Below are 72089 nucleotides of genomic sequence, written 5' to 3'. Positions count from 1 at the left end.
ACGTGTTCGACGCAATGCCAGGGCGTGCTAGAGGATTAGGATGAGGCTGGGGATTAGCAGGCCTGGGTTAGGGGTGGCTAGGAGACTAGTGGACATGCTGGTTTGTCCAGAGGGGCAAGATCACAGTGCAAACATAAAACTATGCCAAAGCTGTCCATGAACACAAGGTGCTCGACAGAATGTTACGGTCATCTAGGTATCTCTTGTGGTGGCCATAAACTCCAGATCATAGTCTCTCTAGGTGTAGGTGATGGTGGCAAGGTTAGTTTGGCAAGTCCAGAAACCTGTTAGTGCAAGTTTTTGAGAAAACCAATTTTGGGCAGAAACTAAAGGCTATAATTGCATGAACCAAAAATACTCCAATGGGTCCACTCTCCTGGACTTAATGGTTTTGTAGGGAGGACTACAAGCAGGAAAAAGCTCATGGGCACTAGAGCAATTTAAACTAGGGTTGCAGTAGAAAAAGCCAAACTGGACCAGAGAGCAAAAGAGGGTGATTTGCTCAAATTTTTCAAAGAACACTCATGGGTTTTTGCATGAAGTTGAATTATATGCATCTACTAACATCTCCAAACACTTGGAAGAATTTTTAAAGAAATATTTAAATAGGTTGTAGTGCAAAAATACCTACTGGACCAGATTCGAAAATTTGGTGCAGAGCTCAAAATCTCCAATGACCAAAAGATATTTTTGCATAAAAGTGATGTGGAAACATTAGATGACATCCCCAAATTTTGGTGAAAATTTTAAATGCATTTATCAAATGGTTGCAGTGCACAAGAGGCTCCAAATTTATGAAAAATCATTTTAAAAGAAATAAGCTCAGGAAAAGCTATTATGCAAATAAATCCACTGATAAAGAATTATTTTATTGAGAGAGTATACAAGTCCAATAATATTTTTTTTGGAAGGTTTCCACTTGAGGTAAAAACCCACAATATTGAAGAGAAGAGGGGTTCTGAAATCAAAAGATAAATCCAAAAAAAAATTTAATTTCCTGGCAAAATTTTAATTTATAAGACAAGGTCAAAATTTTGGGGTGTTACAACACTACCCCCCTTAAGAAAAATCTCGTCCTCGAGATTTGTTAAAAGCTGTTTTGAACAAATATCGCTCTTACCAAAAAAAATCATCCTACTTATGCAATAAAATGTATCTACAGTGAGAGGGCAATAAGTGGTGTAAAACTACAGTGTGGTATACTGGCGTTGCATGGAAAAATCCATGGTTGGGGAAAAACGAGATATTTCCACTTTGGTTACAGTAAATTTAGAATAGAAATTCTAAATTACTAAAATACGTTGGTCGTACCCGAGAGCATAGTGCTTTCTGTGGCTGACAGGTGGACCCGGGGCCCACTGTCAGTCTCTTCTTCTACCTCTGGCCCTCTCTTCTTTCTCTCTCTCTTGCGTGCTCTCCCACGCTTTCTCCACTGGCGACGTCTAGCGCGTAGGGCATCTAGGCCATACTGCGGTAGTGCGCGGCGTGCTAGCTGCCGGTGCAGCATGCACTCACCTCGCGGGCTAGTGCACTGTCGGCACTGCTCGCGGATTCGCCTCCGAACACCGGCGATCGAGTGACGAGCGGTGCTGGTTGACTTCGCCCACCGTACACCGATCTCGAGCTATAAAATGATCGCGGTGCTCCTTCTTCTTCCTCACACCTGGCCTCGCTTCTCCCTCTCCTTCATTCTCCTCCATTCTGTTTGCAGGAGCTCGAGACGGGGCTCTAATGGCGGAGGTGATGCCGGACTGGTACGTGGTCCTGATGTGCGGAGGTTTGGCGACGTTGCTGGGGTTCTCCGTGCTCCTGTGCGCGATGATCCTTGATGATCGTCGTGATGCTGCCGCTCGAGTGGTGGCTCTCCGCGGTTGCGGTGATCACGAGGATTAGGTGCGGCATCGAGTGCTAACTGCTGTCGGTGTGCTGGAGGCCACTTGCACCCGAATAATTACTCACAACTCTCTCCTACTGAGATTGTGGTGTGCTCGGGTGTGAACAGTTAGGTGCAAAATGTGTACGAGGATTTGTAATTAGCGCACGAGGTCGAGTGGTTGTGGCTGTGAGTCTGCTGTTATGGTGTTGCGTGAATAAAATCTATGTCGTGAGGAGGTATATGCTGCAGCAACTCAGGGAAAGAAATCTCACTTCAAAATTTATCGTGAGTGAAAATTGGTTAAATCAAAATTAACAGCAGTAAAACTACTCACATAACTGAAACCAAATATTTGATCCATTGCACAAATTTTGGATGCCACGTACAAGTTACAACACATGAATAAATACTGGGATAATAAACATAGCGGTGTCGTCTACAATAAAAACGGCAAATGGACAGGGTCCTGAGAAAACGTCTCTGGTACTGGGGCACACTCCTCTTCTATCGGGGGAAGCGGATTGACCAGCCGATGAATGCGTCTCTCCTGGTCAGGCCTCAGTGGTCTGCCAATAGCGATCTGAGGATTTAAATCAGCGAGGCTCTGGAGATAACCCATTACCCGCTGAGTCAAACGCTCTTGAGCGATAACATACTGGGCAAGGTTGGCCAGTACTGGGTCTCTTTCGATTCGTCCACCGGGAAAAGATGCTACTTCTCCGGGTGCTGCACGACTCGGAAAGTAATAATATCCTCGTTCGCTGGCATAGGGTACCGCGAATTGAAGACGAGCAAGCGGTTCGTACGCAGCAGCTTCTATGGCCATTTGCGGAGTCGGCATGGATTTCCCCACGAAGGAGACTTCCGTTGGGTCTTGGTTTGGGTTTACGGGAGGGATGTGCACCACTGCCCAATATTTCGAGGTGGAAGGGGTGATCCTCGATTTGAGTAACACGTACTGGGGTGGATGGATAGCACTCATGGTACTGCAGGTAAAGTCCCACAATATTTTGACAAAACTACCCGGGGTTGCGTCTGGAGTTCTCAGATAAATACTGGGGGTCGGCATGGCAAAGAAATGGCTGTGAGAGTTGTGCACCGGATGGGGATACTTGGCAGGGTCACGAGGTGGCCTTTTATATAGCATTGGGGCTGGGTTATTTACCGTGGTGAAGGGTAACTAGTTTGTCGATTCTGCTCTATGGGGTCGGGGTCAAAGCCACAGATACACATATCTCATAAATGTGACACATTGCTGTGGGTGTCGTCGGTGGTGGTTTTTGGTAGCTGCGCCCGGAATTTAAAAATGCAACTGTACACTAACGTACTTATGCATGGCTACTATTCAAAAATAGGGGCGCACAAGCAGACAACATTTAATAATGGTGATACAAGATCACACAATTACAAGGCGTAGAAATACTAAGGCTCGGTACTACTCGAGCGACTTAGTCTACTTCGTTAATATCTAAGTGGGCTTGCCTTGTGGATGTCGAGGCTTCTCCACGGGTTTCACCGTCGGGATTTGCTGGATGAGGTTGAGGGGCTGCAGGGTCGGGGTAGCGATGATGACCATCGCGGGGGTTGTTGGCCACAATCCCGTTGGAGCGTGTTCCCAAAAGGCGACGAAGTACTTCTGGGGACACCAAAGCATTTTGGTCGATGGCTGGGGCAAACCTCAAGGGCTCGATCGGCTGTCCGAACAGCACGACTGGGTTGTCGGCTTCGGGCTCATCTTCCCCTCTTGCCGGGGTTCGGCGAACCAGTTCTCCACGAGCTGCGATTAGATCAAGGGTGATCTGATCGAACAGTTCCTCTAGTGCACTTACATAGCGCACCAGATGCAACAATGCAGGATCCGTCTCGTGATCTCCGTTGGCAACCTGGGGCGGCCTACCATACCCGTCACGGCTAGGCTAGTAGTAGAACGAGCGACAGTTAACTCTGGGCGACAAGTGTCGGAGTTGAACTATAGCCTCTCGGGCAGCTAGTTGGATGGCTTGTGGCTCAAAGGAAGTTGTCCTTCTGGTGAACCTGTAGGGGCGTTCTGGAGATAGACCCCTACCATAGATGTGTACAGTGGCCCAGAATTGACGGCTCTCACCGCTCATGGGTCCTTGGTACACAACATATTCTGGGGGCTCTTCTAATGCATAGGCATGGCGAGTGAGGTTTGCGAGCACGGTCACAAAACCTCCAAGGTTGGTGGCTGTGGTCTCATTGTGCACAATAGGACCAGGCATTATGCCTCGAGCTGGGGGAAGAGGCTGTGTTGTGCTGTGTTGAGGCTAGCATGCCCTTTTTATAGGAAAGGGGACGGAGCCTTCCTTCGCACGCTTGCGAATGAGACAAAATTAGGTGTCGGTCACTGGCGCGTGATCGACAGGCTAGGCTGATAGGTTGGGCACCGACTGCCCAAAAGTGTCGGGGTCACTGTGTGGCTATCTTACACGAGAAGCTTGGCCGGGGTTGGGTTATGGTCTGGTGGATAGGTTAACCTAAGTTTATTGACCTGGCCAAGATAGGATTAGCCAATGGTCAGCCTGGCTCTGATACCAAGTTTGTCACGACCGGTTTTTGGGATATTAATTTCCCAGAAAATGGCCCTTGTGCTCACCAGCCCCAGGATTACTGTTAGCTGATGAGGCACCAACTCGATACAGAAATTCCAAGCAAAGTACAAAATATGTAGTACAAGACCATTGTGGCCTATGAGTACAACAATTGGTTTCTAGTGGTTGATGGCGGAAGCGGTTTGTGGTTCATCTGCGTCTATGGGACTCCATTTCCCACAGGAACAGCTGACCAGGATAACTCCTATCTTCGCGAGGCTGCTATCATCCTTGCGTAGGTTCTGGGGCTGTCATCGCAACGCTCCTCTCCATGCGAGAAATCTGGCCAAGACAATAGCCAGGGACAAGCCAGTGAGTACTTTTGAATGTACTCGCAAACATTATGAACACGGGTATAATATAACAAGGGATAATCATGCTCCGAAATATTCTATGATCATAACGTCAGTCACGAAATAAACAAAATCCAGGATGCACGCATGCAGGTTGTTCATAAAAAATATGAATATGCAATACGGGAGTAGAAATAGAATGCACCGATCGAGTGTCTGAAGCGACGCCTCAAAAGGATAATAAGATAAATCATGCCTCAGTCGGGCGTCTGAGCGATACCACATAAAGGGCTTATAAATAAAGGAAATAACAAGCATGCCACAGTCGGGCGTCTATGCGACACCACATAAAGGGCTTATAAATAATAGAAATAACAAGCATGCCACAGTCGGGCGTCTAAGCGACACCACAAAAAGGGCTACAACCTCGCGTAGCATGGGATCAAATTTATATCGCGCGCTCTAAGGGGTGCCCCCTCTCGGTCCCAATCGGAAACACCCATGCCCCCGGACCAGGTGGCATGCCTACCGGATGCAGCCGGTATCTTCCACCATGGCCTCTCTGTACGGTGCGTGCTTGGAAGGGGTTGACAACTTACTGAACCGTACCCTACCTGCGGCAGGGACAAGTGGTAGTACGAAACAAGTATGGGGGTTACTGGAACAAGACTCGATCTACTGCCGACTCAGGAGGTCCAAGAATTCCCTGTATGATTAGCATAACAAATATATCTCAATTAACAGACAGAATCACCACTTATCATACCTCATCATTCCATACCGGACACACTCGTCTCGACGAGGAACTAGGGACAAGCTCGTGTCTACCCAAGACAGAGACTTTCCCAGCTTCCTTCCGGTATGCATGAAAAGCATACGAAGATGATTACTATCACAAGCCTATCCATTTCTAACAGCAAAGAATCTTCATTATGCACTCATGCGTATGATTGTATCGTCACATAAAATAACGAATGCTCCATGTCATGGTGGTGTTGTAACCGTATCAAACAACACACAAAAAAAATATTATGCCAGGGTTCAGAATGCTTGCCTTCAAGAGTATGCAAGGGGGGTGCACTTTTTGAAAGTTGCTTTCCTTCTTCAAAATCCTATTTTGATGGAATTTATATTAACACATAATTTTAAAATAGTACAAAAAAAGGTGTCTGGAAAATTTTCAAATAAATATGAAAATAAACTAGACAAAATTTGAGAAACAACAGAAAAAGAATCAAGTCCTTTGGACTTATATTTAAAAAGTTATAGCCAGTCAAAGTTTAGTCAAAGTTCTGTTTTTTTAAACAGACAAAGAAAACGGTTCAAATAGGAATACGCTTTCGAGACGGAGGAGACGTACTTCTGGGTTTACGCTTTCACTTAAACCAGCGCGGGCCGTCGTTGTGTCACTGACAGTGGGTCCCTTGGGCCCACTAGTCAGGTTTGACCAGTCGCCTCTCCCTCCTCTTCCTCTGCCCGAGCGGAGGCGGGACTCCGGCGATCGCCGTCGACGAACGGCGGTTCCCCACGGGGTTCTGAGTGCGGGGATGGACCCGCTGGTCCAGGGCGGTCCTCCTAGTGGTTGACAGGCTGGCGGGGGTGGAGGGGGTCACCGGCGGCGAGCTCCGCGGCGGACGGTGGTTCGGGGGCAGTTGGGGCTTTGAGCTACGGTGGTTCTCGATCAAGATTGAGAGGTGGGGTGGCTCCGCAAGGTCTAGGAGAGTCGAATGGTGGCGCTGGATGGACCGGGGAGGTCCTGGTTGCGACAAGCGGGACTGGAACGTGGCGGCGGCCGAGCTGACCGGAGCGGGGGAAGACGGCCTTCCTTGGTCGATTGCAGGCTATGGTAGCGCTAGGTGGGTGCCTTGAGATTTCCTGAGTGACTGGACGAGCTCGGGGCTCCTCTTATAGGCGGCCAAGGTCGGTCCCCGTGGCGACCGTGGATAAGAACGCCGGCGACCGCCATTCTGTAGCTGCAGGGCGACGTGGCGACGACGAGCGCTTGCGGACGAGCTTGCGGATGAGCTCGAGCTGTTCCAGGGGGCAGCTGGCGCGCGCGGGTGGCTTGGGCAGCACCATCCGTGGCAGAGGCCCGCTGCCGACGCCGGCGTGCCGCCAAGGGGCTCTATCGGCAGCGCTGTAGAGCGCCAGGGGAGGGCTTGGAGCGCTGTGGCGTGCGGACGAGGACGGCCGTGGCTCTGCAGGCGAGCAAGGGCCAGGGGCGGGACGCGGCGACCCGTGCGCACGCACGTGCAAAACGCGCGCTCTGGCCGCGCCCAGAGCACGCACGCTACGTGTTCGACGGAATGCCAGGGCGTGCTAGAGGATTAGGATGAGGCTGGGGATTAGCAGGCATGGGTTAGGGGTGGCTAGGAGACTAGTGGACATGTTGGTTTGTCCAGAGGGGCAAGATCACAGTGCAAACATAAAACTATGCCAAAGCTGTCCATGAACACAAGGTGCTCGACAGAATGTTATGGTCATCTAGGTATCTCTTGGGGTGGCCATAAACTCCAGATCATAGTCTCTCTAGGTGTAGGTGATGGTGGCAAGGTTAGTTTGGCAAGTCCAGAAACCTGTTAGTGCAAGTTTTTGAGAAAACCAATTTTGGGCAGAAACTAAAGGCTATAATTGCATGAACCAAAAAAAATACTCCAATGGGTCCACTCTCCTGGACTTAATGGTTTTGTAGGGAGGACTACAAGCAGGAAAAAGCTCATGGGCACTAGAGCAATTTAAACTAGGGTTGCAGTAGAAAAAGCCAAACTGGACCAGAGAGCAAAAGAGGGTGATTTGCTCAAATTTTTCAAAGAACACTCATGGCTTTTTGCATGAAGTTGAATTATATGCATCTACTGACATCTCCAAACACTTGGAAGAATTTTTAAAGAAATATTTAAATAGGTTGTAGTGCAAAAATACCTACTGGACCAGATTTGAAAATTTGGTGCAGAGCTCAAAATCTCCAATGACCAAAAGATATTTTTGCATAAAAGTGATGTGAACATCACATGACATCCCCAAATCTTGGTGAAAATTTTAAATGCATTTATCAAATGGTTGCAGTGCACAAGAGGCTCCAAATTTATGAAAAATCATTTTAAAAGAAATAAGCTCAGGAAAAGCTATTATGCAAATAAATCCACTGATAAAGAATTGTTTTATTGAGAGAGTATACAAGTCCAATAATATTTTTTTGGAAGGTTTCCACTTGAGGTAAAAACCCATAATATTAAAGAGAAGAGGGGTTCTGAAATCAAAAGATAAATCCAAAAAAAATAAAATTTAATTTCCTGGCAAAATTTTAATTTATAAAACAAGGTCAAAATTTTGGGGTGTTACAGGTCGGCATCCCCGACCCCGGCGCCTTCGGAGTCCCCGGCACCCATGGCGTCTCCGCCGCCCTCGACGCCCCCGGCGTCCTCGGCGCCCCTAGCGCCCTCGGCGTCTACGCCGTCCTCGGCGCCCCCACTACAAAAAATACACTTGCGTGATGATACCTGTTTGTCACAGTAGGTCACGTTTTCTGTCATGCATGTACATCCAAGACGATATTATGACAGAATCAAGATAGTCATACCTGTACTGTCGTAGAAGTGTTCCATGACATTACCGAAATTATCTCACAGAAGTGTCCACTTCCATGACGATAAATCGCGCGTCATAGAAGTGCTTTTCTCAAGGGTAACCGACACGTGGCATCCACCGTAACGGGGCGCTGTTAAGCTATCGGGTTCCCGTTTGGATCCGATAACCCGTTAACAGCCCGGACCAATGGGGATTTTCCATGTGTGAAATTCTGAATGGCCAGAGGAACCATGTTTCGGCTCACCGTTGGGACATATGTCATCTACTCATTGGACAGAAGGCGCCTATGATACGCTGACACGTGGCATGACCCAATAGAGGCCCATTCCGGTGAAAAGGCCGGCCTGTTTGACTTGGTAAAAAGGTAGCGGGTCGGCCCACGGAAAGCCTGTTAACGGCCTGTTCGCATATAGCCCATTTACTGCCCGCTAAGTCACGGCCCGTTACGGCCTATCCGGATTAGGCCCAGTAGCATCATCTGGGCCGTCCAATATGATTCCAGCCCGTTGTAACTTCCGGCCCATGTATGGCCCATGACGTCTTTCGGCCCATATGAGGCCCTTTGTAACTCCTGGCCCATTAATGGCCCGTGGTGAAACTGGCCCGTAATGAACAGTGTATCGCTTTATACCCATTAACGGCCCATTAGTCTGTCGGCCGTTTCCAGCCCGTGCTAACTTTTGGCCTTCTAAGGGCCCATTTATTCTTGGGCTCATTTCCAGAATTCGATTACTTACGGTCCGTTACTGGCCTGTTCTGCTTGTGGGCCAAATTCAGCCCATGGTTACAGTCGCCCTGTTTGTGGCCCGTTAACCCATTGGGCTGTTTTCATAGTGTCATCAAATACGGCCTATTAATGGCCCGTTATGGTCGGGCCATAAAACAGACGATTTCCACTCTAGCCCGTTTATGGCCCATTTTGCGGACCGTTATTGGTCCACGAATAGTACGAGCCATGTTTGGCGAAACGATTATACGGCATGTAGAAGGCCCATAGATGAGACGGCTCGTAGAAGGCCCATGGATCCTACGGACCGTAGAAGGTGTCGGATTCAGGGTACCGCAGACCCTTGAGAGGTTCGAACTTTGGGGTGCGTGCGAAGAACTCGTCCTCCCCAGCCTGCGTACTCGCTAATCTCACGACCTAGCTCGATGAACTGAATGTAGAGGGGACACATCAGTTTATCCTGGTTCGGGCCACCCTGTGGTGTAATACCCTACTCCAGCTTTGTGGTGGATTTGCCTCGAGGGGCTGTGGATGAACTAGTACAATGGTCAAACAGCCTCAGGAGGTGAGGTGTTCTTGTGCTCGATGAGCTGGTGAGCTGGTCAGGGTGGAATGGATCCGATCCCCTCCATGGTGGTGGCTAGGTCCTATTTATAGTGGCGTTGGTCCTCTTCCCAAATGTAGGCGGGAAGGGATCCCACAACGGCCAAATTCGAAGGGAGACAACTAGTACAAGTTATCCTGACAAAAGTAGTCTTCGCCTGCAAAAGCATCTGGTGGTGACGCCGCGGTGGGCTCCGCGATGACCTCCGTCCTGCTGTCCTGGCGGTCTTGGTCTTGTTGCAGTGAAATGGAAACCTTTGCTTGATTCCTCGGGACTCCGCGCCTGCGCTTGCCTCCCTAGCACCAAAGAGAAAACTGGTACACTGCACCCGCTGGCGCCCGCCTGGCCTTCGTCGTCATGGCTTACGTCATATGAACCTCGCGAGGTGCAGCTTGCATAGATAACTCCGCTCCTCGGGAGCCAGCCTGGGGAGGTCGCCCCCAGGGAGGTCTTGGTGTCGTCCGCCTCGCGAGGCTTGGCCCCTCGCAAGGGTCTTGGGTTGTTGTTGCTGAAGCTGGACCGTACTGGGCCGTTGACGGAGCCATGCCATGGGCCGCAGGTAGGCAAGTCTGGGTACCCCCATTCCCAGGACGCCGATAGAAGGCCCATGGATCCTACGGCCCGTAGAAGGCCCATGGATCCACGGCCTGTAGAAGGCCCATGGATCGTACATCCCGTGGAGGGCCATGGTCACTACCGCAGGTAGTAGGACCATGGTTACAACAATCCTTGTGTTGCCATGGTTATTGTGGCCTAGTTATAAAAATAGGTTATTGTGGCCACTAGAAAAACGCGGAAAAGAAACTGCAGTGACTACAAGCAAACAACTAAACAAGACAATAAGGAAATAAATAAGCAAGCAACTAATGCTAGGCTATTATGGCTATTACACATATTACATCCACTGGGCATCAAAGTTCGCCACCAGTTCAAATATAGGGAACAAAGCAGTATATTACATACACTGGCTGTCTAAATTGGCCACCAGTGCAAATAAACATGGCAGCAAAACAAGTCCACAACTGAAACAACTTCAGAAGAGCTCAAGAAACGTTATCCTGGGTATCCACCATGCTGGCAATAAGCTTAGCAAGCTTATTATCTTTGTCTTGTTTCACGCTAAAATCCTCCAACGCCTGCTGTTGCACCCGAAAGTATGCATCTGAATGCTCCATGGACTTCTGCAGTCCTTCCGCTTCTTGTCGCGGCACATCTGATCGATGTCTTTCAGCTTGTAGTTGAGACTCAAGAAACCAAACTGATTCAGACAATGAGTTTGAATAGCTTGTGCTTGTGGTAGTGGCCAGTAACTCGAACACTAAACCAAGACAGGACTTTGGGGTTGTCTCACTGTCTTCAAGATAGTTTTCTTTAGCTATTTTATCAGCTTTGTTGGAGACCAACATGGAAGTCTCACTATCCTGAGCCTTATCTGCATTACTTCCTTTACCATTCTTAATAAGGCACTCTTCCCCAATATTCTGTCAGCATTCTAAAAGAAGAAAAAAAGCAGACACATAACAGGTTTAGCATGTACTAGTATATGAAACTAATTTCGGTGAACTAGTTCATTGGTAAGGTGGACAAGATTAAATTACCAAGACTTCTATTGCCAAGTAGTACATTATAAAAGCATCAAACAAACATATATCTATGTCCTATGGTCATTGCATTGTCTTGCAAAATCAAAATAGAGACACGGTTAAAATCATATCAGTTCAAGACAAAGCAGCACTGAAAGAATACAAAGCGTGGGAAACTACACGGCACAACAAGATTTTAGATGGGTACCACGGGTCTACATATACAACAACACTATTGGCTCTGTTGTGATGCTAGTAATGTGCATGATATGAGAAGTCAACTGTATACACAATTGAAATTGAAATCAACAGAGCTATTTATAAGAGCAAACCTATTAAAGAAACATGCGTAAACATACATGTTGTGCCATTGGAGTTTCGATTGGATCCTTCAATTTAAAATAAGTTTGTATGAGTAAATACAGTGATACAAGAGCAAAGCAGTATGCACGATAGCAATGGAATCTTAAATGAGAACAGTTGTTCTTCAGGTTTAAGCACTTGTTCTACATGAACAGAGTACAGTAAGACGCACACGTATTTAGTAAACAGGTTCGCATGACAACATTCACATACATGTTATCTAAGTAATCAGGATCGCATGATTTAATTCACATATGTGATTAATATGCTAAGCAGAGGGCATTCGCATATATGATGTCTGAACTAAGAGCATGGTGTTGAATATTATGTATATGATGTCTAAACTATGCAATGCAAGACACCATATGCATGATATGAGCAGTATAACCATGCCATGTTAGAGCATACACCTCGGTGGGGGAATAGGACTGGTCATATGTCTCTGAATCCATCTCCGAGGAGCTATCGGGACCCAACAAGAGATCTGTTGCGATAGGTAGCACTATCTGCTCTGAAGACCTTGTTTTCACTCCAGATTTTTCCATTACCCACTCAAATGGCTGATCCACATGAAGAGTAGTTTAATGTACAAACATTGTCGACAAATGGAAATGTAATGAATAAAAGGATGGGCAAGATATCATTCAAATAAATGATGCCTGGTTAAACAGGATTACATTGCATATTTCACATATGTTATGGCTGGCTAAAAGAGATGAGGCTCCATAATTCCCATATATGATATAGAAACTAAACAGGTGGCATTACAGAACCTGTCTAAACTAAGCAGATGACATATATGATGTCGAAAGTAGGCACTGCAAGGCAACATATGCATGATATGACCAACATCATCATGCCAAGTTAGAGCAAACACCTTGGGGGGTAAATACCAGTGGTCAGTTGCGTCTGAATCCGCCTCAGAACAGATATCTTCCTCTAGATTACAATCTGGAGAGGGGGGGAGGGTTTTCCATTGAACCCACCATGGAGCGATGTCTGCATGACATTGTATAGCCGCGCAAAACTCTTCTCTTTTTCTCTACATGTTCAGCATGACTGTGTACAATATCTGACATGCATATGAAAAAATATAGTGAGATTATGTAAGGAGAGCATGCAGAAATCTAGAGTGATGGTAACAACCAGTGGATGGATCCAAAAATAATGATAGCAGGCTGATGATAGCTTTAATTTTATAAAAAGACAGATGATGATTTCTTTACTATTTGTTTCCCACCCAACATGAACAACTCAAAGGATCAAGAAGAGGTGTCTAGAGGGGGGGGGGTGATTGGACCCTCAACAAAGAAAAGTAGCAGTTTTAAAATTCTTTAAGTTAAGGTGGAGTTTTAGCACAAGTTTAAACATTCACAATACATTTCAAGCAAGCATGACAAGATTATATGAGCAGAGGAAAGTAAAGCATGCAAGTTGCAAGAAAGTAAAGGGATGGGATTGGAGTGTGCAAACGCAATTGGAGACACCAAGATTTTTGGCATGGTTCCGATTGGTGGTGCTATCATACATCCACGTTGATGGAGACTTCAACCCACGAAGGGTAACGGTTGCGTGAGTCCACGGAGAGCTCCACCCATGAAGGGTCCACGAAGAATCAACCTTGTCTATCCCACCAAGGCCATCGCCCACGAAGGACTTGCCTCACTTGGGTAGATCTTCATGAAGTAGGTGATCTCCTTGCACTTACAAACTCCTTGGTTCAACTCCACAATCTTGACGGAGGCTCCCAAGTGACACCTAACCAATGAGACACCACTCTCCAAAAGGTAATAGATGGTGTGTTGATGATGAACTCCTTGCTCTTGTGCTTCAAATGATAGTCTCCCCAACACTCAACTCTCTCTCATAGATTTGGATATGGTGGAAAGATGATTTGAGTGGAAAGCAACTTGGGGAAGGCTAGAGATCAAGATTCTTGTGGTTGGATTGGAATGTCTTGGTCTCAACACATAAGTAGGTGGTTCTCTCTCAGAAAATGAGTAGTGGAAGTGTAGGCATGTTCTGATGGCTCTCTCATAGATAAAGAAGGGGGTGGAGGGGTATTTATAGCCTCCACACAAAATCTAACCGTTACACACAATTTACGAAATGCGGTGGGACCGAATAGTGAAACTCGATAGACTGACGTGGTTCAAAATGTGAATGTTAGGCTTTTCGGTGGGACCGATATGACCAACTCGGTGGGACCGATGTGCTAGGGTTAGGGTAAAACCTAAACTCGGTTTGACCGATTACACAAACTCGGTGAGACCGATTTTGGTAATAAGCAAACAGAGAGTTGGTCAAGCAAACTCGGTGGGACCGACTGCATATCTTGGTGGGACCAAAATAATTGCAACAGGTAACAGAGAGTTTGCAAGCCCATCTCAGTGAGACCGAACTAATTAGGGTTTCTGGCAGTGGCTATGTCAAGTGAACTCAGTGGCACCGGATAGATCAAATTGGTGGGGCCGAGTTTTACTTTAGGTTTAGGACATATGTGGAAATGAGAAAGTGGTTGAGGGCTTTGGAGCATATCACTAAGAACTTTGAGCAAGTAGACCATTAAGCAACACCTCATCCCCTTTTAATAGTATTGGCTTTCCTATGGACTCAATGTGATCTTGGATCACTAAAATAGAAATGAAGAGTCTTGAGCTTTTGCCAATCTTTGTCCTTTGCTTCTTGAAGGGGTTCCACATCCTCTTGTCCATGCCACGCCATTATTGAACTTTCTGAAATATAGTAGATGAAAATATTAGTCCAACAAGAGATATGTTGACATTAATTACCAAAATCGCCCAGGGAGCACTTGTGCTTTCAACAACATAGGCTACCATAGGTGAACCAGATAATAGACAGAGATACTATTATGCCTCGATATGTGCCTCACAAGTAATTTTAAAACTCAAGTTTGAACATTAATTTGAACCTGAATTGGAGTCTAAGAGGTGAACAGCACGATAAAGTAGCAGGTAATATTATGCAATGCATAACATAAGCAGAAACAAAAGACTGCGACCTCTCTTGTGGACCCGTGTACTCCTCAGGTTCATCTGCGAGTCGATGATGGTGATGCAGTTGCGGTGGGTGCCAGCGGCAGGGAAGGAGATCTGAGGCGGCGAAAGACGGCCAGGAGTCGTGATGTCTGGTTTGGTGGATGCTTTTGCCGATGGAGCAGCTCAGGTGAGGTGGACGACGTGGCGGCAGGAGTAGGACAAACCACACAAAGTTTTGTTCGACACCTTCTGTAACTGAAGTAATTCTGTAAGGGCTCCTTTGGCTTGCAGGATTCTAAAAACGCAGGGATAGGAAAAACACCGGAATAGGATACGAATGCACGTGGGAAACAGAGCATTTGTAAACACAGGATTCTTGTCAACTTGGGTGTTTGGTTCACAGGAATTGGAAGAGCAGAGGAAAGGAAAGAAACATGGCCAAATTAAAGTGAAACCATATGAAAGCGTGTACAGTTAGAATGTTATTCTGCCACTAATGCACTTTGTCTTGTTTTCATGCATAGGATTTTGAAAAGTAGGTCCAGGTGGATGTTTTGCTACATTCCTTTTAACAAAATGCATGAATAATTGAATAGTAGAGTGCCATAGGAAAATTTCCTATTGCTATGTTTTTCCTTAAGTTTTTCCTTTGAACCAAAATAGCCCTAATGGATCAACATGAATGTAGAGTAATAAGTGATGCGACAAGTGTACAACCTCTTCGCCGTAGACGTGTCGACCTCAGCATCATTGGGTTGGTCGCTGAAGAAGTTGAGGCAGTGTGGCTGTTGGAGGTGTGGAGGAAGATCTGAGGAATCTGTAGATGGCGTCCAGGGAACTGCTCTGTTGTGATGGATGGTTCCATCGTTGGAGCAGCTCCGGCGAGCCATAAGACGTCGAGGCTGAAGCAGTACAAGACAGACATCGTTAATCTCAAGTGGGATTCTAATAGCATCTCAAATAGATAATGTAAAATACATTAACAAAAAGTGATAGATGTAAAATTTACATCACCAAAAAACGCCTGACTACAACAGATGAGGTAAAAACTGTTGACTCAGAACTTAACTGTCGAAACTGAAATTTATTGTGGAATCTGAATGTTACTGTCGAAACTGAACGCACTGGTAGCAGAGAGGCACTTCATATGTAGTTTAGGCCGCTCGAGCACTAGTAGTAGAGAAACAGTGATCTAAATCAGCAGGCGATCGACGGGGAACATAGTAGCAGATAGCAGCCGGAGTAGCAGCGCCTGGAGGAGCAGCAACTAGTGCCAGAGCAGCAACTTGTGTAGCTGCAGCAGCCCGTGTACCAGCATGAGCAGAGCAGCAGCACGAGCGAGGGGGAGAGCAGAGCAGCAGCAGCAGCGCGAGCGGGAGCAGCAGGGCGAGTGAGCGAGCGAGAGCTGGAGCAGCAGCAGCAGATCCGGCTGATATGGACGTCGCCGCCGAAGGGTCCTCACACTAGGGGAGATCCGCCATGGAGATGTCGCCCGCGGCGCCGGCTTCGAGGTAGCCGCGCCATTGGGGTGTGGATGGAGCACCATCGGCGCCGGGAGGTCGAGTTAAGGAGAAGGTTCGATGAGATGAGTGTACAACCTCTTTGGTGGCGCCGAGTAGGCCTCGGCTTCGTCCGAGGAGTCGGTGAGGATGTTGCGGTTCCGGTGGAGCAGGTTAAGGCGGCGTTGTGGGGATGGAACAGCCATGATAGACGAGGTGATCGTCGGAGCAGCTCCTTGGAGGTGGAGGACGGGGCGGCTGAACCGGTGCGACGACGAGCTGGATGACAGATCCTCATACAGGGAGGTAGATGAGGGACGTCGAGCTGTTGAGGTGGACGATGTTGTCAAGGAAGAGGCTCTGGCTAGGCAGCAGTGAGGTGGCGGACGCAGGAGGGTGGGGTTTCACGGTTGGAGCACAGAGGTTATGGCGGCCTGGGATTTCGAATGGCGAAAAGGAGGCGATGGGAGGGGGGAACCATGACTTAGGGACGTGCTTGTCCAAAATGTAGGGTGTGTTACAAAGGTACCCCCACCGATTTGAACTAGCGGCCCTCTCGGCTCAGGGTTAGAAGGGGGATTTCGCGTGTCGGGATTTGGCAGCTGGAGGGAGTTTTAGCGCGCGTTGTAATTTCGGGATATCAAGGCGCGGGTTGTGAGGGCGTGAGTTTTGGGAGCACGATATCTGAATGTTCAGGATATAACAAGGCGTGGGTTGAATTTTAGGGACAAGCCAAACGTGGAATATTGTACTTGTAGGTACCAAATCAATTCGCACTTCCCTCAACGAAAAAAAACTATTCACACCACACAAAGAGAGAGACTTGTCCCTTTTTACTATACAAATGCTATTCAAAGCTATGAATCCATGTTATGTCCAATTAAATTTTTTCGCTGGCTGTATAATGCATGTAACCTACCCATACCAACATTTAGTGCATTCCAAATGTCTATACTACCACTGCAATTCGAACTAAATTTGAATTCGTTTCTCTATTTGAATAAGAATCTACAATCATGATTGTTGCCAACTTAAACCATCATTCGTGTATTACCTTAACAACACACCACATGATTACTATAGAGATAGATATGAACTATGTGTACTATATGAACTCAAATTCAAATTTTTGAATACACTTGATGTTGATTCCAAATAATAGTACATTTGATGTACTAACAAGATATTCATAATCTAAACCATGTTCCATACGTACACCGTGTTTATCACACAAAGTATAGTGCCACGCCCCCTACATTATGACAAGTATTTAGCCCTGAGCTGCAAAAGCCACACATTATCCCAAATTATAATCAATGTTCTACATTGTGATACCTTCTTCAAATATCCGAATCCACTTTTTTATAAGGAATTATGATCTCTGTTCATCTTTTACACCTTCACGATCCTCTTCTCTTTGTAGCTAGCTAGTGCTAACTTTCTATCGTGCATGCACACGCCCGCCCCCTCTCACCCTCCCGCAGCGTCCCCTCCATCGTGCACATTCGTTTTTTCTCTCTAGGTCGTTCACCCACGGTGTGTGTAGGGCCCCGGCTCCTTCTTTTCAGCACACACCGGTCGACGTACCTCTCTAGCCAAGTGTGCCTACCACAAACACACACTTCCCCTCACCGTCCATGCCCCCCTATGTCCAATACGGTTCCACGCAGGTGCACACTCCCGCCCCTCTTTTCATCAATCTCATACTCGCACAGTCCTCCCCCCTCGACATAGTAGGCCTCTCGCGCCACCTCCTAGTCGCACCCCTCTCCCCCTATCCGTCTCTCCGGACCTTATTTGCTTCTAACACATGCATGCATGTATACATACCGATCTCCCTACATATAGCTAGGTCGACTATAATTCTTTTTCCCCATGCACCGATCGACTTACCTCACTAGTTATGTCTCTCCCTTTCTCGGACACACGACGATTGATCTTCCTATGTAGTTACATCTGCTAACCACAACCATATCGCCCCCTCATCATCCTTGCATACCTCCTGACCCGTCTCTCAGATGCAAGTGCATAGACAGGCAGGCATCCCCTCTCTTATTGATATTGCACTAGTACCCTCCGTTTGTCTAGCAGGCCTATCCCACCATTTGTGAGAAGCAACTCCACCACCAACCCTCCGACACTCTACCTTTGTCTTTCTCACGACCTTATTCCTCTGCTACACATATGCATGGATGCCGATCGATCTCCCTCAATACATAGCTAGGTCTCTCTCCTTCTCCACACATATACTAGTCGATCTACCTCTCTATAGTCAGGTCTCTGCCCCCCACACACCGATAGTCGAACGTTGTAGGTAGGTATCCATGCCACAGAGAAAAACTGCACCTCTGCCCTCTCACATTCCAGTTGGCCAGCCGCCCTGTATCTTTGACGTGGGCAAACACAAATTCGATGGCACTCTTTATCGATCACGTACCCACACACTTCATCCCTTTTCGATTCTATCGATATCTCACGCCGATGATCCCTCCACTCATTTCTCGTGGAATGCTCCCTCTATATATGATATATCCACGACTCTGTTTCACACACATTGCATATGTTACGTTTTTTTGTTTGAGATATCATCGACACATTGCCTCTGTTTCGCACAAACCATCTCTCTCACACCCACCCACGTACGTACCTGCACCTAAAGAAGAGGTGCACGCACGACGCACATACTCACGTCTCGTTCCTGGCCACACCCGCGCGGGTACATGGTGGAGTTCATTTATGTACGAAAAGGCAGCCCACGTGATAATTTGACACATGTAGCGGTTGTTTACTCGAAGGAGGGTCGTGTACCACACGTAGACGGAACAAAGTTCGACTTGACGCGTTAGTATTTAATAAAGTTATATTCCTCAATGGCACGTATAGAATATAAAACGATTGTCATCGGGAAAAAATTAAAAATACGCTCCACTATATACAATGGAGCCTGCCTGCCGGGGTTTGTCTCTCGTCACACTATCTCACACAAGGCGGTGGTGGCCTCTCTCTCTCTCTCTCTCACCGTTGGTCACTGATCCAGCCGCATCCCGTCCGCTGGCAGAAAGGGAGGATGTGCATCGTTTCTCCGTTCGACGGCGTTGAGGCAGCATGTCCCGATCTACCATACCCGCCTTCCTCTCTGACCAAGCTCTGACGCGGTAGGGCCTTCGCCACTTGCTCGCTGCCGCAGTATGGGCAGATCTCGGTTCCCGGCGCCCTCCTAGTTACATCCCGACGACCCTCAGGTACAACTTTCTCCGGCCTTGCTCCACTGCCCATCTTCCCACGTTGCTGGATGTGGAAAATCCTGCATGTGGATCTTCTTTAGTTGTTTGCTTAAAACGTATCTCGGCCGGCGTACTTTCCATCTTGCAATCTCGTCCTCAAACCATTTTTGATAAACCACCATGCTGCTATCTTTCCCTTATTACATGGAATATGCTTCTTTTTTGTCGGCATATGTGTCTTCAATTCGTGTTATTGGGCAGTAATTGTTTCCTTTCTACCTCCTTTTGCAAACAGGGCTATCCATTTCACCTCGTTGCTATTGCGACCTTTTGGTGAACTGCACAAATCACTTTTTTCTTAAGAGTGTTTTGTGGAGTTCCGCCAAAATGTCACACGGGCAACGTTTTTACATTTCTATGGGACTGCAGAAAGGGAGATTGGTTTTGCTATCCTCCTCATCCAACTCCGTGCCTAATTTTCTCCAACAAGTAGTTAGTCCTAAAGAGAGATCGCAGAGGTGATCGGCTTCTATTTGTGTGTGTTATGTTTCATCATCTAGTTCCACTATTATTGTAATCACACTGACTGAATATCTTTGCAAACAGGGATGATTAGCTCGATTTTAGTGGAGCTGCACAAAATGATCGGATTGTGATGTCCTCCATACACCTCTTTTTTGGCTACAGAGCTGGGTGAAACTAGCTGCCGACCAATGAACACTGGGCCCAGGAAATGGAGCCATGCCCACGAACAACATCGATCAATTATATATTTTCCTGTATTTGTACACCTTCTCACAACTTTGTGTTCAGTTGTGATGTGAATATTGGTGCTGATCTACGAACCATTGAGATGCATTAGCAGCCATGGTAGTTTCATTTGTATTTGATGGAATGTTGTAACGAGACAATCTTGTGGCAAGAGGACACATGAATCCTAAGTTGAAACCTTTTTTTCCTGTGGGAACCAAAGTTAAAACCTTCATAGGATCGCAGTACAATTTCATTATGCTGAAAACTTATGCGTACATATTAACAAATCCTGAAGGATTGATAGCAATGCCTGAAACAATTCAACTTCATTTCGCCGACATGTGGGACATCCTTCATCCGGCTTCACCTGCCATGTAGCAATATTGAGTGCACAACTGCAGGGAAAGATTCACCTCGGTCATTGCACCGCAGTAATAATGACTAGTGAGCAATCAAATCACAGAGCCCCACCTTCGCCACAGTAAGTTGCTTAGACGAAGCAACCATCATTTCTCTCTTTGTTGAATCCGCTGGTACTCCAATATTGCCAGAGTAATAAGTTGGTCGGGCGAAGCAACCATCACTTCACCTTTCCCACAGTAAGTACTACCTCCTTTTTTTATTCTAGCAACAACCACACGCGAATATTGGACGATAGCAGCATAGCAACTGAATCAAAAATTGAAACCAACCAATGAACTACTACTAATGGTGAGCGTTTGCTATTATCATGTACTCCGTCTATCCATGTATATAGGGCTTAATGCATTTTCCGAGACTAACTTTCGCCCTGTCTGGATCCATGGGTTAGAGTTAGTTTGAGCTAGTTGGGACTCAAATAGCCCTAAAGTATCCAAACATGAGGGTTAAATTGGAGCAAGTTGCACCAAACCCACCAAAAAAATTTATCCCACCCAAGAGGTGCTAATTGGAGATAGTTCTCATTGGGCCCACTGAAAAATCACTTTTCTCTCTCTCTATCCCGCCAGCCAAGTGGTGCTAATTGGAGCTAGTTCTCATGGGACCCACTAAAAATTCACCTTTCTCTCTCCATCAAGTGCATTTATTGTCAATCTAACCCTTTCATCCAAACACCTCTTTGGCTAGAGTTAGTTTAGGGTTAGTCATGAGTTAGTCTAACCTCTAGCTAAGTTAGAGTATCCAAACAGGAGAAGTATAGGACATGCAAGTTGCTGAAAGCATATCGTCACATTCGTACGTGAAAGGATCTTTTTTTACGTGAGCTTTGTTCATCCTTTTGCCAACACGCGGGACATATAGCATCAAGGTGCACGTGTCATGCAAGAAAACGGAGATAAGCAGTGCGTAAGTGAGTCGTGCACTTCGATGGCACCTAGTACTATGCAATATTTTTTCTCCTCGATGGCACTTGAATAGTGCACATACTCAATGCCGGAGCACGGGATGGTAGCCATGGACATGGTCGGCCCTTTTTGCAGAGAGTACTAAATAACTTTGATGTGTCTCGTCAACTTGCAGAACGAGGAGAAGCTTGCTTACTACGCCTTCTCCATCGCCAACGCGTGCGTGGTGGCTCGTAGCACGAGGAGAAACTATTGCTTAGAAGCGGTGGACGTGCAGCAGTTCATTTGGTGTCAGATTCCCAGAAGTAGTACTACTGTAGTACCATCGTTATTGTTCGACTTTCAGAAGAGGCGAAGAGCCAAGCGCAAGGTCACCTGCTAACCTAGTACAGTATACTATAGCCAAAGCTGGTCCACCTTTTCAGAGCATGGTTAATTAATATAGGCAGCTTTTGCAGCGACACATCATTTAGAGCAAGTACTCTCTTCGTAGAAACTTAAAACACAGGAATAGGAAAATTATGAGGGGGGTGTCTCCAACCGTGTTCCTTGGCTCGCACCTAGCATCACGGTGGTCGAACTTGGAGTCATTCCTCTGATACACGTGGCATCTCAAATCTGGACACAAGGTGACGTACACTGTCAAGGTCCACGGTCAAGGGTGTTAGGGCGGACGCGACCTCTCACCGCGTACACCATTTGAAGCGGCGCTCCGGCCCAGATTGCCGCCCGCTGCACTCCCAGCTGTACCCGCCTCCTCGCCGCATTCAAAAACCCACATTTACTAGTCCATGGCATGCGCCATGCACGTGTGGATTTAGGGATTATTAGTGGAGACAATGTAAAAACCTGGATCATATTTATAAAATGAATTTATAAGAGAAGGTAATAAGCTATTTAATTACTACACATATTAAGCTTTCACTTTATTTGTGTTTGTAATCTGATAACCAGGCGGACCAATCAATTGAAAAAAGAAGCTAGTGAATAGTATTATTAAGCTTCTGATTATTTGTACTAAATAAAATCCCTTCAGTTAACATTTTGCCCTTGCCATGCCTGCACTGCTACATGCACTTCTCCCTCTCTCTCCCATCACGTGTAGCAGTACTTCTTTTGCATGACGGAATGGCTTGCTAGTAGTAGTACTGTAGGGTAGCACTCTCATGAGAGCCTACCAGAGATTTCTAGGACGCTCTGTCCGGCGAAAGAATCACGAACCTGCACATACTCCATTGCAGTTGCAGTCTGCCAGCGAAGATGTGCACGCGAATCCCTCCACTGTGGGCTGTCCGATTACTCCATCTAACAGTCTATATGTGGCCACATAGTCCTCTATCTAAGCCAATTGAGTGTGATCCATCGGATTACAAAGATCCAACGGTCTATATCCCTTCATATTGATACACTATATAGGAGTATAGAAACCCGCGCGGAATGTGAGAAACCCACTCCGGCCACACACGTCCGTTCAGGAGCAGGACGCCGATGAAGCTCCTCCTTCCACCATTTTGTCCACACTTTCGGCGGCATCAGACGAGCAGGAAGAGCAGTTCTCCTGCATAAAAGCCGTCTGGGTGGCCCGCCGAGCCTGGCAGTTATGAGCAAGGCTGGTCGCTGCTCCACCTACCTCGCCTAGCCTGTCGGAGGCAGTTGCCGCACTAAGCCAGCGCGTGGTTCCGCAGCTGGCCGCTCCAATACAGCTCCAGGAAGAGTGCCGACTTGCTCCACGCCGGCTTGTCGGGGAGCACGGCGGCATGGGCATCGTCACTGCCCTCGACGCCGCCGCATCGTACAACGCCTCCCGTGTTGCGACTGCGCCATTCGCCATCGTCACGCGCATAGCCCCACCATGCAGGCAGAGAAAGAAGCAACCGTGGATGTCGACGAGGTGACGCGGCTACGCGGATGTCGATGAGGTGACGGCCAGCACGTCGCCGCCCACCGCCATCATCGAGGAGATGTAGAACATGGGAGGCTGCCGCCGATTGTATCCCATGAAGGCCACCACTGAGGCGACGCCGGTGAATACAGCCGGTGTCTTGCATGATTCATCTTCAGCCGGACTGGAGGAGGACAAAGAGATCAGGCGGCGACCATTTAGATTAGGTATATTAATTCTACCAGGCTGGTTGTAATGGGAGTATCATAAGTAGTATCATGCATGCCAACTAGTAGGCAAATTTGATGAGGTGGCATAGAATTAAATGGTGAAAGAGAGGGTTGAGTATCATATTATGATACCGTATGGAATTAAGTTACTCCCACTATGGTTAGTCTTAGGCTGGTTGAAATGGGGAGTATCACATACTAGTATCATGCATGTGATACTAGTGTATGATACTACATCCACAATGCATGATATCATATGTTGGTATCATATAAGACTACATTTATTGCCATGCGTGACACAAAGTAGCACATCATGTAATATGATACAGTATCATGATATGATACTCAAGCCTCTCTTTCCTCATCTAATTCTATGACACCTCATCAAAATTGCTTAGTTGGCATGTATGATACTACCTATGATACTCCCATTACGAGGCCTTGTTCGGTTCAACCTCCTCCCAAGGGGTTTGCAGAGGAATGGAGGGGAATTTGGCTTGTACATGATTTAATCCCCCACAATCCCTGTTAATCCCTGTTAAAACCCCTTGAACCGCACATGCCCTTGTTATCACATAGTCATAATGCAATTGTTATGCATGTTAATGTAAGCCCCGTTTAATCTAGTGCTAGTGTTGATTTGATGTGATGGCACTTCTTAGATAATGGCACTTTTCATATTGTCACTGTAATGCCATTGATAACATATGACATGCTGCTGCAAAAAATGACACTGCTTAAATAACCCTGCTGCATATTTGTGCAAACAGGGTTGTCTATCTCCATATGGTGTCTATTTGTGCAAACGGAAGCACAAACCTCAATTTTAGTGGAACCTGCTGTCAGCTGACCTCACAGTGCTCTAGGTATTCCTACAGTCTTAACTACTCAATTTTAGTAGGTAGAATGACCAACACAAGATGAAATAAGCTTATTGGTACGTAGACCGATGAGGAGCCATAATTAAGCTGGAGGCGTCTCTTATTTTCTTTCGAATGGGAAATAAGCTGGAGAGCTGGAGAGTGTCTCTAATGGGCTGCCTTTAGTGTTAAGGCCCTCTAGTACGAAACACGGGCAGCCGACTGGGCCGATACAAAAGCCTATCCATCTTAAAGCCCATTTGTTTTTGTTTTTTGCGAGGAGAAGCCCATATTTCTTGAAGAGGGGGCGATCCCAGAAAAACCCTCCTTCCTCCTCGCTTCCACTTATACTGCTGATCGCTCGACTCTCCCGCTTCCGTCGGCCCCCAATTCCCCCTCTCCCCATCTTCCTCACTCATAGAGAAAACCCCCGCTCACCTTCTTCCTCACTGGTACAGAAAACGCCTGCTTCTCTTCTTCCACTCCTATAGAAAACCCCAGCCCTCCTTCTTCCCCACTCGCACTGCCACTAGGCTCGTCTCTGGCTACTCTACTCAAACCAGTGAGCTCAGCGCGACGCCCGCAAGGAAAATGGAGTCAGCTGGCTCCAGCGACGAGAAGATGAGGCTCCCGCGAGTGGCGACGCTAGTTGTAGACCCCGCACCCGGTAGCATGGGGAGAAGAGGTGAGCCCCCCACTCGGATCTGAGGAACCCGTAGAATCTTCGGTGGACCGCATCAGCGATCTCCTGGACGACATCCTTGGGGAGATCATCCCGCTTCTCCCCACCAAGGATTGCTGCCGCACACAAGTCCTCTCAACTCGGTGGCGCCATCTATGGCGCACAGCGCCCCTCAATCTCGACTATCGTCAGATATCTGTCCTTCTTGAATTTGATCTCCTTAGAGCCATCGTCTCCTCTCACCAGCAGGGCCCCATTCAACGCCGCTGCATCCCGACATGCTACCTGCTATCCATACCCTTCATAGTGGAGGCTTGGCTGACATCCCCTGAATTTGAAAAACTCTAGCAGTTTGAGTTCTACCATTACCACGAAAGTTTCATACCATGAACCGAACACCATGAATTTGTGCCCACACCACCATTGTCCATCTCGTGGTTTTCCTCCTCTCTCCACACCGCCACCTTCGCCCGGTGCCATCTACCAAACGATCTGGTACAAATGCTTCAACTCCCACTGCTAAAAAAACTTTCGCTTGTGGTGGTTTATCTGTCGGATGCCTCACTGCACAACGTCATCCACTCCATTGCCCTGCCCTGGAGCGCTTGCTGATTGTTTTGGGAATATCCCTATCAGTTGTCTCCAAATAAAGTCACCTGACCTTAAAAGCATTGGAATTTGTTTTGAAGGACAGCAGCTCATCATCGAAGATGCCCCTTCACTTCAAAGGTTGCTCCTTCATTATTGTTATAAACCTTCACAAATAACTGTCATCTCTGCGTCCAAACTGGAGACCTTGGGTGTAATTCGTGATCCGTTTAATGATCACAACAAGTTGGTGTTGAGCTCCTCACCTTTTCAGGTACCGTATATTATCATCTACACATTTGTAATCATAAGTTGCATTTTTCATTTGTGCGCATAAGTTTTATATCATCTTGGAGTACACTTTGGGTACTAATATTTAGTTATATGCTCAATGAAGAGTTCGTCCATGGATAGCCTATCAATGTTGCTGGATTCTGTCAAGATCTTATATATCAGAATGTATAGTTATGACATGAACATAATTATTGGCTTGTTGCGATGCTTTTGATGTCTGTAGAATTTATATAAAAAGGTGATGATTTCATGCACATTGAAAACCCGTATATATTGTACTAGAATTAACTGTTCAGCTGTCGCTCTTTCGACACATTCTTTTTTCAAACCTTAACTGTTTCCAATCTTCATGTCTACTTAGGCACTAACACATGGAGAAAAACATATAACCAATCGGCAGCGTAATAAGCACAAAGATTTTCTCAGTTCTCATGACATTCGTTTGAGGACAATAACGATGGAATGATATGCATCCAACCAGGCAAATCGAAGCTTTTTCACATTCTTCCTGTTGAATGCGAGGTTACTATTGTCCATGAGGCTTAAGTTTTTCAACAAGAGATTTCTCATGGATGGACATGTTGAACAGCAAAAAAGAAGTTTCAGGTGGACAAATGGGCTTCTGAATGGGCTCGGCTTCTATTTACAACAACTTGTAGTCATCCTCCAGTAATTTTTTTGCACAGGATGTTGTTTTTATGGATCAGACCGATCCATTTGTTTGTGACTACGAAAAAGAGTGGTTGGCTTAGATGTTATTTCCATGTTCAATCTGGGTTTTGTCTAAGTTTGATGAACAATTATACCTTGGGCTTTTTGTACCGTTTGTAAGCTTGAGTTACATGTTGTTGCCCTCGTACTCCCCTCCGCCTGTCACTCACTGCCGTATCTTCCACGGCTCCTCCTGTCCGAGGCCTCGCCGTCATTCTCCGCCTTGGTTCGCTCGCTGTGCCCGCCGTTGTCTGATGTTGTCAACATGGTCAACAACCGAGAGGAATCAGGAGATGACTGTACGTGGAGAGGCTGACAGTAGGGACCCACCAGGGTCATTGCATTACACAAGCAGGTGCCTCGTTATTACAAGCCAAAAAAACACTTCCTCCTAATTGTAAGAAATAGGCTGTAAATTTTTAAACCAAAGCCAACCGGCAATTACATTCAAATATCATTTTTTTTCTAGATTTCTCTACTCTTATAAAAAGCAGAGTTGGTGATGATGGTGTGCCTGTCATCCTGCAATATAGGCCGTCCGATCTATATCTAATGGATAGGAAGGAAACTATGAAAATTTACCTGCACTCCTCTCCACATTTGCAGATACGGCCTTCCCTTGTTCATCCTTTTCTCCCAAAATATAAACTACTCATACAAAAGCATCTTGATATTCCGTGCAACGCATGGGCATCTTGCTAGTCAAGATTTTAAATTTCATTCATTTTTTTGTGGAGATTTTTTTTGAATTTTATTTTGATACAATTTTAAAAAAATTATTTTTAACGCGACTTGAAATTTCGTGATTAAAAGAGTTTGGACCCCATCGGAATATGAAAAATTTCATTGATTTTTTTAGCAGTGCCCAAAATATGGTCTGTAATGCTAATAAAAAAATATGGGCTTCAAAATATCCTTAAGAATTAGCAAATGGGCTGTAATTTTTTTAAAATAATGGCTAATGGGATGTATGCTGTTTTCCACAGATTTGGAGGCTGACTTCTGGGCCTACTAGGTTGACGATGACACTATCCTAAAAAAATTTGACGCGTACGCAAGGCTTTGTCAACTTAGTCAACACAGAGCTGTGACTGTTGGATGCCCATCCAACGACCGTCGTGCTTCTTCAATCTGTGATCTTCCTACTCCAGCTGCCCAAACCAGCACTGATGGGACTGCCTGCTCCCTCCTCCCATGACCGGTTGTGCTGCTGCCAGGACATCCCACTACCCACCCGCACATGCTGTTATTTTCCGGCAACGTCAGCCTCACCCCGCAGCCGACTAGTCAGTGCTCGTACTCCCCTCAGCGTGGGCATCCGCTGTTGTGGCTTCGCCGGCTCTGGGTCGTTCCCTTCCTGGGCCTCACCCTCGTCCATTGCGTTTGTGCTCTCGGCGCGGCGTGGTCAACAAACAACAGTCATCGGAAGAGCGATGTAAGTGGAGAGGCTGACAGTAGGGACCCACACAAGCAAGTGCCTCCTTATTATATGTAAAATAATGATTCCTCCACTTGATAGTTGGGACCCACCGGAAGGGCCTCTGTATTTCACGAAACAAACGTTCCTCCCGCTGACAGCTCAGACCCACCAGCAATATCTCGCACGCAAGGAAGTGCCTCCTTATTACGCAAAAAATGAATACTCCCCTGCTAGCTGGGACCCACCATAGTGGGAGGCTGACTTGTTGGCCTACTAAGTTGACGCAGACGGAGGGCTTTGCCAACTTAGTCAATATGAATGATTCTAGCTCCAATGACCGTATGATGTCCATCCAACGGCCGTAGTGCTTCCTCAACCTCTAGTCTTCTTGCTCCAGCCGCCCAAACCAGCGCCGGTCGTGCCGCCTGCTCCTGCCTCCCGTGGCCGGCTGTGCTGCTGCGGAGGCCTCACCGCCCCGTACCATTCCCATCGCTGGCCAGGCAATCCCTCTACTCACCCACACCCCCTGTTATTCTGCGGCAACGGCAGCCTCATACCACAGCCGACCCAGTGAACCCTCGTACTCCTCTCCATGTGGGCATCCACTGCCGTGTCTTCCCCGGCTCCGCATCGTCCCCTTCCTAGGCCTTGCCGTCGTCCACCGTCTTGGTGCTCTCGGCGCGGCGTGGTCAATGTGGTCAAGGAATGACTTCCATCGGAGGAGTACTGTACGTGGAGAGGCTGAAAGCTAGGTCCACGGCCGCAGCAAGGAAGTGCCTCCTTATTACATGCAAAATAATGATTCCTCCACTTGACAGCAGGGACCCACCGGACGGGCCACCGTATTTCACGAAAAAAAACGTTTCCCCCTGCCTGCTGGGACCCACCAGCTACATCTTGGCATGCAAGGAAGTGCCTCCTTATACTCCCTGACAGTCGGGACCCACCTAGTCGAAGCGTGTCATTCTGGTCGCGAACGTGTACGTACATACTGGTCGATCGGTCTGTCTGCAGGCTGCAGTGATGAACCGTGGCCGAGTAAGGAAGGGCATGTGTCATAGTAGAGATGTAGCATGTCACGCAGTCCCGTCAATATCGTGTACACGTACGTACAGTCGGGGTGCAAGAAAGTAAGTACGGCCACGTACGTACATACGGGTGGGGTCTCGAACGCCTACTCGCACATACGTATGGCCAGGGCTCGTGTACATGGAGAGGGCAGCGACGGAGTCATGTTCATCGGCAGCCAACCGGCTGGGTCGGAACAGAGAAACTGCATCGTCGTGTTCATCGGGAGGCAACGAAATGCGTCATGTTCATCGGGAGCCTACCAGCTTGGACGGAACAGCCGAAACGAGGCCTAGCTTACCACAGAACGGAGGAAACGGCCTTGTGTTCGACCGCCTATGATCGAAACGGGATCCTGTTCACTGGGAGGGGTGTGGCGTACCGCAAAACGGAGGAAACAAACTTCTCTTCGACCTCCTACGGTTGAAATAGGGTCCTGTTGATCGGGAGGGGTGTGGCATACTGCAAAACGGAGGAAACTGACTTCTCTTCGACCTCCTACGATCAAAATGGGGGTCCTGTTCATCAGGAGGGGTGTGGTGTACCGCAAAACAGGACTCCACGGGCTACTGTTCATCCACCGTCTACTGCCTCGCTCCAGCCTCCACGCGCTACTGTTCATCCACCGTCGACCTCCTCCAGCCTCCACCTGCGACTGTTCATCCACGGCGTCTCCCTCCTGCCTCCACAAGCTACTGTTCATCCAGCCTCCACCGGCTACTGTTCAGCCCTCTCCATGGGGTCCTGTTCAACCACCCCTACACGGGCTACTGTTCATCCAGCCTTCCACCGGCTAATGCTCAACCAGCCCTTCACCGGCTACTGTTAATCCAGCCCTCTACAGGGTCCTGTTCATCCACCCGCAACCGGCTCGATCGGGGTCCTGTTCATCCAGCGGCAACGGCCTCTAGCTACTACCACGGGGTCTTGTTCATCCAACCCCCAACAACGCTCACTGTTCATCAAGAGGTAGCAGGTTCGATCGGCTTCAGTTAGCAGCAGTAGCGAAGGAATCGCTCAATCGGGTTCAGTTAACAGCCAGAGCGATCGATCGCTCGGGTTCAGTAACGCATAGCCTGCAGTGCAATCGCTCGGGTTCAGTAGGCAAACGCCTCGCTCGGGTTCAGTTAGAGCCCAACGCCTTGCACCCACCCGCGTACGTGTACGAGAGAAACACGCGTCGCTTGGCCCCGACCACCCACCGTAACCGGGAACTCCCCGATATTTTCCTTGCCCTCGCTTCTACCATGGTTTTTTCCATCATGGACGGCCCAAAGAATGTCATGCAGCTGCGTCTCCGGCCCGCCCAGGATGAAAAGCCCATTTTCTATCATGTTTTTTGTCATAGAAGTAGGAGCCCACCACATCTATGATGATACCGGGTTTTGTCACAATTATCGTCATAGAAGTGTCATAAGCATGACAGAAAAAATTTCGTTCGGCCCAAAATGTCATGGATGTGTCTTTTTTTGTAGTGCCCCCTCGGCCTCGCCCGCGGCCTCGGAAGCGGCGCGTTCTTCATCATCCTCACCTACCGCCGGCCCGGACCCGCTGCCCCGCCCGATGACTCGCTCTCGGGCTGGCACTCTTCCCCCGAGCACGCGGTATACCAGCGATGAGTACCTTCTCGCTGCTTCCGCCTGTGAGTCGTCCCCTCAGCCATCGTCAGCTCGAGCCGCCCTCCGGGATCCTCATTGGCTCGCTGCGATGCAGGAAGAGTTCGACGCTCTCTAGCGGAACCACACCCGGCAGCTCGTCCCTCGGCCACCTCGTGCCAACATCATCACGGGCTGGGTCTTCCGGCACAAGACTCACCCGGACGACACTCTCGAGCGCTACAAAACTCGTTGGGTGGTTCGGGGGTTTCGGCAACGCGCGGGCGTGGACTTCACCGACACTTTTGTCCCGGTTGTTAAATCGGGCATGATCTGCACCGTGCTCTAGCTGGCCATCTCCCGTGCCTGGCCCGTGCATCAGTTGGACGTTTCCAACGCCTTCTTGCACGGCCACCTCGTTGAGCAAGTGTTCTGTGAGCGGCCTACTAGCTTTGTCGACGCCGCGCATCCCGACCACGTGTGCTTGCTCTCCCGTTCCCTTTATGGGTTGAAGCAGGCGCCCCAAGCCTGGTACCAGCGCATCGCTGCGTTTCTGCAGACGCTTGGATTCACATCCACACACTCCGACGCGTCCCTCTTCGTGTATCATCACGGAGCTGCCACAGCCTACCTATTGCTCTATGTCGACGACATCATCTTGACAGCATCCACTGCCAAGCTTCCCCAGCAGCTCACTGCTCGTCTTCGTGATGAGTTTGCCCTGAAGGACTTGGGGCCCCTGCACTACTTCCTCGGCATCGAGGTGGTTCGACGGTGAGATGGGTTTTTCCTGCACCAGCAGCGGTATGCCCATGAGCTTCTTGAGTGTGCTGGCATGCTTAACTGCAAGCCCGCCGCCACGCCTGTCGACACCAAGGCCAAGGTTTTAGCTCTGGAGGGCTCTCCCGCATCCGATGCGGCCTTCTATCACTATATCGTGGGCGCTCTGCAGTACCTGACCCTGACGCGCCCTAACTTGCAGTACGCTGTTCAGCAGGTTTGTCTTCACATGCACTCTCCACGTGACTCTCATTGGACCTTGTAGAGCGTATCCTCTATTACATACGTGGCACTCCGTCCTTGGGACTCACGCTGATGGCCTCCGCCTCCACCGACCTCGTCACCTACTCTCATGCGGACTGGGCTGGTTGCCCGGACACACGACGCTCCACCTTGGGTTACTGTGTGTACCTTGGGCCGTTACTGATCTCGTGGTCCTCCAAGCGACAACCCACGGTCTCCCGCTAGAGTGCCAAGGTAGAGTATCGGGCAGTGGCTAATGCCATTGCCGAATGCTCTTCGCTTCGTCAGCTGCTCCAGGAGTTGCTTTGTGAAGTTCATAAGGCCACACTCGTCTACTGCGACAACGTCTCCGTAGTGTACCTCTCCGCCAACCCATTCCACCATCATCGAACGAAGCACATTGATCTCGACATTCACTTTGTTCGTGAGTAGGTGGCTCTTGGGCGCATCCGGGTCCTTCACGTCCCGACGGTGCAATAGTTCGCCGATGTGATGATGAAGGGACTGCCTACTTCCGTCTTTGAGGAGTTCAGGTCCAGTATTTGCGTCTCCGACGATGCTTCAACTGCGGGGGGGGGGGGGGTTGAATATATGGTTGTGCATGTATATTTTATATCTTGGCCCACCTCCTATTCCTTGTATAGTTGAGGTCGAGGCCCACTTTGTACACCCATATATACATGTGTTATGCACCGATCAATACATCGAGTTGCATTGCCAAAGTAATCTCTTCCAACACAATGCAATAAGTAATTGCAAATCTGTACACACCTATCAAACTAATATGTGTTCACACTTAGCACCGGGCTATAAAAACTACCCACTCGAAAATTACTTCACAGTTCCTCTCCTCATCACCCACAAAACTGGTCTTTCCTGTCAAGTCGTTCCGCCATGACCGGTAGGAGGAGTTTCGGGTGGACATATAACCAGGCAACAAAGACCAAGGCCACGGAAGCACTAGAGAGGTCCCGCCGTGAAGTGGCAGCTGCAGCAGAGATGTCCTGGCGCGCTGCGGAGCCCTCAAACGAGCTCTCACAGGCACGCGAGGGCTCTCACAAGCGCACTCGCCGTGTCGGCGATCGCGACGAGCTGGCATTGCTGAAGTCCTTGGCCGACGACGATGACATTCTCGCTGGCCTCATTAAGCAGCAGGAGCCAGTCGACGGCTTGATGAAGCTGCTCGAGATCAGTGATGCCTCGGTTGACAAGGCGACCGGCCTCATCAAGCAACACATGGGTGACAATGCGAAGCTCCTCAAGGCTCTCACCGATAAGGAGGAGGAGGCCGCCGGCTGGAAGATGCTGCATGAGCAGAGAAGTGCCTCAGGGATGACGCTGATAGCAGTCGTCGAGAAACTGATGGGTGACTTGAGGAAGCTCTAGATCAAGCGCGAGCAGGAGGTGGAGGAATCTGTGGCTGCTTTCAAGCAAGGTCGTGAGGAATTGAAGAAGGAGCTGGAGGATGTCGTTGCCCGGTGATCCATCGACGAGTAGAGACAGTAGCGACCCAGATCGTTGTCTGTGATTTCCTTCTTCTCTTGCCCCCGTGTCTTTCGGGCTTTGCCGCATGTGGCATTTTAAATATCCGGAATATGTAAGACAATTATTATCCGCGCCATTGTAACTTTGTCGTTTATTATCCGTTGCAATTTTATTTGTCATCGTATTATCTGTTGCCCTATGTGGCAATTTAAATTAGGCTGCAATACGAGTTGAAAACACGAACAAAGCAAATGCTGCCATGGGATCACAAGCAAACACCCTCCGTCCAGGTGCTTTAATTAACAGCGTGTTAAACAGCGGCTCGGCCGCCATTAATGGAGAAGTTGTGAGCGAGGCAGGCGGCTGGTGGATGGAGGTCAAAGAGCTCGCTTCCCAGTGAGCATGGGCGGCCTTGCTGCTCACATGTGTCCCTTCGAGCCTGCGAGGTGGACAGGATGCACGCATCACGTCGAGCCTGCGCGGCGGACTGCTCGCACGCGTCCCGTCGAGCCTGCACGGCGGACTTCTCGCGCTCGTCCCATCTAATCAAACAGCTACATGCACGCCACCGAGTATGGTTTAATTTTGGCAGAGGTAGTGGCCGCACTTAAACGGTTACGGGAACACACAGTTCATATAATACAACCGTTTGCGATATTAACGTGTCAGCTATTTGTTTCAAAAGGACTTCGTTGGCTATTAATGTGTGTGCCTTGTCTCAAACTGGACGATTTTTTTACCACGACATATATGTGCCATGTCATGAAACCATGCCAAGTTTCATGTTTTTGGGTGAGTTTTCGATTTACTGCGATTTAAAAACATAGATTCTCAATGTTTCAGGATGACGAGAAGTTTGTAATTCATTCCCATTCCTTAAATGAGACCTAAACATGCACAAAATGACACATGTACGATTTCCCACCCATTTTGCTTTGCTAGAGCATGTGCTTGTAGTCCGAATTTGAATTATGGACTACATTAAATGGATAGAAAACTTAATTAATATATACAATGGCCAAACGAACCCTGAACAGTTTCAAATTTTAGCACGACACTCATGTTATTCTATGTTGCCTGTAGAAAACAAAGTTCAGGGCGAGAAGAGGCGGCGATTATCGTTTCGCCAACAAGAAGGGCATGTTTCCCTACCGGAACCACGAGGGTTGCGAGAAGCTTCGGTTTGTAAGAGGCTTGTAATATAGCTTGGCCCAAATTGGACAATTTTTTAGCACGACATCTATGTGCCATGTAGTGACACCATGCCAAGTTTCATGATTTCCTGGTGAGTTTTGGATTTACAGAGATTTGAAAACAAACCGAGATTCGCAATGTTTGTGGCCAAGCCAGGACGCCGAGACGGTTGAATTCATTACCATTCATTCCATGGGACCTAAACATGCACCCCAATGACACATGTACGTTTTTTCTAGCCATTTTGGTGCACTAGAGCATGTATTTGTAGTTCAGATTTGAACTATGGACATTAAATGCCTAGAAAACTCAATTAATGAATAAAAAAGGTCAAACAAACCTTGAATAATTTCAAAGTTCAGTGTGAATCTCCCATTGTTCCGTGTTTCGTATAGAAGAAAATACAAGGCTAGAAGAGGGAGCGATTATCGTTTTGCCCACAAGGGGACACGTTTCCCTTAGAAACCACGAGGGTTCTTGCGACAGGCTCCAGTTTGTAAGAGGTTTGTAATAAAGCTTGGCCCAAATTGGACAATGTTTTTACCATGACATATATGTGCCATGACGTGACACCATGCCACCTTTGATGACTTTCTGGTGAGTTTTGGATTTATGGGGATTTAAAAACCGAGATTCCAAATGTTTGAGGACGAGCCAGGACGCCGGTACGGTTGTAATTCATTCCCATTCCTGGTGTTGGACCTAAACATGCACCCAAGGACACATGTATAATTTTTCTAGCCATTTTGGTGAACTGGAGCATGTATTTGTAGTTCAAATTTGAATTATGGACATTAAATGCCTAGGAAACTCAATTAGTGTATAAAAAGGCCAAACGAACCCTGAATAAGTTTAAATTTCAGCATGGATATCCTGTCGTTCCATGTTGCCCATAGAAGAAAATACAAGGCGAAAGAGGCAGTGATTACGTTTCGCCCACAAGGGGAACACGTTTCCCTATCAGAACCACGAGGCTTCTTTGAGAGAAGCTCCGGTTTGTAAGAGGCTTGTAATAAAACTTGCACCAAAATGGACAAAAAAATCATCGACATATATGTGCCATGTCGTGACACCGTGCCAAGTTTCACGATTTTCTGGTGAGTTTTGGATTTACGGGGATTTAAAAATTGACACTCTTCTCACGAAATGTTTTCAAGTAGCACACGGTTCACTCAGGAAAGCCGTGTGCCTACCAAACCGTGGCCGATGCCCCCTCCCCCTGCTGCGCGCGTGATCTGAGTCGTGCGTTCTGATTGGCCAGAACCCAAACCCCACGGATCGTACGTCTTCACCGTTGGATGCTCCCAGAACGAACGACAATCCTCAGCCCTTTCGACATCACATGCAATATATGGGTAAGCACTGTGCGCATGCATCATGCTAGCTCACGCTTCCTTCTCTACTAAGTTTTCTATATTAATGTTGTTATATATCCAAACAGGCTACCATTTCCCGCCACTCCTCTCATCGGTTTCCTGCCTCTTCTCCCATTGTTTTCCCTCTACCAGTGTCAGTGCTCATTGAAGGCTAGGTGACGACACACCGACCATGTAAATATCGTACATAGTTTCTAAAAGCACAAATGTGTGTGATAGGAGGGAGTAGGTCCCATAGGGTGACCAACGTGAAACGCCTTAAAGGCAAGGAGGCAATTCCTATCAGCAAGGGGCGGCTTCCCATCTACTAGCCTAGTCGAATAGAACGCATAAGTTAAGTGTCCTCAGGCTGGAGTAGTCCAAGGATGGCTGACCCGGTGGGAAGTTGCATATCTCAAGCTTCATTTAAATGCCATGACACGGTCATTATAGAGATAAATATCTCTATAGTGACCTATCAAGTCAATTATATAAACCTTGGGATTCTTGTTTTGCTAATTTGTAGACTATGTTTTCATTGGTTATTTTTTGCTCTAAAAAATTAAAGAATGATTGACTCTATAGTGACCTGTCATGGCGATTATATAAACCTTTTTCAAGTCGCATGCAGGGTATAGGGGGCAGGGTGTTCTGATCGAGCATGTCTCCCTTGTGCGGTTTATAGACGCTGCACATATCTGTGGGCTCCTCGAGGTATATATATTATCCTTTACCGATAATGAGGGGGCCCCACACAACCTATCCCTTTGACACAACAACAAGAAGGGTTTGGCCATGATGGTTTCCTATTGCTATGTGTGCCATGTTAGACCAAATAAAGTTTGAGCGCATGCGTTGGACGACACCCCCCGTCGCCTCGAAGTTAGGAAACCGACATCGTACGTATTGAACCACGCTTGGGGTTGGGTACGGTGTTCAGTTTGTAATGTAGTTGGTGTCCCATCAAAGTTGTGCATTCGGGATTTAAACACATCACACACCACCGTACCCATACATATTTTTGGGCTCCCCAAGTGTATATATATCATCCCTTTGACCGATAACGAGGGGTATGTGTTGGCCATGAATGGATTCCTCCTAGTTCGTGTTAGGGCCATTCACCATCACATGTCGTTCAACCAAAGCTCGAGCTCATGCGTTGTCAGGATTCCCTCCCACAAGCTCGGATTGCTGGGTTCGACCTACACCGTACCCTGCGTATCTCGTCCTTAACTACCTGGCCTTCATGGTTGTTGTCTGTATCGAGAGGTAGGCACCACATATAAATTGTACATTATTCTATATTGAAAACACACATCACCCCTTCCAACATACATCATTTTGGGCCGCATGCAAGAGGTGCTGGTTTTGTGGTCCCTCTCGTGTGATTTTTGTGATGGTTCAATATGTTTACCCAAGCAGTTTATCGACAACAACAATTGTCGTTTGACCAAACGATAGATTCACTGGTCTGTCTTATGGTAGGTCATGGCGACATGCATGTATGACCAAAGTATTATTTCTTGCATTCGCCCTGCAAACACAAAGTGGGAGGTGGTGGGTCAAGCATCCTGGCTAGCTATGACATTATGTCATTATAGATATATCCAAGGGTGCTTTTGGGTTTGCGAGGCAGGTGCCACCAAAGTTGTGCATTGCGTATTTAAAGTTTTAAACATCACACCCAATATTCCTACATATATTTGGCCACTTCCAGGTGGTTCTTGACTTCTAGCCCCTCTCATCGATCTTCGACGACGCACCCAACCGTGGGCTCGCGCGCTCAATGTTGTGCATGGGAATTTTGAACATCACAGACCACCCTTTTCGCTCATATATATTTGAGCCACATGCTGGTGTGGCTATCTTCTGACCCTCTCTAATGTTTTTTTTGCTGCAAAGACTATGATGACGCTGAACAGACACGGGTATAATGTCTTAACCGTGTGCGATGCAAGTGCGCTGTGAATCACCACGACTGCGCAAGCGCGGGCAAAGGTGGAGGCACTGGCTCAATCGTGTGCGATGCAAGTGCGCTGTAAAATCACCACGACTGCGCAAGCGCGAGCAAAGGGTGGAGGTACTAACTTAACCGTGTGCGATGCAAGTGCGCTGTAAAATCACCACCTGCGCAAGCTAAAGGCGGGTAGTTTATTTAGAAATTAGGATGAACCGTTTGCAATAGACCAACTAGCTAGAAATCTAAAAACAAACTACCCGCCTTGAGCGTCGCAAAAATCGGCGGTTCCACCACTTTTCCTTATTATCATACACACATATTCTTATTGGACCATGCGCGATCTTGGGTACTCCCGCTCCGCATCAATTCCTTTACCCAAATTTTAGTAGCCGCCGTACTTCAACCGTCGCCCACACTCCTCCAGCACCGACCTTATAGTAAAATTGCAGTAGCCGAGGCATTTGAACCGTCGCCCTCCCTGGTCCACCACCATCTCCACCCACCATTACTAAAAAAATAGTAGCCGCGGCGTATCCTCAAACACCACCCCCTCCATAGTCCCCCATCCGGCCCCCTCCCCCCTCGAACCCTAGCTCGCCGCCGCCGCCGCCGCCAACCCCTGCCAGTCTACCTGTTCCTCCTAGCTTAGATAATAAAGTTCAGGTTACCCAGCGATTGCCATACCGTCGCCCCACTCCCCTGAGTTTTTAGATGAGGCTTGCGGTGTCCCTCCCCGCCAGCTCCACATTCCCTGCTCCAGAATGTCGCAGCCTAAGCTCAACCACATATCCCGGGGAGCCCGGCGAGTGTTTGACCAAGAAGAGGTTTATCATGGCCTCTCTGGCGGACGTTGGCGAGGTGGCCGCCATTCGCCTGACCTGCCGATCCTGGAGCAACACATCACCGCGAAAGCCAGCGAAGACATTGACTACGTTGCTATGCCGAAGGCTTCATGACAGCGGGCTAGCGTATTACTGTATCTCGGGAAAGCTGGCTACGACATCAAGCTCGTCGACAGTGACGACTTCACGCGGGCCATGCCACAGGTTAAGTGGTCCATCCCCAACCCTCTAGTTCAACCATCGCGATCTCTTCGACGGCCCTGCCAGCTGATCTCCTCCGCCAAGCAATCAAGGATTTGCGATCCTTGTATGCCATCGAGGCCATTTTGTCATTTCTAAAGGACACGTTCTACGGCGGCGGCTTGGGATCCTCAATTGCCAAGTCAGATCTCTTCAACCACGACCACGACCATGAGGAGGGGACGCACAAAGGTTCTTCCAAGGTGAAACAGCCCATCTATGACATCAAAGAGCGCACCATTGGTCTGTGCTCTTCCAACTGGAAGGACCCGTCCATGACATGTGAGGCAACATTCTATCAGCAAATCTTACATTTTCTAGCTTGCCAACCCGTACCGTTTGTTGTAGTAGCATTTGTCATGCGGTGGTTTAACTGTGTCATGTTTAATTATTTCAGTTATGCAAAAATGTATTGTTCAATAGGGCTATGTGATGTTTAAGTATGAATTGTCCACTTCAGTTTCACGAATGGCTATATTTGGTTGTTTATAGTGAGTAGATGCCTTGTTTATCTGTATTTGGTTGTTAGGGTTGTTGCAGTGAGCAATTTTTCATTTATTGAACAGATGCCTTATTTATATGTATTTGGTTCTTAGGTTGGTTGAAGTGAGAATTTGTCAAGTTATCAAGCATATGCCTTGTTTATCTGTATTTGGTTGTTAGGTTGGTTGCAGCGAGCATTTGTCCAGTTTTCAAGCAGATGCCCTGTTTATCTGTATTTGCTTGTTAGGTTGGTTGCAGTGAGAATTTGTCCAGTTTTCAAGCATATGCCCTGTTTATCTGTATTTGCTTGTTATGTTGGTTGTAGTGAGACTCTGTCCAGTTTTCAATGGCTATATTTGGTTGTTATACCGATCATTTATGCCTTGTTTATTTCAGTCATTCACAATGTGATGTTCATTATGTGCAAGTCGGAACTGTGCCGCTCGACTGCATCAATACCAGTTTGAACGGCTATATTTGGTTCTAGTTATGCCTGGTGTAGTTAACACATGCCCTTTATTCCAGTTTTACACATTTATCCAGTGTGATGTTTAAGCATTACCTGCGTTCTATTCATTTTCAACAATACCAGTTTGAATTGCAATACTTGATGGCTGTTAAGCCTGTTGTCGATTACAATGCCTTCCATTTTATATCTGCTTTAACAGCATGCTGAAACCAACACATTCAAGCTATCATTTGTAGATGATGTTGTTTACCTTTGCAATATTTGTTTGATGTTAAGGTTGCTGTACTTATCATGCCTTTCCACTACTTATGCAGGACAACAACAGGAGTGGCCACCATTTTCCGCCGAGGTTAGTATCATCCCTCGGCTTGTACTCCCCCCGCCGTTCCATAATGTAGTGCATATAGATCCAGGCCTGGACACTTGTTAGCTTCTAATTGACTTGTTGCTTGTAGGTACATATGCCCTTTGTAAGGATCCACGCATCTACCGTTTTATGCGTATGGGGCAATGAGATATTCATGAACAAGCATCAAGTGAGGAGACTGATAAGGTTTATTAGAAAAAATATGCGGATGGTGGCAAGCAAATTATTTGTTTATGCTCTATCCAACACAACAGTGAGCTGTAGGATGGTAACTACAAACTCTGCAGCCTTCTCTTTTTACTACCCATAATGATTGTTAGACAACAATGTCTGAATCTTTTTCATTCGCAGTGGTTCCCGAACCAGTTCACTCAAGATTACCTCACAAAGTACATGATTGGTGGACACACAATGAAGGTTAAAGTATTTCAACCAGACTACAATGAGCATCGAGAAGTCCTAATGAACACAACGAAGGATTGACGGGCAGCCATCACAAGGGGTTGGCCTAGAGTCGTGCGCGCATTACGCATGGAGGAGGGCACAATATGGGCATTCCGCTTCACCTTCTCCAGCAACCAGAATGTCTTTCGGATCTCTCTTTTGTTAGTGCATCTATTACCCCTTAGTGATTTTGGTGTATTGAAGACGCATAGGTTACGGGACTAATGAGTTTGTGAGTGTACACAGGTCTATATGTCTATGAGGAGTTTGATATTTACAATGAAAGTCGACCCCTAAAACTCTATGTCTTCAGCTGAAGACTTTGGTTTTCTTGAAGACTTTGAAAGTGAGGAAATTGGTGTGACCGTGAAGACTTTACATTCATGCAAGGATTATGAAGTGTGAAAAGTTTTGTTTTCGTAGTTTCATTTTCTCTTTCTTGAGTCATAGGAAACACCGTACTGTTAAAGGGGGTCGAGGTAAAACTAAGGAAAAGTTTCCAAGTGATGCTCATCTCAAAACCCTACACCCACCCAATCCTTTTGTGTGAAACCAATGGAAATCTCATACAGTTCAGTCATTTTCTTCAGTGACAGAGATGAAGATCTTCTGTTCTCTGAGGAATTTGTTCTAACTGAGGAGTTAGGAATATTCCAGTGCGGATTGCCTACAAGTGAGGAACATGATAGCCCTGAGGAATTTGATAGCTCAAATATCCGACCGTTGTTGTGCTATGCGCCAGCTGTCCCAAAATATCTACCCACCTAACGGTCATATCATTGAAGGGCATTTATGTCTTATCATGTCGGGCTGCTCCCTAGGCTATAAAGAGCCGCCCCCCTACAACTACTAGTTGGTTGGCTGCTCCGAGAGAAACTGACACTTGTCATTAAGAGCATCCCATCCTCCGAGGACTTTGAGCAAAAATCATCAAGTGAGGAAAACCCAAACCCAAACACCTGCAAACCCGAAGTGATTGAGCATCACTGAAGAGATTGTTCCTGTGCGGAACCAACGCTTTTTACCTTTGAGGACTGTGCATCCTCCGGACGGTTAGGCGTCATGGTCTAGAGCATCCAAGAGGAAATTGTGGATCGCCGAGTGATCGAGTCTGTGAAGGTTTGGAAGTCACCTGAAGACTTACCACGAGTGATTGGGCGAGGTCTGTGTGATCTTAGCTCAAGGAGAATATGGTGAGGACTGTGTGTCCTCAGGTTTAAATACCTAGCTGCTCCAGCCAGACGTACAACTGTTACAGCAGTTGGAACTGGTCTACCAAATCACCGTCTTCACCGTGCTGACCTCAACCCTTTCATTTCCTCATTCTTGTGTTGATGAACTTGATCGTTACTGTTTGAAGACTTTGACTGAAGACTTACTCAATTTCTTCCTTCCTAATTCTTCAGTCACTTTGTCTTCAGCCTGCTTATCCTGTTTACACGCTACTTGTACTATGTGTATGTTTCATTTCATCATGATGTTTGTGCTTCTATTCTGTTATGCATGCATCTGAGTACTTATTCTGCTGCTAAGTAGTTCGTTGCTTAGAAATTCCTCACCTTGAATTTCCTCAGTGATGAATTTGTAAAAATCGCGTATTCACCCCCCTCTAGTCGATATAACACACTTTTAATTGGTATCAGAGCAAGGTACTCCCTTGTTCTATGTGATTTTGGTTTAACCACCTAGAGTTTTAATTATGTTGACCGCAGGAATGAAGAAAGTGACATGCCCCATCTTTGACAGTCACGATTATCCCAAGTGGAAGGCCATGATGAGGAAGCGCCTCATGGCGATGAACAACAAGCTGTGGACTGTCACTGAGATTGGTGTTACCGATCTTTGCAAGATGGCGGAGGCTGATGATATTCGCAAGTACACTCGACTAGACATCATGGTGAAGGACATCATCTGCTCCTGCTTATCCCGAAATCAGTTCAGGAACATTATGCATCTCTGCAATGCGAAGCTTATCTAGGACCGACTCTCTGACGTCTATGAAGGTCATCGAACTCGTCATGATCCCTGGTTTGAGGATTTCAAGGAATCACTCAAAACGATGACTTTCGATCCTGAACCATCATCTTCTGCACCATGCCTCATGGCAAAAGGTGCCAAGGTAACCGGATGTTTCTCATCTGAGCCTAGTAATGATGAATCTGGTGACGAGTTTGGCCCCAGCTATACCAAGCTTGCTTCTATTGCCACTAAACAACAAAAAGCTTTGGAAAAGGTTCAAAACATGCTAGATGAAAGCGATGATATGTTGGGTGAAGAAATGGATCGAACTCAAACTGATAATCTTCAGAGACTTCAGTCTTAGTTTGGTAACCTTCAGAGTCATCATAACACTCTCTTAGCCGATCATGAGAAGCTTTCTTATGAATTTCTTCAAAGAAAGCAAGATCTTGAGAAGCTAAAGGTGAGTTATGAAGATCCTCAGAAGGAACATGATTCATTGCTTTCACAACAGATTAGTTCCGCTCAGGATGAATTCATTCCACCATGTTTGAAATGCATTGAATGTGAATGTGCTAATTCTTCACCTGAAAGTTCAAATGCTTCTATTGCTACAAATTCTTCAACTGTCTTTGTGGTCACAAATTCCTCATCTGAGGATACCACAAGTATCACTGACAATGTAGGATTGAAGGAATTGTTTGTGACAGGTATGTACAAAAGCCTCAAAGGGCATTAGGCTCTTTGTGATGTGCTGAAAAAGAAGATCCTCAACAGGAACCCTAGGAAAGAGGGTATTGCCTTTGAGAGGAAACTCAATGCTGATGGGACCTACTGGAAACTTGAGCAGTATCCCAAAACCTCATGGGTTGCTGCAAAGGGACCTCCCGTAGATCCATCCACTTTATCTGTCTTTTTACATGTGAATCTTCATATTCTTCTGATGAGTCATTTGACTCCAACTATAAACTGTTCAAAAATCAGAATGGTGAAGTATTTGCTAGATATGTTGGCACTAACTCCAAGAATGGTCCCCCTATGAAGAAAATCTGGGTTCCCAAAAGATGCCTTGAAAGTCTTCAGGTGAATGTCATCATGACACCACCTGTGAAGAATAGGAACCCCAGATCAAATTCTTCATATGGACCAAAGTCTTCATATGGATCCAAGTCCTCATATGGACCAAATTCCTCACGTGGATCAAATTCTTAATATGGATCCAAATCCTCATATGAACATCATGGTGCTAACACTTCTGTTTCGCAGGGAAAGCCTAAGGGACATAAATATGTGCATCATACTTCAAATCATTATGTTCATAAGTCCTCAAAGAATTTCTCTACTTATTCATATGCTTACTCTAACCCCTCTTGTGTGAAACGAAGTGGACTGGCTTCAATGCCACCTTTTTCTTATGGAGCTCGCAGAATGATGAATTCTTTGCCACCCCTCCAGATGTGGGTGGTGAAGAAAAATAACTAATCTCTTATGCAGGGTCAGGTCTCCAGACGAACTTGAACATCTGATGAATTTGCCGGAGACCTGAATATGCTTGAAAGGACACAAGCTAATCATGAAGAAATGAATATTCATTTCTCACGTCATCATACTGCTATATCTGTTGTATTGCTTGATGAAATTCAATCTGATGAATTTGATGTCATATTCTTCATTGATGAAGTATATGAGTTCGTAAGTTGCACTAGTTCATTTGCAGGATGATCAGTCCAAAGCTACTGAGTGGATCCTCGACAGTGGATGTACAAATCACATGACCGGTGACAGGAACTTATTGATGGGCACTGCTTTATCTCCATCACATCTGAAGCATATCACCTACGCTGCCAAAGGCAAAAGCAAGGTATTGGGTCCAGGTAGGGTTGCAATCTCAAAGGATCGACACATGGACAAAGTCATGCTTGTCGAGCCCTTAGGATACAACCTCATGTCTGTCTCAATGCTTTGTGATCTTGATATGATTGTTGTCTTTGGCAAGTGTCGTTGTGTTATGATCATGGAATCTGACCATTCCAAAGTCTTCGAAGGCTTTAGGAGAGGAGACCTGTATATTGTTAATTTCTCTACAGGACCACAACCCGCCACATGTCTACTTGCAAAAGCTTCAGAAGGCTGGTTATGGCATCGACGACTAGGTCATGCTGGCATGAGGAACTTGCACACACTTGTGAAGAAGAAGCACTTCATTGGCATCGAGGGTGTCAAATTCCTCAAGGACCATCTGTGTGGAGCTTGCGAGGCTGGAAAGATGACCAAGTCCAAGCATCCCCCAAAGACTATCATGACTACCACTCGTCCATTTGAATTGCTTCAAATGGATCTCTTCAGCCCTACTCACTATGCCACATTCACTAATGCAGCATCTTTATATGGCTTTGTTATTGTTGATGACTATTCTCATTACAGATGGGTGCATATCATCACTGTCGGGACCCCGATTCCAAGTCAAACCGATCTAGCCTGTAACACCTCATATCACTTTGCGGCCTCACGCACGGTATTCCCACGGGTGTCGCCTTACCATGGCTCGGGACCGTTTGCGCCTTTTGGCTCACGTATATGACAGTGTCGCTAGCATCCATATGACAGAGAATCCGGGCCGACATGGCTAGTCGTGAACCCAAAGCGGCACTAACGTATGGGGACAGGCATACATGAATCCATATCGAACGTGTCGGTCAGCAGCGTGCGAATCCGGGCTGTAGCACTGGGCTAACAGGACTCCGAGAACCCGGGCTGTAGCAGGCTAGGCAGGACTCCGGATGTCACAGCGTGACATTTCCCCGAAGGGACAGACACAGGAACGATATGAAACACATGCCGGCCAGTCAAGTGTCCAGAGCAGTAGTGCTGGGGTAGCAGGACTCCGGTGAACCGGGCTGTAGCGGACTACTATGTCTCAAGGAGGCACTAGACTACATTTCCCCATAAGAGAGGCTGCTAAGGATAGACAACTAGATTGTCGGATCCCACACATACCAAGCATTTCAATCATACACACAATATGCTCGATATGTGCAAATACAACATGGCATCACAACAAGACTCTACGACTCAGAGTATTTATTCATTAGGCCCCGAAGAGCCAGATATTACAAACATGGGTCTCATGACCCAACATTCAGAGCATACAAGTCAAAGCACATGCGGAAGCTTAACATGTCTGAGTACAGACATCTACAAATGAAAAAGGCTGAGAAGCCTGACTATCTACTAGATCCTGCCGAGGGCACAAGATCGTAGCTGAGGTATCAAGCTAAACGTCGAAGTCCAAGCGGTACTACTAGCGAGACTGAAGTCTCTCTGCAAAACATAAAATAGGCAAACGTGAGTACAAATGTACCCAGCAAGACTTACATCAGAACTAGCTACATATGCATCGGTATCAACGAAGGGGGGTGGTGGAGTTTGACTGCAGCAAGCCAGCTTTGACTCGGTGGCTATCCTAAACTATGACTGCAAGTAACTCTTTGAGGTGGCGCACACGAGTCCACATAATCACCATATCAATACTCCACTATGGATCCGCTCCCGTCTCCCTACGAGAACGCCATCCATAGCACTCACGCTTATCTTGCGCATTTTAGAGTATCCACTTTCACTTGTCTATGAACTGTTATAGGCAACCCAGAAGTCCATTTCCGCGGACACGGCTATTCGAATAGATCATATTAACCCTGCAGGGGTGTACTTCGTCACACACGCTCTCGCCACTTACCACCATGTACACGTCGTGTACCTCGGCAACCTTCAAGCGGAAGCCTGGCGAGGGAGTCGGCCACAGCCTACCTAAACACTCAAGTCTCTAATCCAGGTTTATCGCCTATTCAGGTTCCATCCGCAGGGAGTCCGGCCGAGGTTTGCACATACGGCCCCGAACGATGTGTGCAGGGTTCCCGAGACACCAAACGGGCGACTCGGTACACCGGGCCCCGAGCCTACCGCATCACAGCCCACCCCTTGGTCAGCGCTGTCCACGGCCTCCAGCTTACTACAAACACCAGAAAATACGTACAACTCCTGGACAGAGGACAAGGGTGATTAAGAAGCCGAGAGGGTCCATTGGTTTCGGGCCCAATGCGTGGTAGTAACTGTATCATGGATCACAAACACAGAACTCAGTTCCTAAGGATGGCTTCAATGAGACAACCCACCATGTACTCCTACATGGCCTCTCACCGCTACCTTTACCAAATCGTGTTCACACACTTGGCTCACACACAGTAGGACATGTTCATCACCATTCCAACTCATCCCCGATGAATCAGACCCGACTCAACTCTAAGCAGTAGCAGGCATGACAAACAAGCATGAATGAGTAGGCACATCAGGGCTCAAACAACTCCTACTCATGCTAGTGGGTTTCATCTATTTACTGTGGCAATGACAGGTCATGCAGAGGATAAGGGGTTCAACTACCGCAGCATGTAACAGTTGAATCGTTGTTGTCCTAATGCAGTAAAAGAGAGCAGGAGCGAGAGAGTGGGATTGTATCAGAATGAACAAGGGGGTTTTGCTTGCCTGACACTTCCGAAGATAGTATAGCTCTTCATCGGTGTCACTGATCTCATCGTCGGAATCACGGCTATCGAGAGGGGACAATCACCGGCAAACAAGGAAGAACACAATCAATGCAATGCACAATATGATGCATGATCATGACATGGCAATATGACGTGATTTGGCCTAATGCAACTAGCAACAGAAAGGTTTGGGTTGATTTGAACTCAAGGTTCAAATTCAAATTCAAACTATGACTTCAAATAGTGCATTATCATGTTTTCACCTATAAAGCAGGTATAACTTAGTTTGACATGCATGAAAATGATACAGATGGATAGATTGCATTTTTCTGATAATTTTTCATATATAAATTATTTCATTCTGAGCCACGGTTGATTTTATATGATTTTTAGAAGTTTATACTATTTTCTGGAATTTTCTGAATTATTTTAAATCCAGAAAAGGATTAATTGCGTCAGCATGACGTCGGTGTGACGTCAGCAGGTCAACAGAGCTGCCCCGGGTCAAACCTGACCAGTGGGGTCCACTAGTCAGTGACCCAGTGCTGCATAGAGTCACAGACAGGTGGGGTCGGGTCAACGTCCACGTCAGCAAGTCAGCCCTGACGCGTGGGTCCGCTGGTTTGTTAATTAAACTAACTTAAATTTAACTAGCGGCTTAATTGGGCAGCAGGGCCCACTGTCAGTGTCTAGAGAGTGGAGTTAATTAGTGGTGTTAGCTGCTGATGATGGCACCACGTCATCATCCACCGGAGTTGGACGCCGGCGACCAAACCCGACGGCGGAGGATCGCTGGAGTTCCTCGGGACGGCGCTACAGGCGATGGTTTTGAGCGCGGTTTGGAGCTATGGCAAGCTGGCGATGCGGCACAACTGGTGGAGCGAACGAGAGGAGCTGGGGTGGCCTGAGCTCGTCGGAATCGAGCTCGAGGCGTCGGCCGGAGCTCGGTGTGTAAGGCAGCTGCGGCTGGAGCAAGCGGGCGAGCAAAACGAGCAGCGGGGCAGCAACTACGTGCGTGTGCGAGTGTGTTGGGTCGGTCTTTGTGATTGAAAGGCCACCGGAGCATCACCGGCGATGAGCTCGGGTGGCGGCGGGTTTCTGTATCCGATGAATCGATGACTACGGCGAGCAATCGAGGCGGAGGAGAGGGGGGTTCGGTCCGTGAGCTCACAGCGAAGACGTAGGGAAGGTCAGCGTGCTCGGGGATGGCCTGGGGCGACGAGACGGCGGCGGCGATCTCGGCCGGCCGTGGTTGGAGATGTTGTTGCGGGCGTCGCTTCGGGGCTCTCCTCGTCGCGTGGCTTGGCAAGGAGGAACGAGGATGAAGTAGCGGAGCTTCCTAGCACAGCGAGAGGCGAGGGAGGTATGGTGGTCAGGCGGGCGGCAGCGGCGAGCTCGGTGGCGCTCGGGCGGCTGCTGGAGAAAGGGCAGAGGGGAGGGAGAGAGCGCAGCGAGTGAGGGAGAGGAGAGAGGGGTCTCTGGGCGTCTCCGTGGCGCCCTCAGAAGAGCCGGGCGTCGCGGTGGAAGCAGGAGCTGGCGCGCGCGCGCGGCGACCACGCGCCCCTGCTCCTACTGGCAGGAGGAGGAAGGCGACAGGAGCCGGGGAGGTGGGCTGGCCTAGCCACTTGGGCTGCAGGTAAGGCCCAGGTAAGGCTCTCTCTCTCTTCTGTTTTCTAATTTGTTTTTGTTTTCTAATTATTTGCCTCTGTTTTGAGTTTAGGAAAAATACCAAGGCATTTCCTAAAATCCTGAAAATATTCGTGGACACTTGCTGAATTATTTCAGTGGCCCAAAAATAGTTCCAGCATTATTTGAACATTTAAATTATTTATAGCATTTAAATGCCCAAAAGTCAAATACAATAAGATTTAATTCAAAAATCCAGGATGGCCTAGAAGTAGGTGCATCATTTTTGGCAGAGGTTTTCACCTTTAACAAAAATCATGAACTTTTCTAAAGGGCATTTGGGTTCATTGAAAATATTGTTTACTTGAACCTAGTTGAATGCATTTGGTGCTAGGGTTTCAACATCCCCATTTCAAGTTTCTTTGAATATCAAACATGATGACATGAGGAACAAGCAAAAGTCAAACAAGGGCTGATCTAGGGTTGTGACAGCTCACCCCCACTAAACAAGAATCTCGTCCCGAGATTCAAGACGTGAGGTAAGAAGACAGAGGGACACAAGCCAACACGATCTTCATGATCCAATTGCTCTTCGCGAAGATGTTGACCCGTTGCTTCAATTAACGTTGACGTCTTTGCTTTCGAGATTTTCATCCGACACGATGACGACAAGGGAAACTCTATAGAAATCGATCTCCTTAAAGATCGAGCAACTCACAATCAACTCACGGAATGCGATGTTGAGTATCTCTTGAGCTGGGACTCAACACATACATCGAGAGAGGGATGAAGTGAAACAGAGAACGAAGATTCAAGTTGATAAACACAATTCCACGCTGAATAAGACGGTGCATGGTTTCAAAGTAGCGAGGAGATAATTGCCATGACTCCATAACGGGGCACCTTAGGGAAGGTGGCTCGTAGAAATATTCCCTTAAGTGGCAAAAAGAATTACTTTTGATACATAGATCATTGAAACTCTTTATACCAGCCCAAGGAAAATCGCAAACGATCATTTGAAGGAGTACAGAGAAATGGCATACTCAGATCGGAAAGGAAACTATGGTTATAGAGCAACTCGGCAAGCGGAAGGCACATTCCCGTTGATACCGGGGATATAACCTAGTGTCTGAGTATGCTCTCTAGAACTTGAGCATTTCCATATTCATCAAGGTTTTACCAACATCTGTGCCGAGGATCCTGGCAACACAACATACTACCATGATGAACGGTGCTGGAGGATGCAGGTGCAAAGGAGGACAACACTTTCTCAGATTTCACCTTAGCGAAGCCAAGAGAGCAAAATCTGGATGATCGACCGAGAGACATTTAGCACTCCGCTTCTAATGTTCTCCTTGATGTTCTAGCGTAACCCATTAGATGTGGTTTGGTATCTTGAACATCAAGTAGTAGGTCGGACTTCGGAATACAAAGGATCCATAAAGAACAACTTCTGGAGTAAATCCTACGAAGTCCTTATGGGGAGGTGGCCAACTTCCTCAATCAAGATACTACAATAATAGGCCTTCCGGCTGGATGTGTTGGCCACGACATCCACTTTACCGGTTATTGAGAGGGCAATATTATAATTCTTGGGAAATGTTCCAACCATCATATCTGCCTGAGATTCAGATCTAGTTGGTTTCAGTATATTCCAGACTCATCAAGTCTAGAAAGAAAATTAAGGTTTGCAACACAAATCGACGAGAAGACGTTGTAAGATTCTCGGGAGATGGACTACGGTAGTAAGCTCCAAAACATGAGCTGGTTCTGCTGCAACATGTGAACACGTTGTCCCAGACAAGCATGCCCACATGGTAGTCTTACAATGAAACACTACCGAGTTCTGGTTGGGAACCATCAACGAGGATATCGAAGTTCTTTCATAAGTCCGGATTAGCTCTTATGAAGGAACTCCTTCTCCTTGAACAAGTCAGTTAGTGGCTTGGTGTGCTAGGGATACATATAGAATGAAGGTTTCAAGTCTCCAAACCACGGTATACTTCGCACATATGCATGACTGACTTGGGATGATTCCAGAGGAAGCAAAACAAACTTTCTTGAATTCACGGCGGCAATTTGCATCTAATGCACATGAATTAGAGTAAGTCACTTCTTTCATCCAACATATGCTTCATGAACGGAACACGAAGATAATGCTTATAAAGTTTCCAATACTAGCTGGATGTTCAACACGAGTCATGGAGAAGGTAGCAGTGTTGCTGATGGGCTCAACAACAATTCATCCAGGTTTCCATGGAGATGGAATTCCATAATTATGTGAACAAGTGATAGCATTGGTCAGACCCAAAGATATAATGGTGTATGCTCGAGGGATCAACCACGAGTAAGACAACATTATGAACATCGTTGGTTCTGATTTGATTTTGTGATAGCCCATACTCAAATCAAAGTCTTGATACGACAATAGGTCCAACAACTGATCATAGGGACCAAGCGATGAAGATATCATCTATCTTCAACACACGCAGATATATCCCTTGAAATGATCTAGGCTGGCAAGCTTTTATCTTCCAACTCTCCAAGTTGTTGTTTAGCTTGACCAACTAGCTCAGGGTATCCAACACGGATTATTGGAGAAGGGGTGGTTTACAGGGAACCAACTTGTTCACGAACTCAACATATCGGTTAGGGACAACCTGGTGGTACTTCCAAGAAGATATTTGGAAAATCACGATCCACCGACATGTTATTAAGATCGAGAACAATCTTGCTTTTCAGAGCAAGACGATATGATCAAATAAGCAAGGGATTCAATCCTAACCCAAAGTTTGAAGAGTGCACCAGAATAAGAACAAGGTAGCACGATCAATCCTAGTATAGTGATTCAATAACCAACACGCTAACGATGAAATTATTGTCCTTTAACTACCAAGCAACAGAGTTGCTAGGAGTATTGATTTCACGCATCACGATTCACTTGTCGGTGTTCCGGTTACAATAACACGGGACCAAGAAACGAGTGATGATGGCGAGGAGTATCACTGCGTCAATGAATTCATAAGAGGTGGTGCAATTCTCATGACATTCTTGACATAAAGATGGTAACACTCCAAGGTAGAACAGAGCAAAAGCTGGATTGGCATTTTGATCTGTGGAATACAACTACTTTGGCCCAATCCCAGAGATGGACGAGGTACTGGAGTTTGTTTCTCCTAGTCATTCCGGATCAGAATGGCTTGACAGACCACAAGAATAATAGGCATTGATAACACAAATGCACAATTACTCCTGACTATCAATTGATAGACGAGGGCCAGAAAATAACTAAAGAGGGACAACTCAAAGGAACACATGGTTTTCTCAGTTGTGGATGCATAGATTAGTATGTCGGGCGAAGCTCAACATTTCTTCCGGATAACCCATGGAGAAAGGGTAGAACTGGCAGATTCACAATGTAGAATGGAGAACTCATTAAGAGCACTTTGGTCGTGACCTTTTGGTTCAAACGAACTCCTGCCAAGAATGGTTCATGGTATTTAGAAGAACGATATAACTCGGACTTCGAGGACTAATGCAAAGGTTACTAATAACTTAAGGGAACTAGCAAACACTAGCTACACGAGTTAAGTAGAGTGAATCTTGGGTTCAAGAACCCAGAAATAGAATGCCTACTAACTAAATGGCATCATGGGATGCTTTCAAAAATAGTGCCAGAATCATCACACTGGGGATGCAAGCATTGCTAGATTACTAAGTGGTCCTCTAAGACACCTAGGGTCATAATAATAACTCCAACATACACGTCGAGGTAACGGAGTACCTCAACAGACCGATCAGTGTGCTTAATCCGGCCCCAAAGGACATCAGGTACGGGAGGACGGGATTTGCAAATGCATCAGACTGTTTAGAAACCTGGGATGACTCGGACAGCATAACGGCTGTAAATGCTCAAAGGATTTGAGACATCCTACAAAATGGTGGCATAACCACTCAACATCACAATATAAACTTCCGGGATCAATGGTCAACATACGAAAGTAGTAGGAACTGAACTGAGGCTTAAATCCATCAATCCTACGAGTCTACGGATTAGTAACACGTGATCCTGATAGAAAGATGAGAAGCCTAGTTCTTAATCCCCGTAGAAGAGAAGAGGGTGACTCAGATTAGAGGGCATAAGGTAAAGGAGTAAAAAGAGCCTTACGTTCCCTCCCACAATCAATTCCCTTACATAACTAAAGCATTTCTAGACTCAAATTCGACCAGTTTGGCTTGGTAATCCTACAGGCAGTCAGGCTCTGATACCAACACTGTCGGGACCCCGATTCCAAGTCAAACCGATCTAGCCTGTAACACCTCATATCACTTTGCGGCCTCACGCACGGTATTCCCACGGGTGTCGCCTTACCATGGCCCGGGACCGTTTGCTTTTGGCTCACGTATATGACAGTGTCGCTAGCATCCATATGACAGAGAATCCGGGCCGACATGGCTAGTCGTGAACCCAAAGCGGCACTAACGTATGGGGACAGGCATACATGAATCCATATCGAACGTGTCGGTCAGCAGCGTGCGAATCCGGGCTGTAGCACTGGGCTAACAGGACTCCGGGAACCCGGGCTGTAGCAGGCTAGGCAGGACTCCGGATGTCACAGCATGACATTTCCCCGAAGGGACAGACACAGGAACGATATGAAACACATGCCGGCCAGTCAAGTGTCCAGAGCAGTAGTGCTGGGCTAGCAGGACTCCGGTGAACCGGGCTGTAGCGGACTACTATGTCTCAAGGAGGCACTAGACTACATTTCCCCATAAGAGAGGCTGCTAAGGATAGACAACTAGATTGTCGGATCCCACACATACCAAGCATTTCAATCATACACACAATATGCTCGATATGTGCAAATACAACATGGCATCACAACAAGACTCTACGACTCAGAGTATTTATTCATTAGGCCCCGAAGAGCCAGATATTACAAACATGGGTCTCATGACCCAACATTCAGAGCATACAAGTCAAAGCACATGCGGAAGCTTAACATGTCTGAGTACAGACATCTACAAATGAAAAAGGCTGAGAAGCCTGACTATCTACCAGATCCTGCCGAGGGCACAAGATCGTAGCTGAGGTATCAAGCTAAACGTCGAAGTCCAAGCGGTACTACTAGCGAGACTGAAGTCTCTCTGCAAAAACATAAAATAGGCAAACGTGAGTACAAATGTACCCAGCAAGACTTACATCAGAACTAGCTACATATGCATCGGTATCAATGAAGGGGGGTGGTGGAGTTTGACTGCAGCAAGCCAGCTTTGACTCGGTGGCTATCCTAAACTATGACTGCAAGTAACTCTTTGAGGTGGAGCACACGAGTCCACATAATCACCATATCAATACTCCACTATGGATCCGCTCCCGTCTCCCTACGAGAACGCCATCCATAGCACTCACGCTTATCTTGCGCATTTTAGAGTATCCACTTTCACTTGGCTATGAACTGTTATAGGCAACCCAGAAGTCCATTTCCGCGGACACGGCTATTCGAATAGATCATATTAACCCTGCAGGGGTGTACTTCGTCACACACGCTCTCGCCACTTACCACCATGTACACGTCGTGTACCTCGGCAACCTTCAAGCGGAAGCCTGGCGAGGGAGTCGGCCACAGCCTACCTAAACACTCAAGTCTCTAGTCCAGGTTTATCGCCTATTCGGGTTCCATCCGCAGGGAGTCCGGCCGAGGTTTCCACATACGGCCCCGAACGATGTGTGCAGGGTTCCCGAGACACCAAACGGGCGACTCGGTACACCGGGCCACGAGCCTACCGCATCACAGCCCACCCCTTGGTCAGCGCTGTCCACGGCCTCCAGCTTACTACAAACACCAGAAACTACGTGCAACTCCTGGACAGAGGACAAGGGTGATTAAGAAGCCGAGAGGGTCCATTGGTTTTGGGCCCAATGCGTGGTAGTAACTGTATCATGGATCACAAACACAGAACTCAGTTCCTGAGGACGGCTTCAATGAGACAACCCACCATGTACTCCTACATGGCCTCTCACCGCTACCTTTACCAAATCGTGTTCACACACTTGGCTCACACACAGTAGGACATGTTCATCACCATTCCAACTCATCCCCGACTCAACTCTAAGCAGTAGCAGGCATGACAAACAAGCATGAATGAGTAGGCACATCAGGGCTCAAACAACTCCTACTCATGCTAGTGGGTTTCATCTATTTACTGTGGCAATGACAGGTCATGCAGAGGATAAGGGGTTCAACTACCGCAGCATGTAACAGTTGAATCGTTGTTGTCCTAATGCAGTAAAAGAGAGCAGGAGCGAGAGAGTGGGATTGTATCAGAATGAACAAGGGGGTTTTGCTTGCCTGACACTTCCGAAGATAGTATAGCTCTTCATCGGTGTCACCGATCTCATCGTCGGAATCACGGCTATCGAGAGGGGACAATCACCGGCAAACAAGGAAGAACACAATCAATGCAATGCACAATATGATGCATGATCATGACATGGCAATATGACGTGATTTGGCCTAATGCAACTAGCAACAGAAAGGTTTGGGTTGATTTGAACTCAAGGTTCAAATTCAAATTCAAACTATGACTTCAAATAGTGCATTATCATGTTTTCACCTATAAACAGGTATAACTTAGTTTGACATGCATGAAAATGATACAGATGGATAGATTGCATTTTTCTGATAATTTTTCTTATATAAATTATTTCATTCTGAGCTACGGTTGATTTTATATGATTTTTAGAAGTTTATACTATTTTCTGGAATTTTCTGAATTATTTTAAATCCAGAAAAGGATTAATTGCGTCAGCATGACGTCGGTGTGACGTCAGCAGTTCAACAGAGCTGCCCCGGGTCAAACCTGACCAGTGGGGTCCACTAGTCAGTGACCCAGTGCTGCATAGAGTCACAGACAGGTGGGGTCGGGTCAACGTCCACGTCAGCAAGTCAGCCCTGACGCGTGGGTCCGCTGGTTTGTTAATTAAACTAACTTAAATTTAACTAGCGGCTTAATTGGGCAGCAGGGCCCACTGTCAGTGTCTAGAGAGTGGAGTTAATTAGTGGTGTTAGCTGCTGATGATGGCACCACGTCATCATCCACCGGAGTTGGACGCCGGCGACCAAACCCGACGGCGGAGGATCGCCGGAGTTCCTCGGGACGATGCTACAGGCGATGGTTTTGAGCGCGGTTTGGAGCTATGGCAAGCTGGCGATGCGGCACAACTGGTGGAGCGAACGAGAGGAGCTGGGGTGGCCTGAGCTCGTCGGAATCGAGCTCGAGGCGTCGGCCGGAGCTCGGTGTGTAAGGCAGCTGCGGCTGGAGCAAGCGGGCGAGCAAAACGAGCAGCGGGGCAGCAACTACGTGCGTGTGCGAGTGTGTTGGGTCGGTCTTTGTGATTGAAAGGCCACCGGAGCATCACCGGCGATGAGCTCGGGTGGTGGCGGGTTTCTGTATCCGATGAATCGATGACTACGGCGAGCAATCGAGGCGGAGGAGAGGGGGGTTCGGTCCGTGAGCTCACAGCGAAGACGTAGGGAAGGTCAGCGTGCTCGTGGATGGCCTGGGGCGACGAGACGGCGGCGGCGATCTCGGCCGGCCGTGGTTGGAGATGTTGTTGCAGGCGTCGCTTCGGGGCTCTCCTCGTCGCGTGGCTCGGCAAGGAGGAACGAGGATGAAGTAGCGGAGCTTCCTAGCACAGCGAGAGGCGAGGGAGGTACGGTGGTCAGGCGGGCGGCAGCGGCGAGCTCGGTGGCGCTCGGGCGGCTGCTGGAGAAAGGGCAGAGGGGAGGGAGAGAGCGCAGCGAGTGAGGGAGAGGAGAGAGGGGTCTCTGGGCGTCTCCGTGGCGCCCTCAGAAGAGCCGGGCGTCGCGGTGGAAGCAGGAGCTGGCGCGCGCGCGGCGACCACGCGCCCCTGCTCCTACTGGCAGGAGGAGGAAGGCGACAGGAGCCGGGGAGGTGGGCTGGCCTGGCCACTTGGGCTGCAGGTAAGGCCCAGGTAAGGTTCTCTCTCTCTTCTGTTTTCTAATTTGTTTTTGTTTTCTAATTATTTGCCTCTGTTTTGAGTTTAGGAAAAATACCAAGGCATTTCCTAAAATCCTGAAAATATTCGTGGACACTTGCTGAATTATTTCAGTGGCCCAAAAATAGTTCCAGCATTATTTGAACATTTAAATTATTTATAGCATTTAAATGCCCAAAAGTCAAATACAATAAGATTTAATTCAAAAATCCAGGATGGCCTAGAAATAGGTGCATCATCTTTGGCAGAGGTTTTCACCTTTAACAAAAATCATGAACTTTTCTAAAGGGCATTTGGGTTCATTGAAAATATTGTTTACTTGAACCTAGTTGAATGCATTTGGTGCTAGGGTTTCAACATCCCCATTTCAAGTTTCTTTGAAAATTAAACATGATGACATGAGGAACAAGCAAAAGTCAAACAAGGGCTGATCTAGGGTTGTGACAATCACTTACAAAACTGAAGCGCAGGAAGTCTTCAAACGATTTTCCTCGAGGGCTTCAATAAACTTCGGTGTGATGATCAAGCACATTAGGAGTGACAATGGGACCGAGTTCAAGAATACTGGTCTTGATGACTATCTTCATGAACTTGGTATTACTCATGAGTTATCTGCCCCTTATACTCCTCAGCAAAATGGCATCGTGGAGCGCAAGAACAGGATTCTAGTTGAGATGGCTCGCACTATGCTTGATGAATACAAGACACCTCCTTGCTTCTGGCCTGAGGCAATTGATATTGCGTGCCACATCATCAACATGGTATATCTTCACAAATTCTTCAAAAGGACTTCATATGAACTCCTCGACAAGAAACCCAATGTGAGTTATTTCAAAGTCTTCGGTGCTAAATGTTGGATTAGAGATCCTGATCACAATTCTAAATTTGCACCGAAAGCACATTAAGGTTTTATGATAGGTTACGGAAAGGACTCGCACACCTACAGAGTCTTCAACACCTTTCACCACAAGGTTGTTGAAACAATAGATGTGTGGTTCAATGAAACTAATGGCTCACAAAGAGAGCATGTACCTCCTGTGCTAGATGAAATGTCACCTGAGGAATCAATCAATTTCAAGGCTACTGAGGATGTCATTCCTACTAAAGAATCTGCTGAAGAAGTCATTCCAGAACGTGAAGAACATCATGCTGGTGCACCTGAGGAAAATGGCTCTGAAGAAAATGCTGAGCCCAATCAACGTCGTCAACCTGCTCATCCTCGCGTCGCAAATGAAGTGCAGATCGAGAAAATCATCGACGACATCAACACACCAGGTCCTCTCACACGCTCAAGGGCTTCACATTTGACTAAATTTTGTGGGCACTTTGCTTTTGTCTCTATCACAGATCCCACCAAAGTTGATGAGGCATTTCTGGAGCCTGAGTGGATTCAAGCGATGCACGAGGAATTACATCAATTCGAGCTCAACAATGTCTGGGAGCTTGTCAAGCGACCAGACCCACGCAAGCACAATATCATCAGTACAAAATGGATCTACCGCAACAAGCAAGATGAAAATGGCCTTGTGGTGAGGAATAAGGCTCGTCTTGTAGCTCAAGGCTACACACAGGTTAAAGGAATTGATTTTGATGAAACTTTTGCACCTGTTGCTAGACTTGAGGCTATTCACCTATTGCTTGCTTATGCTAACCATCATAATATCATCTTATATCAAATGGTTGTGAAAAGTGCATTCCTCAATGGTAAGCTTGAGGAAGAAGTATATGTTGCTCACCCCCCAGGTTTTGAAGATCCTAAGCATCCTGACCAAGTCTTCAGACTCAATAAGGCCCTCTATGGCCTCAAGCAGGCCCCTCGGGCGTGGTATGATACTTTGAAGGAATTCCTCATGAAGAAAGGCTTCAAACCTGGCTCACTTGACCCAACTCTTTTCACCAAAACCTATGATGATGAATTACTCGTGTGCCAAATATATGTTGATGATATTATATTTGGCTGTACTAACCAATGTTACAGTGACGAATTTTCCTATATGATGAGTGAGGAATATCGAACGTCTATGATGGGAGAACTGAAATTCTTCTTAGGTCTTCAAATTCTCAGCAGCGCAACGACATCTTCATATCTCAAGAGAAATACCTCAAGGATGTGTTGAGGAAATTTGGCATGCAAGATTGCAAAGGCGTCAAAATCCCTATGCCCACAAATGGCCATCTATGCACTAATAAAAATGGTATAGACTTCGATCAAAAGGTATATCGCTCCATGATTGGCTCTTTACTGTATCTATGTGCATATAGGCCAGATATTATGCTTAGTGTTTGCATGTGTGCCTGTTTTCAAGCTACACCAAAGGAATCACACCATAAGGTTGTGAAGCATATTCTTCGATATCTAGCTCACACTCCAACACTTGGATTATGGTATCCCAAGGGCTCGACTTTTGATCTCATTGGATATTCTGCCTCTGACTATGCTGGTGATCGTGTGGATCGCAAGTCAACATCAGGCACATGCCATTTCCTCGGACGATCTTTGATCTGTTGGTCCTCGAAGAAACAGAACTGTGTATCACTTTCCACTGCTGAAGCTGAGTACATTGCTGCTAGTTCGTGCTGTGCTCAATTGCTATGGATGAAGCTATCAGCGTTCTGGGAACGGGGGTCCCCAGACTTGCCTGCCTCTGGCCCACGGCGTGGCTCCACCAGCGGCCCTGCACGGCCCACCTTCACCAGCGAACACTCAAGACCCTCGCGAGGGGCCAAGCCTTGCGAGGCGGACGATGCAAGACCCCCTCGGGGGCGGCCTCCCAGGATGGCTCGTGAGGGGCAGAGAGATCAAGGCAAGGGGCACCTCACGAGGTCCCTATGACGCAAGCCATGACGACAAAGACCAGGAGGGCACCAGCGCACGCAGTGTCCTTGTTTCCTCTTTGGTGCTAAAGAGGCAGGCGCAGACGAGGAGTCCCGAGGCATCAGGCAAAGGTTTCCATTTCGGTGCAACGAGACCAAGGCCAGCAGGACAGCAGGACGGAGGTCACCGTGGAGCCCAAGACGGCGTCACCAGCAGAGCCTTTGGCAGGCGAAGACCACCTTTAGTCAGGATAACTTGTACTAGCTGTCCCCCTTCAAACTTGGCCGTTGTGGGATCCCTTCCCGCTCAATATTTGGGAAGAGAACCAAGGCCTCTATAAATAGGACTAGCCACCTCCATAGAGAGGGGGGGGAGAGATCGACTGGAGAGACACCACACCAGCTCACCGAGAACAAGAACACCTCTCCTCAGGAGGCTGTTCTTCCCCTTGTAACTGTTCATCCTCAGCCCAAGAGGCAATCCACCACACCACACTCGAGTAGGGTATTACACCACATCGGTGGCCCGAACCAGTATAAACCTCGTGTCCCTTTGTTCTTTGGGTTCGTCGAGCTAGGCCTGGCGATCGTTGCGACAGCGAGCTAGGGGGAGGGAGAAATCTTCGTGCGCACCCCAGTGTTCGAACCTCAAGGGTTTGCCGGAACCCAAAATCCGACATTTGGCGCGCCAGGTAGGGGTGCGCTGAAGCTTTCCTTCCGCCAATCCGTGTTCCACCGCTCCACCGCGACCATGTCAGACGCGCGCCAAGCCCGCGCTGAGCACCGGGCCGCCCTCGCCGCCCGTGTCGCTCAGACTGCCCCCGTCGGCGGCCCCCCCCGTCGTTCTCCATCACCCGCCGCCAACGCCGCCACCGGCCCGGCGGTAAACGAGCAGCAAGCGTCCTCATTGCACCCCTTGGTGTGGTGGGACGGCCGCACCGCCACTCCGTCGCTGACCCCAGCCGACTCGTCGTCTCACGCTCATGGCACGCGAACTCCGACGCTACCGCCCAGTCGACGACCTCTACGAGGACTGGCTGGACCGCATCGCCGAGCTTGTCAGCGTCGCAGGGGGCTCCCCTGCGCCCTCCCTTTCGTTGCCTCGCCCGCCGCCAGCTGCGGGCGACGTAGCTCACGGAGGGCCTCCACCTCCCCCGCGCGAGAAGAAGGAAGCTGCCAAGAAGTTCCACGGATGCAAGAGAATGCTCCCGCGCTCCCAGCGCCACCACGACAGGACCGCGTGCCACCTGCTGTGGCTGTGCGCGGGCACCAAGGGCAGACCCCACCTCTGTAAAGGGCCCCGGTGGCCACGGCAGGCTGCTGCGCCTTCACTCCTGAGCTGCATGGCGTCGTCTGGCCGGGAAAGTTCAAGCCGGATCTGCCTCCTCGCTACGACGGCACCCCCGACCCTGCGGAGTTCCTGCAGCTCTACGAGCTGAGCATCGAGGCAGCCAACGGCGACGAAAAAGTCATGGCGAACTGGTTTCCCATGGCTCTCCAGGATGGTGCTCGCTCGTGGCTCCTGAACCTGCCCCCGGGTTCGATCTCCTCCTGGGGCGAGATGCGCGACCGCTTCGTCGCCAACTTCCAGGGCACTCGCGACCGCCCTCCGGCCGTGGGAGACTTACGCCGCATCAAGCAGTAGCCAGGGGAGACTCTGCAGAAGTACATCCAACGCTTCAACAACGTTCGCCTCAAGATCCCCAAGGTGACGGACGAGGCCATCATTTCGGCGTTTTCTGACGGCGTCCGCGACGTCAAGATGAAGGAGTAGCTCGCCATCCACGAGGAGCTATGCACGGCTTTGGAGCTGTTCAACCTGGCGACCAAGTGCGCAAGAGCTGAGGAGGGGCGCCTTTCCCTCCTCGAACTCCCAGCTACCGACCAGGAGGAGAAGAAAGCCAAGGCCAAGGATGTGAAGCGCAAGGGAGTGGCCGTGCTCGCGCGGAGCCGGATACGAAGCGCGACCAGGACCATCCCGAGTCGTCCAAGAGCAGCCGACCGTTCCGCGTCTTCCACAACGTACACATCCACAACACCAACGACTGTCAAGAGCTCAGGGCCATTCGAGATGGACACTTCGGTCGATGCCCCGACCGCAACGACCGGGGCTACGGCCGAGGAGGAGGACGAGGCGGAGGACGCTGGGACGATCGCGAACCCCGCCAGGAGTGGCGCGACCGGCCTCGCGAGGACCGCTGGCAGGATCAGCCTCGTGAGGGCGCATGGAGGGATCATCCTCGCGAGGATCACCCTCAGGGCAATGCCGGTCTTCCTCCGCTGCCACCACCACCATGAAGGAACGACGACCACTGAGGGAGTCCTGGATTAGGGGGTCCTCGGACAGCCGGACTATATACTTTGGCCGGTCTGTTGGACTATGAAGATACAAGATTGAAGACTTCGTCCCGTGTCCGGGTGGGACTCTCCTTTGCGTGGAAGGCAAGCTTGGCAATTCAGATATGTAGATCTCCTCCCTTGTAACCGACTCTGTGTAACCCTAGACCCCTCCGGTGTCTATATAAACTGGAGGGTTTAGTCCGTAGGACAACAACAATCATAATCATAGGCTAGCTTCTAGGGTTTAGCCTCTACGATCTCGTGGTATATCAACTCTTGTAATACTCATATCATCAAGATCAATCAAGCAGGAAGTAGGGTATTACCTCCATCGAGAGGGCCCGAACCTGGGTAAACATTGTGTCCCCCGCTTACTGTTACCATTAGCCTGAGACGCAGAGTTCGGGACCCCCTACCCGAGATCCGCCGGTTTTGACACCGACATTGGTGCTTTCATTGAGAGTTCCACTGTGCCGTCACGGTAAGGCTTGATGGCTCGTCTTGTTGTCAAGGACAACATCACCTCTGGGGGAGCCCTGCCTGTAGGCCAAACTCTCCGACTAGGCGGCTTCGTCATGACCGCCCGTTCGGCCGTCGCGCCGACGATGACTTCTCGGGTCATCAAAAACAGCCTCCACGTCGGCTCGGGATTCACCGAGCAGATGGATCCAATGGAGCTCTCTTCCTTGAACGAGCTCTTGGATCGCATCGCCACCCTGGGAGTCGCTACGGACTATGATCGGATCGGGCTTAAACCCGACCAAACGGAGATTAACTCTCCGCCGGTCACCCATCAGATAGCAGTGGTGGAGGAGCAATGCAGCGATTCTTCCTCTATTTTGAGGACAAACTATGTCCGGATTCCCGAGCTCTCCGAGCCGGATACCCGTCTACGGGAGGACATGGCCCAAGCTTCGAACCTAGAATTGGACAGCGGGCCAGAAAAATTGGGCAACATCCCGGAGCCCAAACTGCCAAGCTCAAAAACTCCTCTGCCCTTGGGTCTTAGATCGGGTTAGGGTTTGGACCTAAATCTACCCACCCACCCAGACATAAGTGATCTTTCCCACATTAGACAAGAGCCCCAAGAGACAGTACATCACTATTGGGCCAGATTCCTCCTTGTAATGAGCAAGGTCAAGGACTGTCGCGAGGAAGACGCATTTTCATTCTTTTGCAAAAATTACACAGACAAGGGAATCCTCAACGCCATAAGTCGCCGTGACATAGCACAGTTTGCTGACTTGGCGGCCATAGTACAGAAGTACTGTGCGATGGAAAGCGCGTGGAAAACCCAAACAAAATTCTAGGATCCTCCGGCTCTCACTAAACCCCCCATCCGAACTAAAAGGGTGTACTCTCATAAGTCACTCGATACAATTATAAAGAAACCAAAGCCCACTATAGGGCGTGGAACCGTATTGGAGGGATGGCTCAATGGGCCATGCAAAATTGACAGTACACCGGATACCATGCCAACACACAGCCTTAGAGCATGTTGGATACTCCGGCAGGTGGCCAAGAGCAGCGAGGATCTCCTCATCAACAATACCACAGAGCACCATCCCGTGGAAAATAACAATGCAGTATTGACAGTCTTTGAGACTTTCGCCTCAAATAATAGGCGCAAGCGAGCACTCCGCAGCCTCGCCGAAGTCTGCCACATTGCAGCAATAAATCCATGGAACTATACGGCCATAACCTGCAATGCCAGTGACGAACCTCAATTCCGAACAGTCCGAGCACCAGCCGCTTTGGTCCTTAGTCCAATTGTGGACGGCTTCCGGCTTACTAAAGTGCTCATGGACGGTGGCAGCAGATTAAACCTCATCTACGAGGAGACTCTTAGCAAAATGGACATAGACAAGAGCCGCATTGAGCAAAGCAGCATGACCTTCAGAGGAATCATCCCTAGTCGGGAGGCACGATGTGCGGGAAAAATCACACTAGATGTGGTATTCGGCATGCCAGAGAATTATAGGTCCAAGAAATCACATTCCAAGTGGCCCCGTTCAGTAGCGGATACAACGCCCTTTTAGGGCGGGAGGCATTCACGATCTTCCAAGCTATACCCCATTACGGGTACATGAAGCTCAAGATGCCCGGGCCCAATGGAATCATCACTCTAGCTAGTGATCCGGACATAGCACTCCGCGCCGAAAATAAAACTGCCACACTAGCCCTCGAGGCGTTATCTGAAGCCCTCGCGGCCGAAGAACTAACTGCGCTGCGCTCCACAGTGAACAGGGACGACGTGATACTCGACAAAAGACCCAAGTCCACCTCTTGTAAACCAGCGGACGAAATAGTCAAATTCCAGGTCCACCCAACGGACCCTATAAAAACAGCATCCATCGGGGCACAGCTGAACCCCACAACAGACGCCATACTGCGGGAGTTCTTGCGCAAGAATCGGGACATCTTCGCCTGGCATCCTTCAGACATGAGCATAGCCTAAACATTCTTAAGGGATACAAGCCGGTCAAGCAGACTCTTCGGCGTTTCTCAGAGCCTAAGCGACAAGCCATGGGAGAGGAGCTAGCCAAGTTACTCGAGGCCAGATTCATTAGAGAAATAAAACATCCGGACTGGCTAGCAAACCTGGTAATGGTACCAAAGAAGGACAAATCCTGGCGCCTATGTGTCGATTTCAAGGACCTTACCAAGGCTTGCCCCAAGGATCCCTTCCCCCTCCCCCGCATCGATCAAATTATCGACGCTATTGCAGGACACGAGTCATTGTGTTTCCTCGATGCATACTCCGGATACCATCAAATCAAGATGGCGGAGTCCGATCAAGCCGCAACGGCATTCATCACTCCATACGGCCCCTTCTGTTTTAACACCATGCCTTTTGGGCTAAAAACGCCGGTGCAACCTATCAATGCATGATTCAGACATGCCTGGAAACACAAATTGGCAAAACAGTGGAGGCATACGTAGACGATGTGGTCATCAAAACCAGACACGTCGAATCTTAAATAGACGACTTGAGGCTTACGTTCGACAATCTCCGAACATATGACATCAAGCTCAATCCGGAAAAATGCGTTTTCGGTGTGCCCGCCGGAAAGCTCTTGGGCTTCATCGTTTCCAATAGAGGAATTGAAGCAAATCCGGCTAAAATCCGAGCTCTGTCACAGTTGGCTATCCCAACAGACCTCAAGCAAATCCAGAAATTAACTGGATGCGTGGCTGCCTTAAGCCGCTTTATCTCCCGATTGGGAGAAAAGGCACTACCTCTTTATCGCCTTCTTCGACGCACCGAACACTTCGAGTGGACGGATGCGGCCACGGCCGGATTGGAAGAAATAAAAGCCCTCTTGGCCAGCAACCCAATCTTGGCCGCGCCAAATATCGGCGAACCAATGCTGTTATATATAGCGGCAACACACCAGGTTGTAAGCGCAGTGCTCGTCGTCGAACGAGAGACGGACGGACATAAGTTCCCGCTTCAAAAGCCGGTATACTACGTATCCACTGTCCTCACTCCATGCAAATCACGGTACCCACATTATCAAAAGATAGCATACGCGGTCTTCATGGCATCCCGGAAACTACGACACTACTTTCAAGAGTGTTCAATTACGGTGGCCTCTGAAGTACCACTCAACGACATAATAAATAACCGCGATGCCACGGGCCGGATTGCTAAATGGGCTATTGAGCTCCTCCCGTTCGACATAACATACAAACCACGGCGAGCCATTAAGTCGCAAGTACTGGCTGATTTCGTCGCCGAATGGACAGAAGCCGAACTCCCTAAAGAGTACGGCGCGTACTCCAATTGGATCATGCACTTTGACGGCTCTAAGATGCTGGCTGGTCTGGGGGCAGGCGTCGTCCTGACATCCCCCACCGGAGATACAGTCCAATACGTACTCCAAATATTATACACAGACTCCAACAATGCAGCAGAATATGAGGCCCTGTTGCATGGTCTCCGGATGGCAGTCTCCATGGGCATTCAACGCCTAGAGGTGCGTGGGGATTCGAACCTCGCAATATCTCAAATAAATGGAGACTTTGACGCCAAGGACCCAAAAATGGCGGCTTACCGCAATGCCGTCCTCAAAATGTCAGCTCGGTTCGAGGGGCTCGAATTCCACCATGTGGTCCGAGAAAACAATCAAGCGGCGGATATCCTCGCCCGCATCGGCGCTAAGCGCGACCCTGTCCCACCTAATATCTTCTTGGAAAGGCTGTTTAAGCCATCCGTGGTGTGGGAAGGGGAGACCGGCAACAACAGTCCGGATCCGGCCACAACACCAGATCCCGAACACTCTGACGTAATCGGAGGCTCCGCCACCGAAATAACACCTTCGGCCCACGTGATTATGGCTGTCATCGCCCCGTGGACAGAACCCTTCTTGGCTTACCTAAATAGGCAAGAACTCCCTGAGGACCCAAACGAGGCACGTTGCATTGTGCGGCGGTCTAAAGCCTACAAGGTCCACGAGGGAGAGCTTTATAAGAAAAGCGCTACCGGAGTACTTCAAAGGTGCATCTCCGAAGAGGAAGGACGACAACTCTTGGCAGAAATTCATGCTGGACTCGGCGGCCATCACGCCGCAGCTTGGGCCCTGGTAAGCAAGGCCTTCCGTACAGGTTTCTACTGGCCGACAGCCCGAGCAGACGCACAGGACCTCGTCCAACATTGCGTCGGTTGCCAGCTTTTTGCAAACCAAAGCCAGATGCCACCTACCGCTCTCCAAACAATCCCCATTACTTGGCCCTTTGCGGTCTGGGGGCTTGATATGGTCGGACCGCTTAAAGGAGGAAGCCATAAGAAAAAGTACCTATTGGTCATGGTGGATAAATCAACCAAATGGATAGAAGCCAAACCAGTTAAAACGGCCGAGTCCGGACCAGTGATAGACTTCATATCCGGGGTTGTACACCTTTATGGTGTCCCCCACAGCATCATCACCGGTAACGGCTCGAACTTTACAGCTGACGAGGTAAAAACTTGGTGCGGCAACATGGGCATTAAGCTCGATTATGCCTCCGTCTATCACCACCAAACAAACAGCCAAGTCGAACGAGCAAATGGTCATATTATGAGCGGCATTAAACCCAGACTAGTGTGATCCTTGAAGGAATCAGATACGCACTGGGTTGAGGAGCTCGACTCCGTACTATGGGGGCTGCAGACCACGCCGAATCGCACTACCGGATACACACCATTTTTTATGGTGTACGGCGCAGAGGCGGTACTGCCCTGCGACATCATTCATGACTCACCTCGAGTGCGCATGTACGAAGAGAAAGAAGCCGAGCTTGATCGGCAGGACAGTTTAGATGCCCTGGAGGAGGAGCGTGACGTTGCGAAAGCCTGCTTTGCATTCTATCAGCAACAGGCTCGACGGTATCAAAGCAGAGAAGTGCAGGCCAAAACTTATAACGTTGGCGAATTCGTTCTACGCCTACCAGAGAAGAAAAAGTACAATATCAAGCCCAAATGGGAAGGTCCCTTCATCATCGATAAAGTTCTCACCGGTGGAGCGTACCGTCTGCGTGATGCATAGGACAATCGACTCGAGCCAAACCCATGGAACGCGGCCAGACTCCGAAGATTCTACGCCTAGTGCCGGACTCTGTGTTCATCTCCTTACCTCCGCCCTTTTTTATATATACGCAATATGTCTTTCTTTCTTTCTTCCCTTTTTCTTCATGGCCTTAAAAGCTTAAAGTGTGTCTTGACTACATAATCTTGACGCGCCGTGTGTGCTCATTATACCTGGGGGCTTCTTATATAGAAGCTTAATATAATTATATTCCGGGCTTTATGCCCCCTACACATGTGTTACTTTTCCACATGTACCTTTTCTTCGCCATTATATGCATCGATATGACTTAAGTTTTGGCTAAGCTGGGTTGCCTGGCTCTTGTGTTTATGCCCTGCGTTCCCGTTAATTCGGCTAGGGCATAAGGGGAGCACCTCTGCGATTGTTACTGCTGGGTCAGCCGGATGTGTACCTCAGACTGGGTGAAGCCGAAAGCTAGCATTCTTAAGGGAATATTCGGTCGGTGAACAAAAGATGACTTTTACTTATTGCAATACATGCCCCCAGATGTTTATATCCCGCATCTCTTTTCGCAGTTCGGACATGCACATTAACGCATGCGTACCCAGGGAAAGGAACCATTAACGGAACTATCCTCCCTGGAAGATGTTTCTTACTATCCATGTAATATAACATAGCTAGTTGGGTACTTGTCTGTTCAAGCACTTACGACCCCTACGCCTGGTTTCCACGCGTACCCCGGTTTTTACATAACTAAGCGAGTATTCGGATACACTCCGGACTGTCGGGTTCGGAGGTCGAAGCGAAAAGGTCTGCCATGACAAATGATTTACAATCCGGCTAGGGACAAAATATGTCATTCGAAGTACACAGTCACAAAGACTGACTAAATTCTTCTTCTATACCATCCAACAGGCTGTCTAGCCTACAATCCTGTTGGGAATACTTTGCAGCTAATTTTACCTGGTCATATACCAGACTAACAGGGATCTCTTTCCCATCAGACTGTACAGGTCCGACCTCGGCCATATGGTTCGGGTCAGCCTTGGTATATCGCGTCTTCACCATGGCCCAGGCTTCCCTTGCACCTTGTCGGCAGGCCGATATCTTCCATAATCGGAAGCGCCGCCGTGCTCCCTTGAGCATCTCTACGAGCTCCCCCATGCCTCCTGGCAGGGATGCGGATGGCCACAAGGCCTGGGTAATGCTCTGCATCACCTGCCGAACTTGTTCATGCAGTTGTGAGAGCTCTTGCAGAAGATCGCCTGCAGATCCGGGCATCTCCACTTCGGGACGACCCGTCAGCATACCTACAGATATAACTCTGTTAGACGTTTTCTTTGTCGAACTCTATAAAAGTTCGTTCAAGAACTTACCAAAAATGCCGCGTCGAAGCCTCTTATTCTCCTTTACGGAGTCAGCAAGCTGGGCCCGAACATCTTTCAGTTCAACGCCCAGCCGGGTATTGGCATCTTGGAGATCATTTTTCTCCCGCCTAACCCGCGTCAGCACGCGCTTGCCAGCCTCTAGCTGTCGTTGAGCATGTTGCTCATCCCCTCGTACGATCTTCGGATTCACTCCAGGATTATCTGCAGAATCTATTGTTAGATTTGCATGCATGCCGAATACTACCTGGTACATGTCATTTCATTCTTTTTGATCAAGACAAGTATTACCAGATGGGGCCTTCTTGGACTCCTCCATTCCGGAAATTGCAGCCTGTAGCTGGGCTTTGCACTCCTCTAGCTCTTGAGACAACTGGGTATTCTTCTCTGTAAGAACCTACGCATATAATGATCCTTAAATCAGTTGTGCCAACTGTTTCAAGTCTCAGGGGCTATTGATATACATAATTATCAGATTTTCTTACCTGTATATCCTTTACATACTGGTCCGTGGCTCTGGCAAGGCCATTTTGAGCAGCTCGGATGTACGCGTCTCCTGAGTTGAAGGCATCAAACGCCTCTTCGGAGAAACTAGGGTCGCGGAGTACGGCCCGGCGACGCCTGTGATTCATGACGCTCTCCACTTCGGAATTCGTAGCGGATAGCCTATCCGCATCCTCTGTAGGAGGAACATCCGGTGTTGTCCCCCTGTTAGCATCTACCCCTAAGTCCGGCTCTGGAGTCCGGCTGGTGGAGGTGTGGCCAGCAGGCTCTCCGGACACGGTCCGGCGAGCGTTTTTCTGCCAGGAACCATGGACGTTATTATATTTTAAAGACGACAACCGCGGAACAGGGTTCTTTCATACCTCTGCGACGGCGTCTCAGTCCTGACCGCCTTCCTTTTAAGCCTACCTGGCTTCGGTGCCCCTTGTTGATGAGTCACAGCGGGTTCGGCATGGCGCCCCGAGGGCCTTCCCTGTAAGACGCAATACGTGTGCGGTGGGTGAAGTGTAAAGAAGGGATCCTTCTTGGAAGTTGGGACTCCGGTTTTACTTACATGCGATGCAGGGAGCAGGCCAGGATAATCGGCTATGATGGCCACCAAGGCACCGTCGCAGCTTAACTGATAGAACGTCCTATCGATGAGCTCCACAAATATGTCTGGATCTTCTTTGAGTCCGGGGTCGAGGGCCCGGTCAGGGTCCTCTGGCCGTGGAAACGGGTTGTGGACCTCCCTCACAGCTTTTCGCAGTTCCTGCTATGAAATAGCAAGGTAAATATTTATGATGAAGAATGCGGGAAGGTCTGGAGTAAAAGGTAGCAGCTCACCCAGTTTGGGGGTTGTACATGGAGAATCCATCCCATGGCTTAATGCGGATGAACTCCTCTTCCTCTCCTTTGTACAAATCGGGCAGTATTTTCGCTAGAGCAGCGGCAGAGTCCGGACCTTTACGACCGCAGCGGGTGCCATCGTCTTCTCCATTGAAGTGCCACATGGGTTTCCCCCGATACGGAAGTGGCTGCACCCCCCGCATTATACATATTGACATAACCTCGACTATTGTCAGTCCTGATTTGGCCAGCGTTTTTATCCTGCCCATCAGGTAAAGAACCTCTCTGTTATCTTCCTCCTGGGGGCTCCGAGGGCGCCAGCTGTGGTGTTTCTTCAAAGGGGCATTATCAAACTCAGGAAGGCCCATCCGAATAGGGTCCGGAAGGGGGACGTCCTCCATACAAAACCACTCCGAAGACCAGTCTTCGGATGTCTTCTTCGGAGTACCGGACAGGTATCCGGTCCCGGCGATGCGCCATATTTCGGCTCCGCCCACTTGATGTATTGACCCCTCCTGTGTATGGGGTACGAGGTAGAATAGCCTCTTCCATAGCTCGAAATGAGCTTCGCAGCCCAGAAACAGCTCGCAAAAGGCGACGTAGCCGGCGATGTGTAATATGGAGGCGGGAGTAAAGTTATGCAGCTGGAGGCCATAGAACTCCAGGAGCCCGCGGAGGAACGGATGGATTGGAAATCCGAGTCCCCTCAATAAGTAAGGGACAAGGCATACCCGCTCCCCCCTGGATGGGTTGGGAAAGCTCTCCGCTTGCTCCCCGCCATTATAAGTGGCTAGTCCGGCTCGGACGGGGACCATATACGCAGGAGGGAGAAACCCCTGGGTCTGCAACTCTACTAATTGGCTGTGGGGGACGGAAAACTTCTCCCAATTGCCTGGCTTAGTGCTACGGGAGCGAGAGGAGGAGCTGCGATGGCCGGCCATGATGGGATGGACTTTTCCGGGCGCACTCTGATGGATACTCGCTGTGGGAGGATGGTGTGATCAGGATCTGAGGATCCCCGTCTCTTTAAATAGACAATTTACTTACATGGTTAGGGTGGCAAATGTAAAAATGCCCCGACTTCTCGCATTCGCTCGACACATGGAGATAGCCATTATTGAAGCATAGAAGCCGAGGAGTGCAACATTCATGGGAAGCCGGACACTACTCGTTACGACAGGTACTCGGGATTTGGAGAAGAACCCGCCTTGCAATGCCGAAGACAATCTGCGCGCCGGACTCATGGTCATTGAAGCCTGGTTCAGGGGCTACTGAGGGAGTCCTGGGTTAGGGGGTCCTCGGATAGCCGGACTATATACTTTAGCCGGACTGTTGGATTATGAAGATACAAGATTGAAGACTTCGTCCCGTGTCCGGGTGGGACTCTCCTTTGCGTGGAAGGCAAGCTTGGCAATTCGGATATGTAGATCTCCTCCCTTGTAACCGACTCTGTGTAACCCTAGACCCCTTCGGTGTCTATATTCTATATAAACCAGAGGGTTTAGTACGTAGGACAACAACAATCATAATCATAGGCTAGCTTCTAGGGTTTAGCCTCTACGATCTCGTGGTAGATCAACTCTTGTAATACTCATATCATCAAGATCAATCAAGCAGGAAGTAGGGTATTACCTCCATCGAGAGGGCCCGAACCTGGGTAAACATTGTCTCCCCCGCCTCCTGTTACCATTAGCCTGAGACGCACAGTTCGGGACCCCCTACCCGAGATCCGCCGGTTTTGACACCGACAACCACCTACAGGAAGAGGGGGCTAGGGGCTTCCAGGAACCGCGTGCTATCGCCTGCATCTTGGGCGGAGCTCAGGCCCCAGCCTCCCAGCGTATCTTCAAGCAGTTTGCTCACGAGTTGAACGCAACCCTTCCCAGGCTTGAGGCCACAC

Source organism: Triticum aestivum, chromosome 2D (assembly GCF_018294505.1).
Source record: "Triticum aestivum cultivar Chinese Spring chromosome 2D, IWGSC CS RefSeq v2.1, whole genome shotgun sequence".
NCBI classification, from domain to species: Eukaryota; Viridiplantae; Streptophyta; class Magnoliopsida; order Poales; family Poaceae; genus Triticum; species Triticum aestivum.
This window is presented reverse-complemented; position numbering follows the sequence as displayed.